At 41.6% G+C, this 72,089-nt stretch overlaps 2 protein-coding genes across 3 annotated transcripts; both read left to right on the top strand.

The window, feature by feature from the left end:
• The first annotated feature begins 14,286 nt into the window (after window positions 1–14,286).
• Window positions 14,287–19,754, top strand: SPAM1 (sperm adhesion molecule 1). The gene is given in 3 exon segments (XM_056339508.1): window positions 14,287–15,632; window positions 17,137–17,226; window positions 19,050–19,754. Coding segments are annotated over 3 exon segments (1,764 nt in total). The 5' UTR covers window positions 14,287–14,663.
• An 8,933-nt stretch (window positions 19,755–28,687) lies between these two features.
• On the top strand, window positions 28,688–58,240 carry LOC130150443 (ADP-ribosylation factor-like protein 8B). Of its 2 annotated transcripts, XM_056341419.1 has the most exons (7): window positions 28,695–29,154; window positions 33,604–33,684; window positions 48,906–48,979; window positions 49,337–49,430; window positions 51,556–51,623; window positions 54,983–55,053; window positions 57,846–58,240. In XM_056341419.1, the coding sequence occupies exons 1-7, from the start codon at window positions 28,966–28,968 to the stop codon at window positions 57,893–57,895; spliced, it is 627 nt and encodes a 208-aa protein (XP_056197394.1). In that variant the 5' UTR covers window positions 28,695–28,965; the 3' UTR covers window positions 57,896–58,240. The 2 variants fall into 2 exon arrangements, with proteins under 2 accessions (XP_056197395.1, XP_056197394.1); XM_056341420.1 differs by lacking the exon at window positions 54,983–55,053 and having other exon boundaries at window positions 28,688–29,154.
• Window positions 58,241–72,089: the final 13,849 nt, after the last annotated feature.

Below are 72,089 nucleotides of genomic sequence, written 5' to 3'. Positions count from 1 at the left end.
CAGTTTCCCATCCTTTACCACTTTCAAGATTCAGGCTGGTGTCTCTACATTTCATTGTACTGTACAGGTAAACTGCTTTATTTGGAGGTAAGAGGAAACTCTTCTTCGGGCTCCATTACGTGATACAGACATACCCACAGAGCAGCCAGGTGTCACAGTGGGCAGTGGGAGGTTTCAGAGTGACTTGAACTGCTGTGGTACAACAGAGGGCTCTGGTGCACGAAGGAGATACTTCCACCTGGAAGGTTTATGCACACATAGCAAGGAGAATACTCTCTCAGGTTAAACAACAGTACGTGCCCAAGCACCCTGGTTCTGTTATATGTTTAATCTACATCCTGGGGCAAGACATGGGGGTGCACAGATTTCCATGTCTCTTCCCCAGTGCCCTGGTTTCTACAGTAGGGAAACCTGCTGACAAAGGCCAGAATAAGATCATGTGAATTCAGGTCAGATCTGTGACACGGATGCTCAGAGAGTAAGGTTTGAGGTTGTCCATAGCACATGCTTGTTGATCAGATCTCATGCAGACCTCAGTCCTAGGAAAAGTAAGGTTTACAGCTTCACTAGCACCTAAAGTGCCTCCTTCCAGCAAAAGCGAACACAGCTGATGGTTGTGTAGATGGCCCACCTCTCTGGGTAGCTGAACCTTGTACCAGTTGCGGGGTCTGGATGGAATTAAGCCATAGTTCTCCAAAGAGCAGTTTGAATTCTCTAGGCTGGAGCTGACAAAATACTGTGGAAAATACCTAGAAAATCTTGACTAAAGAGAAAGAAGTGGTAAATTGTGACAAATGCACATGAGAAAGTCATGTCTAAATGGGGAAAGCAAATCCCAGATGCTCACAGGGCATGCCAAACACACACGGTGCTAACCATAACTGCCCGTGCACCCTGAGCTCCTGTAGCTCACCTGCAAGGGATACAGCCCTGCTTGTGTCTGGCTGCAGGTGAGGGCAATGTACACAAACGTCAAGAATCCTGGGAGTGAGTTAGGGGAATCAGCACCATATCGTGAAGGGTTAAAGGAAACGAGTGTCCTTGGGGATGTAAATTGGAGGACAGGCTCTGTCCCATGGATGTGGTGGGCGAGCATACTATATAGAGTAGGTCCTTCTGCTTAGGGGACCTGGAGATTAAGATGGGCACTTTGGAGATACAAAGGTTAGAGGTGGGGGTGTCCCGAGCTGTGCTGGAATAGAGAAAGGGATAAAGGGCTTAGGAGAACAGGCTATAGTGTGTGCAGGGTGGGATCTGACATGAGTGACGGGCTCAGAGGACAGCTGCTGAGGAACAGGTTACAGGTGCCTTAATGCCTTGCTCTGCTGAGGTGAAGCGTCAGGGAAGCAGGATTCATCTCAGTGGAATCAGACTGGCAGGAAAGCAGGGGATGTGTGGAGAGAAGGGAAGGGGGATAACACATCCTCAGCTCAGCCCCCTGCATCCCTTCACTCCACTGGGTGCCCTTAGCCTTGCAACCCCTTCTGCCAAAAGCAGTGTTGAGTTCTGTCACTGATTAACAATGGGATCAACCTCTCCATGCTTCGTTCTTGGGGCAGCAGAGTTCAGGTTTTGCCTACACTGCTTAGAAGCTTTAGGTCACCTCTGCCTTTGCACATTACACACCTTTTTTTTTTTTTTTTTTTTTTTATTGGTAGCATTCAATGATATAAACTGGGTGGTATTAGCATATCTTTACCAGGTTCTCTTCCCATCTTGGAAGACCTCCTGTCTTGTTAGCTGCCAGCTGTGGCTTTTCTGGTTTTTTCACCCTCTCCTGCTGCCCCACAGCCAGCAGAAACACCTTCCAATTTGTGTTATATCAAAGTGAAATCAGGAGCCACACAACAGCCATACTCTTATGATTTGGAGAAGCATAGAAACATTTAGCACCAGCTTATTGGGTTGAATCTAGCCCCTTCAGTAGCAACTGGGAATTGTGTCTGCTGATGGGCTGGCAGCTGTGGGGTGTGACACTGGTGGCTCTCCAGTTGCTAATGGACAGATGTCCACATCATAAAAACACAAACAAAATTAATGCTTGTGCTGGCAGCCTCAGCAGGGGACACATTCAGTGGGCAGTGAAGCTGTTTTAATGCTGAGCAGTGCCCACAGAGAAGTCTGAGAGTACTGGAGTGAATAATTTGCAGACCACCCCCCTGTTGGGCTTGTTCTGGGTATGGGAACCTTCTGTACCATTGACTGCAAGTCTTGTTTTGAAAGAAGTAGTTCCATGATAGAAGCCAGAGGGGATACTGCTGGACATCTGAGACAAACTAGTAGGTTAATGAGGTGTGAAGGACAGTTTGGTCATAGTTCTCTGCACCTCTTCTTTTTTTCCTCTGTTTTCCCATACCTCTGCAGACCCAATTTACGTATCTCCTCAGGCTCCTTAACTTCATTCTATCCCACACCATCACTTCCACCAAGCATAGTAATGCTTCTTTCAAATGCTGAGAATTACTTCACTTATTTAATACTGCAGCCAGCAAAAGCTGGCTTACTCTGGAAGGAAATTCCTGTTTGACTAGGGAAGTTAATGCTAGACTACAAAATGAGTGATGAAGACATCGTCGGATGGGATTCTGGCTGTAAGAGTCCTGTGGAGTAGAACCTGTACCATAAAGATGCAATGTAACAGGAGAGAAAACCACTGCTACAGGTGAAGTAGAAAAGCCTTGTAACCTGTAGCTTGGGCTGAAACAGCAATGGCTTTTGCTGCCACAAGTCTCTCAACAGTAATTTGACCTGTATAGTCTAATTACTGTTTATCTTGTTTTCCTTGTTCTGAACATAAAGCTGGCTCCATATTTTCCATGAAGAAGGATAGTATTTTCTTTTACAAAAATAGCAGGTGGAAAAATTCAACCTAGATAAACCCAAATTTTTCCATTAACATTTAAAATTCCAAAGCTTTATTTTAGTTTTTTTTTAAAGACTTTTGCCAATCAACATTGTTTGAAAATTCTTACATAAGAGTAACATACACTAGCCTATTACTGAGGAATGATTGTGTGAGAATAAGTATTTTGAAAAATTCTATTCCATCTTCTTTCTTTGTCATAGCAATCTGCTTTATTTTTCCTCAGAATTTTAGAATAGTTTTATAAACTATTATTTTTAAAGATTTTTTCTAAATTCTTATTCAAAATAAGTGTTTAAAATCATTGTTATACAGCTGACTTTAAAAGATAACTGAATATTTTTATTATCTTGTCATTTTCGTGATTTATCATTACACACATTTAAGAAAGATATGCTACAGAATACTAAAAACTTAGTAAAAACATTACACAAAGAAAACATGATGCATGACATTTAAAATGACAAAAATGTTTCAATATTGAAATGAAAGTCTTGAGACTAAAATCAATTCCAAAGACAAAATTGTTTTTATGCTGAGGGAGAAAAGAAACAGTTTTTAAATTGCTGTATTGCAAGTATAACAGAGAGTCCACAGCTCAAAACGGCTCTAACCTGTGGCACCACCTGCCATCCCATAGCTGTGGGAAGCCCCCAACCCAGAGCGCTGTTGAGCATAATCAGAGCTAGGAGTTTAATGACAGCAGAGGGTTGTTTAATTGTCTTTATGTGGGTGTTAACATACCCTACACCAGCATCTGCTAAGGATGCTCCAGTGGTCCTGCTCGAATGTCTGCCAGAGCAGTAAGAGGGCCAAACGTGGTGCTCAGTTCAGTGATCGCCAAGCGTAGCAAGCTCGCCAGTGGAGGATCTCCTCCTGTGACCTTTTTTCCTGCCCGGTGTGGGTGCACCGCCTGGGGGTACTCTACGCTCTCACAACACTGAATGCAGTTTTGCTCCCCTCTACACTGTTTCCGCATAGCCATGAAAAAAAACTTTCACCTTCATTGGTCAAACAACCGCTGCATTCAAAGCAGAGTTAAGTCCAACTATAAAACGCTTACTTTAGGAAAAAAGAACTCTTTCCAAGCATTTGTTCAGTAGACTATAAAACATGGTGTAACACCTCTGACAGGTAATGTGTTGTTGTACTGCTTACTGCAATCAGCTGTGACAGGAGACACCTTTAATCAACTACCCCATAATTATGCTAAGGTTTTCACCAGATGACAAATCCCAATTGGCTGGGCCAGAGCCCTGCCTTTCCAGACAAGGCTAATTATTTTGTCCATTCACCTGTTCATTCACTCTAGCAAGCCCTGACCTGTGGAATCATGTAGGTGAGTATTTACTGCTCATTTTTAACGTTGCTTGAACTTTGGCTATTTTGAAATTTAAATCTCAGGGAGGGAAGGTAAATTTTGGTAGGACTTTCCTGACAGATACTCAGGAATCAGGAGGTGTAACAATCACTATGATGAGCTGTGTGATACTATCACCTGTTTCTCTCTCAGTGTGTTTTAACTTTTTTTTTTCCTCAATGCGATTCATTGAACGATTACACACACAAAAGATTACTTATAAATGCCAAGTATATAGCTGCCATTGTATTGAGTAAAATCTATGTCTCCATACCAAAAAACCTGCTAAAACAAATCTTAGTTTAAATAACCTAAAAAGTTGGAAACAAGTGTTGTTTGTCTAGGCAATTTTTCTTGGGGGGTGGGAGTACGTTTTGTTTACAAGTAAGAGTAGGCTAATACAGATACTTTTTTTTTAGATTTAGGAGTCTACTGGAATGAATTCATGCTTGGGGAAGTTTAATAAGAAGTTACTTGTCCCTAGTGAATGCTTCTAGTCAGAGGTGAGGGGAAAGACACCTGAATGTTTTCAGCCTTTCAACTCGGGTAAATGACATGTTGCAGTGTAATAGTTATTGTTTTATATGGAGCCACAGATTGGCAAGGCAATTCACAAAACATGCCGGGCAGGAGGTCCGAGTCAGAGGTGCCGAAGGACAGCCAAGCACGTGCTGGGCAGCGTGGGCACAGGTGCGGGCTGGCGCAGGCCTCCACCGAAGCCGCCAGGGAGGGTGCGGAGGCGGTGGGCGGTGGGCAGCGGGAGCCAGGCCCAAACGCCACTGCTGTCCCAGCCCCAGCTCTCGTGGCAAGCGGTCCCAACTCGCTCCCTCGACGCACCAGTGTTAAAGGTCTCTTCTCCTTAAAACCAGTAGACCTCGTTGTGTCTCTCAACTTCACTGTTCGGTCAAAGTTTGTGGGGGTTATTTCGGTTGGAAGAAGACAGCAAGTGAGGAGGTCGGGTACCGCACCAGCTTTGCCCCCCTTGCAGTGGCAGGTCCAAACGAACAGAAATCGCTCCTTGCTGGGAGCTTGCAAGCCTCTGCTTTCACCTCCCTCCCTGTAAATCCTTTTCCTTAGGCTTTCTCCAAGGGTTATGCTAATGTGCTTGCTCAGGCAGGTCCAACTGCGCTCCTTTTCTTCTTTTCAGTTGAAACTGTTAATTCTCTGCATAACCGTTTCCCCAAACGGTACTCGATAATGCAAATGCCTCCCTTATAAATCACCAGTGTTCTGCATAGCTTTGTACTCACCTTTGTTTGGAGACTTTGGCATCTGCTTACCCATCTCTCTCGCTTATCTCAAGGGATGGGTGGCAATTACGCTGGCTCCTCAGTATTAGTAGGCTTATCAGAATAACAAAAGACTATGAGGATTGTGAAGAAACAGCGGGTGAAAAGGGACACAGCAGGAAAGAGAAATTATTCTTGAGAGAAGGTTCATTTCTTTATTGCAGTTTCGTATTTTCCTCAGATTCTATTTATTTATATACAATCATGTGGGAGAAAGGAATATGGAATGAATCACAGTCCCATGAGAGGAAGTTTAAAAACAGAGAGCATTCAGGTATAGCACAAGAGAACTTCAAACTGCATACTGTGAAGACGGATGTTAATATAGAAACTGGCAGTGAGGTTAATAATACATATTTATTTCCAAGGATAATTCCCTCTGGGGAACCCCCGCCACCACCACCACCTCTGCGTACTGTTGCTCCAGCTATGAAGTGTTCTACAGAAAACCCAAGAACAATTTCATCCACGCAGGCTGGGTTTACTCCAGGGGTGTATCTGCTCTCCTACTTTTAAAAGGGAACACCACTATTATCTTTCTTGAAAGATCCCATTTTTTTAAAAAAAAAAAAAAAAAAAAAAAAGAGGACGTAATTTTGTGACTGAAACAGTTTCACAGTTTCACATTTAGAACTGGCTGCTGTGTCAATTTTAATACGCCATTACTTCCAAGGATTAAGCAGAAGCCTGTTCTGTCTCTTCCACAGACATTGTCCGGAGCAGTCTCTCCTCTTCCAAAGGCACAGCTACTTTTGTACAGTGTAGATAATTTTTTCATATTAATCCCTAGACTAGAGTAATGATTTACTGGGGGGAAAAATATATTTTTAACACGGATGTGAAATGCCATCTGCTTTGTGCAAAAATGTATTGCAGTTATTTCTGTGCTGCATGAAGACTTAGGAGGAAAGAATATTGCATATTTTCACGTTCAGTTCAGACTTCTGGTTTTCAAAATAATATTCCTATGGCAGACTATAATTCAGCATGTTTATTACCAGTGTAGCATAATCCTCCATGTTATGGGCTCCCTTTGATACTGTCTATACACCTGTAGGTATAACCTGTCCTGTTTGGAAGAGCTCACTGAGAAGATCTAGTAAACTGCTTAAGGAAGCCTGCTCTTGTACTGCAACACCAAGTGCACAGTGATCTGCACTACAGCTCTTCGTAAAAATTTCTGTCCAAAAAAGTTTTAAAAGATACTGTAATACAAGATACTGCTGCAAAAACCAGGACACTGGGTGTCTTACGTGCAATTTCAAAGCATTATCTTAATTAAACTATTCAAAGATTATTTAATTTACTCAGTTGATGTCCCCCGCAGGGGTTGAACCAGATGACCTTTAAAGGTCCCTCCCAACCCAAACCATTCTATTATTCTATGAAAATTTCACCTACAACTTTGTCAAGTAGTCAGAAGGAAGAACAGGTTGAATATACAAGGTTAGGTTATTTGGGTGGGTGGGTTTTTTTTGAAGGCTTCCAATTAGAATTATGCAAGACAGTTCAGTGTAATACAGTGAAAAATATTTGACTAAAAACAAACGAAAGAAAACCACTAGTTGTTTTTAAAATGTGGGCTGTGATTTGCCCTATATTCTGCATTACGTTAGTAGTAGTGTAGTATAGAAATGTGATCCAAATATATCTCAGGTTGATCTGTGCTTTAATTAGCTGTATACTAATCGATAGTAGTGTTAGATATATGATTATATTTTTTTAATATTATATCGACTAGCAATGCATATTTCTTGCTATAGAGGATGTGTTTGGACTTGTTTTGCCATAAAACATTACAGATTCAGCAGACAGTGAACATTTTGCAGAGTAACCATAGTGAGATGGAATACTCTGCAAAGTGACACATGATGGACTTTTTATCTTGTCCCTGATTCCTCTGCAATGGGCTTGTTACAGAATCTGAGTTCTGCCAAGCCTAATTATATAGTAAAGGACATTTTCCAAATAATCTTGGAAATGTGTTGAGACAGTTTATTTGGCTAACCTGATACAAACAAGATAGAATATCAATAAACAGGCTGTCAGGATATTATTTTTTTTTTAATAAAATTGTGAATTTGAACATGCAAAAGAAAGAAAAAAGAATGAAGAGGATAGTTTTTCCTAACAGTTGAAATTAGTCATGGAACACTGAAGTAATAATTGTAAGACTATAAAAAAATAATTGGGATGTATTAGTAAAAACATATAGCGGACTCACTTTTAAATAATTAAACAGTAGTTTGACTAAATCTTTTGTATGCATATTTTTAAGGGGGGCTGTCCACAACCTGGATTCTTAGCTGTTGACTTTTACATCACTGGTGTGTTCTCGTTTCTTCCACAGGCAACAGTCAGGAATGCCAGCACAGAAAGTTGTTTGGAGGTTTTCTCAGCTTCAGGTCCTCATGCACTCATTGCCCTGTACTCGGAAACAGAACTCAAGAATGGGAGTAAGCAATGATGAAAGAGATAGTTTGGCAGTTCTTGATAAGGACGTGCACAGCACTGGGGTGTAGTTTGACAGGCATTTCTTAAATCAGACGCGCTGGCTAAACTAGCCAGTTTTGCTGGTTCGTATACTTAGTCATAAAAAAGCCCTTCCTTTCTTTTCTTTTGGCTGAGGTATTTTTTAACCTGAACAATTAATTATGCGGCTTCATAAACAGTTGCCCTAGCCCAACTGAGAGATTATACTGAAGTGAGGGTGGAGTTTTAGAAACCACTGCCAAAATAAGCGCTTACCAAATTCTGACTTTACAGACAAGTGCAGCTTAATGCATTCATAACAACGAGACTACATCCTACTATGCAAAGACTTTCCTTCACACTCTAATGTTTGATCAGGTTAAACTTGTCATCAGCTGTGCAGCATAGATGGTTCACACTTCCAGAGGTGGACCTTCTTTCTCAGGCGATTCCTATTCCTCACAAGCATTAATGTTATTGTCACAACACCCACGTGTTTGGGTTGAATATCATTGCCTTCTCTTTTAGAAATGCCAAAATGACCCAAGTGGGGAATTCATTATACCTACAAGTTTATTCTTCCTTTTCTTCTATGGCTGTTTCATGACTCTGACACCTGTTCGTAATGAGCAAATAATGTCTAGCCCAGGACATGCACCTCTAAAAAGAACAAAAGAGTTTAAATCCTCTCTAAGTTCAAGTTCCAGCAGCAATACTGTTCCCTTCATCCAGAATAAGGACCCCTCCAGAACAGAATAGAACAGAATGGGGCCATCTCCTCACAACAGCACCACCCGGGGCACACAAGGACAGGGAAAGAGGGATGTCAGACATTAAATATTTTTCCGCTGATCCATGAAAAATACAGCTCTTTGCTAGCAGTGCAGGCTTTTTTGATCTTATTCAGAGAAACTAAGTCTATGGACTCCATCAATATCACTGGTACCTTTGTGGTTTTTTTTTTTAAAAAAAAAGCTTTGGATTCTGTGTCAGGTTCCAAGCTTAAGTATGTTAACACTTAATTAAATATGTCCGTAGTCTGTTCCTCTGTTCCTTAGGAGCCTATTCTATTTCTCCTGAGGACTTAATCAGGAGAAATCTCTTCAGAGATTTCAGAGATAATCTCTTCAGAGAAGCTGAAGTTGAGTCTTTAGACGTCTTTCACAACTTTATATTTTCATAACCCTTAGATAAAGGAAGAGAAAAAGCAATTTATCCCAATAACTTATAAAGTTACACTGCCTAGTACCATATTTTCTCTGTAACGCTGGAGTTATTTTTATACTAAGACAGCTAGCTTTTATATGAAAATGAAAGAACAGGGACTCAATCCTCAATATTCCAGTTACATCTGCATATTTGACCCCATATCTTATAACACAGTGTTACAGGGATTTAAAGACTTAAATGTAAATATTTAAAGAGCTGGATTCTTCTGCCCCATCAAAAAAAGCCGTTCCACATGCAAACTGCTGTATCCATGTTTTCCTCAGCAGAGGGAAAAGACCAACCAATTCTCACATTGGTATTTTCTGTTATTATTTTATGTCATTAATTAATAGGCAGTAACCCACGCACTGTTTGCAGTGCAAGAAACAGTTAATAAACACTTGAAAACTTTCATCTATAATTAAAAATGATAACTATATCAGTGATCTCAGGCTTAGAAGTATTCTGACATGCTGTGTTCAACCAGATAGCACAGCTCAGTAACACTCATCTTCTCCCTTAGAAGTCATGAAGAGCACTCCTGCTTTCTCAGTGTTCAAACTAAAACAGGGAAAGTGTGAGGATTTTATGGACTGCTGCTTGAAATTTGAGAAGTGTGGTTAAGACTATTAACAGAAGAATGTCAGATATTAATTGTGCTTATTGGCTTAAGTTTATTTTTAATGTTAGCAGACCTGACTTGACTAAGCAATGTCTAATTATTTCAAGGCTTAACGTGGACTCTCATGTATAATTTTCATTAAAACCCCAAAGCTGCATTCTTCTAACATTTAGTGGCATTTCTTGAATATAAGCCAAACAGCATAATCAGTTATTTTTTATGGGATACATCATCCAGTTGTGGTGCATAACATTTGTGTGAAGTCCAAGGGTATGTATAGTACTCCTCTCACTTTTATTTTCTGTCTTTGGCCAAGTGGGGCATTTTTTTTTTTCAGGGTCACATGACGTGGCCCAGATCTACGACTGTAGCTACCAAAATACAGGAGCATGCTTGTGTTTTCAATTGTATGTTTCTCCAGTCCAGTTTATGCTGTGAAAAATGATGAAATAATTAAACCAAGAAAATTCATATGATTTCCTCTAATACTTGTGTCAAATTTGGGAAATGCAAATGCCAAATTTGGGAATATCTAAAGCAGAAGCTATTTCCCTAGACTAAGGATGTTTAGATCCATCAGCATGTACTTCTAGTCAGGCAGCCCCAGAGCAATTAGTGTTAATATATTGTAAAGATATTGACTTTTTGACAAAGACAAGGGCAGCTTTATGACTCAGCTCACTTAGACCGATATTCAAGGAGACTGGAAAGAGTAACATTTATCACAGCTGTCATCGTTAGGCTGGGTCAAAGGCAATCCTTTTCACTGGAAGCTATCACATAAAATAATCTATTAACCTATACTCGGCAGAGTACATTACAGCAAGATTTGGAGGAGAACTATTTCTCAACAAGTTAAATCAAACTTTGCAAGATTAGCCAACAGTAAATGAGTTCTAGCTAAACCAGTAAATACATTATTTGAAACAAAGCTTTCCTCTCTTCCTCTACATCAAATCAGCCTATTACTGAAATCCAATTATAAGAAAAGCTTTGAGGAACAAAGTATAAAATTTATGTCCTGTAGTTTTCTGACTTCAACGGGGGCAAGAAACCTTTCATAACCAGAACCAGAGGCATGGTAAAAGCTGAGCTACTCCTACCACTCCTTTCTCAGGTGCTGTTACTTTGTTATGACAATCCAATCACATAAAGGATCACTGTCCTGGCAAATGCTGGTATACCTCAGTTTTTTATGTGTGATAATTTTATTTCATTTTAACAAGCTGGCTGTGCATAAGCAGAAAATATGTCCCCCCAGCATCTCTGTATGGAATTCTTTTTCGTTTGTTCTGGAAGTCTCATTCTGTACTATCTCAGGAAATGTCACTTTCGATAACATAGGAGCCAGCAAGGGGTGGTGCTCTGTTTGACTTTGTAGTTACAAACAGGAGGTGAAGGCTGGGGGCAGTCTTGGCTTGCAGTGACTATGAGGTGATGGAGTTCAGAATCCTGAAAAGAGAGAACAAGGCAAATGGCAAGATCACAACCACTGACTTCAGGAGAGAACACTTTGATGTCTTCAGGCACCACCTTGGAAGAATCCCATGGGAGAGAGCCCTGGAGAGAAGAAGGGTCCAAGAGCCGGTTGATTTTCAAGAATCACCTTTTCCAAGCTTGAAAACAGTCCATCTCCACATGCAGGAAATCAAGCAAAGGCAAGAGGAGCTCCTGACAAAACTCAGACATGAAAAGGAAGCACATATGAGGTGGAAGCAGGGACAAGTGAACCATGAGGAATACAGAGACACTGTCTGAGGTGTAAGGATGGTGTTAAGAAACCCAAAGCCCACTTGGAGCTGAATCTGGCAAAAGATGTGAAAGGCAAGATGAAGGGCTTCTACAGGTCTGTCAGCAGCAGCAGATGAGGGAAAATGGGGGCCCAGTGCTGAATAAGACAGGCAGAAGATTCAGTCGTAAAGGACAAGGAAGAGGCAGAGGTACTCAATGGCTTTTCCACCTCTGTCTTTACTGGAAAGACTGGCCTTTTGTGATCCCAGGCCCCCGTGGGAAAGACTGGAGGAAGGCAGGCTTACCTTCAGTGGAGGAGGGTGGCTTTTTCCTCCTGTCACCTCTGGGCATCTCAGTTGGGGGAAGTGTATGAAGCCCTGTTTTCCACAGGTATCATCAAACAGATGCCATGCAAATGAGGTATTGCTCTTGGAGCAATTTAAATGAACAGAGCCATACTGTCTTTCCTGGTGACTGGATCTATGATCTAAGTCTTCTTGGCAGAGTTTCGTTAGTTACCAGCAGCTGTGGAATGAGGAAATATCTGTATGGATGTTTGAACTTCAGTCCATCCGCTGCTTTTGTACCAAGAACTTATTTGCCTCCTGTGATTGATAAGGTTTTCATAAGATAAAGTGAAACAGACAGTTGAAGACTAGGTGAGGCAATCCAAAACCGAATTGTGAGAACTGCTGCTTATTAATCATCCCATGAGACCAAAAGAGCTTGATCATGAAAGAGGATCGAACTTTTTTTTTTAATTAATATGAAAGCAGTAAGTAGTCATCGTATATACGTCTTGATCCTAGGGTCTTGCCTATCTGTGATTTTGCTTTTCCTTTACAGCTCTTAGGCTTTCTGACTGGTAGTTTAGTCTTCAAACCACTGGTTTCCATTTCTTCCAAAATGTTGATAAGACTTGTCTGCTGAAGAAAGAATGAAAAGCTTTCCTGTAAAGGAGAGAAAAACCCCCAAAACTTAAGCACACAAAGATTGTGCAGAGCTGCATTTGAGCAGAGCTCAGCTATTTGTGAAAAGACACAGAGAACCCTTTGCTGGTACGTGTATAGCACTGTGGACACTCAGTGTGGCACAAAAGCCATTTGTATTATGTTGGGGGAAAGAGGATGGCAGGGCCAAAATCCTAGCTGAACGTTTGTGCTGGTCTGTGGAAGAGGTGTTGATGACATTGTAGTTCCTTTAAGTTCCTTGACATACGGTCAGAAATTGGGTTCTACAGACTTGGGCTCAGCACGACTGATAAGACAGAGGTTCTGTCACGGCTGGCAGGAGGAAGCTGTTGCAGTCCTAGCTCTGCTGTACACTGTACCTCACCACCTATGTTACATTTTACTTCCTTACTTGCCTTTCATATACCTGCAGATGAGTTCTGAAGAGATGTCTGATACTGTACGGGTGTACTTTCTGTTCTTTCTACTTGCACTTCCTATGCCAGGACTATAGCTTCTGTTTTGAAAAAAATAATCCTTCTTTCTCTGCTGCCAAGCCCTCTTCCAAGAACCCTTGCTATTGGTACTTGTTTGCCAGTCTTTCAGCTGTGCATGCCTGTGTCTTTGAATAGCTGGTTTCATTCACATGTGCAACAATTTGATGGATGGAGCTGTTTTGCCATTTTATTGAAACAAATTACAAATATAATCATGCAGCCAGAGGGATGATAAAAAAAACGTACATGGATGATAATTGCAACCTGTTGTCTGTATGCACTGTTGGGGGAAGACAGATCTATGATTCTGTGCCCATACAGCTTATAAATTTTACACTAAGTAGTCACAGAAAAGACAGACAGAGGGAGAGAGAGATAATTCAAGGTGTAAGGACCACAGATCTGCGGTTTCCATTCCTAGCTGAATCCAGCAAATGCAAACCAAAATCCTGTTTGCTTTTTTTTTAATCTGTCCGAAGAGACTTTACAATGCCAGCCACCCTGTGGCCCACTTCATGGTGACTCCTATATTTCCATGCACACTCTTATACTTCTTAGATATTCTACAGCCTTATCATGAGGCCTCTGTGGAATGTGGCAGATCCAGGTTTGAACCATTTCAATATCAGGAGGAAAGTGGATTCAGGTGAGTTACTGCACAGAGGAACGATTTAGCTACTGGGCTACTATGTAAAAGTTGACCGCACCATGACTACCCCCACTACCGTTACGTTCTTGAATAAAAATAGTGAGACTGCTCGCTGTGGGTATATGGACGACTTCAGCTTTCCTAATGAATTACACCCCTGGGCAGACTCGGACTTGGGGTCACTTAGTCTGTTGATGGACTCAAGCAACATGCAGATGGCCACATACCATGATGATACGCAGCTTCTGAGCCTGTTTAAAAGAGCTTTACAATATTTCAGATACCTCACTGAGTTAAATGAGTGCACGTGGATTGCTTTCTTGCATGTGCACAACAATTTAAGTTCCAGTTTTGTGTATTCTTTTATCTTCTTTTAAGTGCTCTGTCAAATTAATGAGTTAACACCTAGAACTTTATTTTGAGATAGGTGAGAAATATTACATATACATGACTGTTGACTAAGAGAAGACATTGTGAGACTGCTCACGTTTACAGATATCAGTCACTGGCACAATCAGGACTACTACTGAGAATACTCATTCTGATCTATGACTCACTGGATACTATTCCACGGTCAGTTTTATATCTATTTTATATATATATATATATATATATTTATACAATTTTATATATGTAGAGTTTATTTCCTCTGTGATTGCACATTGTACTTTTCCTTCAAAGGGGAATTTTTTCAAAGTTACAATATATTCAAAATCACAAATGGTATTTGTTTCATGGTCAGAAACGAAATTAAATATTTATCATCTTTATCTACATTTGTCTCTTTTTCTGCATTAGGTCTCAGAAGCTGTTGAAAAGTTTCCTGCTGCCTGAACTGACAATAGAGCCTCATATAAAGGACACCCCTGTTTTACACCTACGGAATATTGCTTAATAGGTATTAATCTGAAGAAATATATTGTATTGTAAAGCTTTTGACAGACTACCAACCTTCTGAACACCCAGAGAGCATTTCATTTTTGCCTGATCAGAAGCACCTGATGTTACTGCATACACTGCAATGGAAACTCTAAGACAAATACAAAGTTTTGGTATCTGTGTTACTTGTACATATCCTATAGCATCCGGTATGGTGTTTGCCACTTTTCTAGTTTCTTGCTGCTCATCTCTGAACATAAGAGCTCGCCCACTTCTTTCTAATTCACCTTTCCTTTCTATCTGGAATGCTCCTACAGAACTTTGTACTGAAAAGACTGGAGTGCAGCTGGACATGAAATTTTTTTCTCTTATTGGAAGCACACTGAAGACATCCATTGGGCAAAACATCACTCTTTTCTATCCAGACAGGCTTGGCTACTATCCTTACAAAAATGAAGTCACAGGAGAGGCATTCAATGGAGGACTCCCTCAACTCTCACTGCTGGAGAATCATTTAAAAAAAGCCAAAGAGGACATCCAGTTCTATATTCCTTCAGATGAACAGTTTGGATTGGCTGTCATTGACTGGGAAAACTGGAGACCTGTATGGATAAGGAACTGGGGATCAAAGGACATTTATAGACAGGAATCCATTGAACTGGTTCAGCAGAGAGACCTCAGTCTATCAGAAGCTGAAGCCAGGACTATAGCTAAAATGGAATTTGAAGCTGCAGCAAAATCAATTATGTTGGAATCTTTAAAGCTGGGCATAGAAATGAAGCCAAATCGTCTGTGGGGATATTACCTTTATCCAGACTGTTATAATTATGATTACAAACAAAATCCACATAATTATACAGGAACCTGTTTAGATATTGAAATAGAAAGAAATAATGAGCTTAATTGGTTATGGGAGAAAAGCACAGCACTTTATCCATCTGTCTATCTGGAGACAGCCTTAAGATCTTCCAGAAATGCCCAGCTCTTTGTTCGCAACAGAGTTCAAGAAGCCATTAGAATTTCGTATGTCTCTAATTCTACTCATCCCCTTCCAGTTTTTGTATATACACGTCCAGTATTCACGGATGTCTGTGAGGAATATCTCTCCCAGGTGAGTGGAGCTAAACCTTAAATATTTAAAACTTAAGTGGAAAGAAATTACCAGGTGACGGTTGTTTATCAGATATGCTAACCTCTATTAAAAAAAAATAAAAGTGTGTAGATTTTATATAAAAAATTAAATTAATCCATCAAAGAAATGTGATCAAATGGAACACTAAGAAGTCTACTTTCAAACCTTCCTCATGATACTTATCAAATAATGTTTTTAGCAGTCCTCACATGTAGCAGATATTACAAAGCTAGGACACATTGACTACATTGTCAGAGGAAAGAAATATGAGTAACTTCTTCAAAAGAGAGTCAGTAAAACTGGGCTGGCCTAATGTTTGCTTTTTAGGTTATCAGAAACCTTTTTTTAGGTTGTAAGAAAAAAAACCCCAATAATAAAGGACTCTTTCTTTTCATTAAAAAAAGGGTTTAAAAGCTAGTGAGAATATTCTGTCCTTAGTCGTACTCAAGTAGCTTTCTAAATGGTATTTCAGCATCTCATGGGTTAGTCAAGGTTAGGATCCGATTAAGGTCTAATCATCATCTTGCAGTTCTGGCTGCACTATTCCCTTCACATTTTTATATACACCCATGCTATCAGAGATACCACCAATCTGGGGAATCTCTTCCTGATCACCCAGATCATGGGGAAGTTAGAGGTTGTGATCCTTGTGACTGCATTGCATCTGCTGTCCTCTCACAGTCTGGACAGAGCATCACCAAGCATTGCCCTCAGATCCATGGATACCTTCAGGGAGCAAGGGGTGCTGCCAGGGTCCCTGCTGGCTTCCTAGTTAATAATTTAAATCTTGTAATCCTTACGTTCTTCCTTTTCATGTGTTGTGCCCCAGAGTAAGTTGTTTTTTCCTTGTTCTTCTACCCATAGTCCTCTCACATCCCAGATGGGCTTTAAGATTTTATTAGGGCTGGGCTAATAGCTGACGCTAAAAGGAGAACTGAACAGAAACAAATTTCCCAAACCAATCTCTGTAAAAGGCCAGAGCCATTCTCTGGAGAAAATAAGATTCCTGTTGGTTAAAGCTCTTTCTCTTGCTACTTTTCTGTTTTAGCACTTTCTGGTAACTGAAATGAAGTTGTTTTTTTTTAAAAAAAAGCTGGCTTCCCAGCCTCTGCTTCAGCATTACTGAAACCAGTTACTACCAACTCTGAGCAGCCAGAAGGCAATGCAGCAAAATATAACTTAAAATGGTTGGAGGAGTGTATGTCATATGCCTAATCACTGGCTCAGCTTTACAGCCTTGTTTTTCTAACCAGATGATATATATAAATTGGATATAGTTGGCAACATTTTCTGGCATAACCTGCGCAACCCAGTCCCAGAATAAAATAGTGTAATTGAGAGCGCTGTGTTTGCATCATGTGTAATTGCTTGCTGCCTTCAAAGTAGTTACTTTGGATATGTAATGTACTATATGCATTATAATTTTTGCCCTTATGTTATAGCTTACTTACCTTAGTATGATTCTTTGCACATTTCCCCTCAGGATGACTTAGTAAATACCATCGGAGAATCTGCTGCACTGGGTGCTTCTGGAATTGTGATCTGGGGTGATATGAATTTAACACAGAATAAGGTATGCCAGATTAATTATTACATGATGTTTTTAAAGAGCAAGAAAATGTAAAGGATATAAAGCATTATGATTACTTACATCAAATCTTCTAACTTAAAAATGATGATTCCATATTGCCAGCAGTCTTCTCTAGTCAAAAAACATGCACATTTGAGGCTTATGAAGACTTTAATTGATTACACAGAATTAGAGTTCAATCTTTCAAAGTATTGTTGTTGGCTCTGAGTAACTGGACAAGCTACCATGACTACTGCAGGCAAGTTAGCACTTGTTAATTCAAGGAAAGAATTCCTGTATCTTCATTACATTCCAGTCATGAGGTACAGAAAAAAATTACTTGTGCTTGCCCAGAACAATTTTTAAAAGACCCTTCTGCTTTTTAAAGTGGTGCACTTAGCAGTAATATTTAAAGCACTTGGAGGAGTCAATCTGTGAAATTTCAGCTCCAGCCTGTTCTGTGTGTGGTACTTAGACCTTTCTTACAAAGAAATTAATCAGAGGAGGAAAAAAAAATCCATTTTGTTTTAGGAAGCTCACATACATAGTTTGAGAAACACTGTTACAATGACGTTCAAATAAATCTTTCAAACTAGCTCATTCATACCCAGGCAAGCTAGATATAATAAACTACGATGGGAAGACTCTTCTGAAGTCTTCTAAGAGCAAAGAACTGAAAGTCCTCTGCACTTCTGGGCCTCCTGTCACAGAAAGCATAGCCAAATAAACCTCCACAGCTGTAAGGGTCAAATTTCCCAAAGGATCCTACTTCGGCTGTTTTGTATGTGCCTGCCTTTGAGAAAGGGTATCAGTTGCACCTGAAGCTTTTTTGCCCATTACGCCAAACACCAGAACATAGATGAGCAACAACTTTCATTGCTTGAATTTTGAGATTCATGAGAGCAAACAGAACTTTCCACAGCCCGATCAGACTATATATTTGTGTACTGCTTGCACCTTTTTTTTTAATTTATTTTTTACATCTATCACAGTCAGTAGCTTTTCAGCAATGAAATATTACTGTGAGCCTCACTTCTGCAAGAGCTACACCAAGCAAAATTTCTAGGCAGGTTTTTAATATATACCTAAGAGAAAAACAGAAGAGATACATAGACCTCAGATTCACGGAAATTATCTCCATAGGTGTAAATATTTCTGTATGTGGTATTAGGCAAATGCCCTAAGGAGACACAGCACAAGAAACAAAGAAAGAGTTCCCAAAGCCTTTGGTTATTAAACTGTGCCAAGCTAACACAGAATATATGCCAACTTCATCATCAATTAGAACGACTAGTCCTCTTAGCACACTTTAAATTTGCCCATCATTCCAAAATGCTTTCCATTTAAAAATGCCATGAAAGCTCCCTGCTCTTGCAGCCTAGCTATTCAGATCAGGGGAAAACTGAAGAGTTACAGAGACGATTGGATAGAAAAATTATTTGTTCAGACTGAAGAAGTGAGAGTTTTTTTCCAAGATCCCTTCAATCCGATCAAGACATAAAAAAGAACTTTGACCTTTCACGTAACTTCTTTAAATGCATCTGATTCAAAATGCTGCATGAAATATACAGATAAAATGAAAGCTTAAAGTTGTCTGCTTTCTGATATAAGTCCTTTCTGTAGCATCTCCAGCAACTACCCAATAAACATTTGCTTTGAACTATATAGCAACTTCTCAAATAAACTTGCTTCCAACAACCAGTTATAACTATTATAAAAACCTCAGGAGAAACATTAATGGATATCCACTACGGTACTGGTGTTAGAGTGACAGCATTTTAATGGTTTCAATGCTAAAATGTGCAGATATGATGTTCTTTTCACAGAACACCTGTAGAACTCTGGATAACTACCTTAGGAGGACTTTGACCCCGTACCTCATCAATGTCACGATGGCGGCCAGAATCTGTAGCCAAGTGTTATGCCAAGACTCTGGTGCTTGTGCACGGAAAAAATGGAATTCCAATGACTATCTTCACTTGAACCCTGACAATGTTGTCATTCAAATGATGAAGGATGGAAAATACACTCTAGAAGGGCAACCGTCATTTCAGGATCTGCAAACATTCATTGAAAAATTTGATTGCCACTGTTACGCAGGGCACAGTTGTGAACCTAGAGCTGATATAAATGACATCCATTACCTCCATGCTTGCATTTCGGAAGATATTTGCATTCAGATATCCTTAAATTCATTTTCTAATATAGAAATCTCTGAAGAAAAGATCCTGTCTAACAGAACTGCATTTTCATTTACCTCTCAGAGTAAGGTGACATTATCTACGCATCCTGAAATAGAAGAATTCCGATCTACCTTTGGAAATAATATACTCAATATAACAACTGCAGAATATGACACTGTCACAGCTGCCACTAGATATGATTTAGAAGGAAATGATACTCGTACTTTCAGTAGTTCTTCATCCTATAAGATAAGGATGTTTAGTCAGGTTTTTTTAATTCCAATTTTGATAACCTTAATATAAATTACCCACAACAGTGAGAATAATCTTTTTCCTGGCTGTATTTGAAATTCTAAAGGTTTTATTTACAAAGAAAAATCATTCCTCAAAGGCATATGGTCTTATCTGTATCAGGTAACCTTTTCTATTCCATAGGTGACACTTCAGCATGAATGTATCTCTTCAGTTTAGTTTTACAAACTACTATTTGTGACAAAGATATACAAGTCTGTATATAGTGATTATACCATATGAAAGGATAATCCAGAATAAGGAACATTTTTTTTATGGTTTACATTTTTAAAAGTTATATTTGAAAAAAAATAAAATATTGATAATGCCATTTTGTATACTTCAAGTTAAGCCAGTTAAATACAACTCAACCTGGACTTCACTGAGTCTCAGCAGTCAACAGGTTTGGTGGTCTATTCAGGAATTAATTTAATTTCGTATGAAAATTAGCTCTTAAAAATATTTGGCTTAACTTTAGATCTGTGGGACTTTGAAGCATAGAATTTATCTAAGCAATGTACTGTTTCTCCACTTTTCACAGTATCTGCAGGGACACTGTGGTTTTTCTTTTCATTAAATATATTCACAACTCTGCAAAAGGTTCTAACTTTAATTTAAATCTTGACTTCAAATATTACAACTTCATTATTTAAAACTTGAGCTGTAGTGGTTTATGCTTCTTTTTTTTTCTTCACTACTTCTCCCAAGCCTTCCCCCTTACTTCACACATCCCCTCCCTGGCCTTCACTTGTTTTGTCTGGCCAATACTCACAACTCATCTGATCTGCCTTTGCTCTACTGGCACTGGCCACCAGTTCTAGTGTCTCTGTCCAGCGAGCCATAGCAGCTGGATAAAGCTGGCCATGCCATTTGAACAAAAGCCTGTGAATGTGGGACTTTCTCTATTCCTGACTATTTCCTGAGCAGTCTTTTTGGTGGACACCAGTTTGTTCCTTAGCAAAATCCAGCAGTGGAGGCTGTAGGATGATTGGCACTGGGGACTTGGGACTCCCTTTCTTCACTTCCAGTGCCTATGATCCCCAGTCTCAGGACCACCTGGTTGATCCAGTCTGTTGACAGAACTAAGACTATCTGCTTAATGTTATTCCATTGCCAAAAGCAGTGTGAAAGTAGCAGATACCTCAGAAGAAAACTACTCCCAGTATCGTATCGTGAGTCTAGTTACAATTTACGTGTAGTCAGTTTAAGCATTTAGAAGCACTTAACTGCAGCAATAACCTTTTCAAATTATACTATCAGATGCTTAATAGACAGCTGGACTTCTGATGGGTGAAGAGTGGCTGCTGGCATGGATACATTAGAAAGTCTCCCTAGAGCTAGGCATGAGCTGCATAAACATATCACCACCCCCCACAGACACAACCTGCCTCACTAATAGAAATACCTGGGATTTCAATAGTTATCCCTTTATTTGTGAAAAGTTCATACCTTAGTCTAGCAGAAAACACATATCCATTGCCTTTGAGTTTTCAGGTTGTCAGTATAACAGACATGCAGAAAAATAGATGAAGCCTTTAGACTTGGAGAAATATTTTTTTATTTATTGGAGAAAAGTCTTATGGCTTTTGGGCAGCAAGTTATGAAGAGGAAAGGACAATTTTCTCATTACAGTTATGGTGTTGAGTCCACAAGTCAAAGCTATTTCTGCCATTAATGTTCCAAGTAGAATCATGAATAAAAAAATATAGATGTAGCAGACTACCTGGCACAAAAGAAGCTAGTTGGTTTAGACCACCTCTGCAAAACCACATTTTTTTCACTGCAGCTTTGATATTGGTTATTTGATCTTGGGTAATCATAATTCCTGTACTTGCAGTCCCTCCCTTTCACACTCCAGTCATAATAACTACCAAACTGGAAATATCACTGCTAATGCCTTAGCATATGTTGTATGACTTATATGAAAATCTATTTTTTCCGCAGAATGCTTTAACACGGCTAAAATTTTGCATTGGCACACAGAGTTCTAGTTCAAAGGCCGCACTGCTTTGTTAAGTGGCGAAGTTTCCTGCGGTTAGGCTTTTTTGTATCTGATCTGTAGCACTTTGTGATAAAAGAGCCTGCAGGTTCACAAAATCTGCAAGTCTTGCTTCAAATATTTTTGATTGTCAGCCAAGTAATAGCAAGCAGACCACTTGTGATGGGGCAAGTGTCAAATCACCAGAAAAGGTGGAGTGAGAAGTTAAAATCACAGAAGAGTTAAGACAGAGCATCCAGGACCTCCCAGTGGATGCAGAGGAAGCGAACTGCAGAAGTGAGAGTGAAGCAGTGAGGAATGTGGTCAGACCAGTCTCTTCCCATTCAGTTTTTATCTACCCAGCATTTGACTGGAACAACCTTTCCCGGAGGTCCACTGTAAAGATAAAGGAACACTGTAACTGCTGTTACATTAGCTCTATTCATCTGATCCCATCTCTTTTTTCTTGCGAGCTGCCAGAAAAGTAAAAGGAAGGTGAGAGCAAAGCAGACTATTACAATAAACTGTCCCCTGAAACGGGTCTTCCTAAGCTGCACGCACAAATACCTATTTTGTGCTCTTACGCACAATGCTTTACCAAGCACCTTTTGAATGTTCATTCGGGATATTGATGTTGCCTACATGTATCTGCAATTCATGCTTTAAATCCTACAAACTTCTTGCCATAGTGAGATTCAGGCCAGCTCCATACTGTGTAAAATTACAGTATTTTCCAAATACATTATTTTGCTCTGTATTATATATTTCTTGCCAATATTCTATGCTAAAGAGCCACCATGGAGTCAGCAAGTCTCCATGGAGTAAGGAAGGGGAAAAGAAGGAAAAGGGGTGCTATGCCTTGCATCGCTGCTTACTATTTTACATTCAAAGCCAAACTTGTATTCTCTTGAAGCAGCCCCACCCTCAAAAAAATATTTCACCTTCCATTTGCTGTATTTACTGTAATCATTAGTTGTCTCTGTAGCCTTATAGTTTCAATTTCTAATGTTCTTTTGTTTTCCAAAAGATTAAATACTAGAGGAACGTTCATTTCCCTTTGATTGCCATTCATTATTTTGTATTTCTCCCTTCCAGACAGAATTCAGGCTGGCCATACTTAAGGGGCTGGCAAATGCTAAAATGGGTTTGATAAAATGGTCTAAATGAAAGCTGTTTAACTACCTCGAGTGACAAAATTTTAGTTGAAATTCTGCTTCTCTACCTGAAGAATCTGGATCTGGTATATTGCGTTGATTATTCTGGGATACCCAACGATATTTGCACTTACAGAATCTGACCAGAAATTAAATCATAGTCTAGTCCCTGCCTTACAGTTTCCTGCTCCTCTGTATTAAACATAACATGGGGATAGATTTTGAGAGACAAGCCAATAAGACCACTTTGTAGACAGCCTAGGATGTGACTAGCATCCCAAGGAGTCCAGCAAAATTTGCTTTAATCCCTGTATCACATTGGGACACCCTGCTGTATATATATCAGCAAGGAATTGTGGAAGATTTCAGACCTGTGCAATATGCACTAGACAACTCCCAGGCACAGATTAGACTTGTACATGTACCTATCCATCACTTTTCAATACAAACACGATGATAGCAAAGACAGTGACATAATTTTAAAACATATTTTATTACGGAGCATTGGTGACCTTTTTAAGAAGACAACTACATTCCATCCTCCAAGCATACACACTTAAAACTGACTTGAAAGGTTTTGCACAGTGTGCTTGTGCAAGCCTCTTTGCACTGGCAGATACCCATTCTGCCAAAGCAAAACAGCCTGCAAAATCAGAGTCAGAGATTTCAAGACAGAGCCATGAGTTTCATTCCAAAGAATAACATCAATATAAAATAATGTTTACTGCATGGCTTTGAAAAAAAATAATTACTGCCTTATTAAACAACTTCAACTGTCTAAAGATGCTTTTTGTTTTTCTTGGCAGTTTTTTTCCAATCTTACTGAAAATCATTACATAGGTGGCTGGAAACAGATTCAAAAAGCTTATCAGCCTAACTTTATCCCTTAACGCTTCTAGATGTTTCCCGATGTGTGGATATCACAGACCTTTCTGTCTGTTTTTCTGGAAAGACTCTACTGAAATTTAATCCAGCGTCATGGTATTTTCTTTATGATAACAGTCCTGTAAACATGCAGTATTCAAGATCAGTCCTAAGTTTCTGTGTATACCAGTCAAGGATCAGGGTCTTTAGAGAACAGTTCTTCCATGTAGGTGTTCTGAACCTTTTGCAGCTACTTTTCCCTGTCAGTAGTACTCAGAACTGCAAAATCTTCCCGCATTTGTTGTCCCCTTGTTGCATATAAGAAAGTAAAGGGCAAGGAGGTAAAGGGCACCTACCAATATTAGGATTCTTAAATAACTTTGGATTTCATTATGTTCACTAATGTGTTACCATCATCATGGTATATTGGTTATAGTTCTCCTTGGCCAGTAGTAATTAGATGCCATTTTTCAGTGTATGCTTGTATAACCCTTAGTTTGCAACTGATAAGGTATTTATTGATTAGTAATCAGATACAAGCAGTATGAAAATTAATGTGAATCACTACTTCGTATATTCAGCCAATGTTTTGTCTCTGTGCACACAATTCCAGAGCGCTCTGTTCAGCAACTTATATATGTGAACACCAGACAATACGCGGTCACCCTTCTCTGCCTGTTTTCATCTCAGAAAATGTATTTATTCAACAGAACTTCAAGATCCTGCAGAAGAAATATACCGTATGTTGGCAGTCTCCTTCTGCAGCACACTGCTCCCTCAGGTTACTAGCAGGCTGAGACAAGCCGATAGCTTGCCAGTGTCAAGTGATAATTTCCCGAGGCAGGGACCTAACAACCACCCATTTAGAGGGAGGCTAAGGACACCATGCAGTCCCATAACAATAATATTGTTAATGTTACAACAAAGCAAAAAGTACCTTACTGCTGGGACAGCTAGTAATCAGGAGCACTGGATTAACAGATTTAGGCTGTAAATCCTACGCATTGTTTCAGTATGTGCTGCATATACCAAATTTAAGTTTCTGAAACGCAGAGTTCTTGAGTTAAAAACCATAATATGCCCTGCTCTGTCAGTGTAACAATCCTTACAGAAATCCTTTTTCACCTCTTCTTCCCTCACTGAGGCATGACAAAAAATTTAAGACCTCCTAGAGTCTCTGGCGCTCCAGCCAGCAGAGGGCACAGACGATGCACACAGACACTGGTGGGTACAATGCAATGCTGCCACTGAAAAGTTCAATACAGTTCTATTCTCTTTAGCCAAGCTGCTGCTTGACTCTGACCTACAAACAGGAAAAAATAAGTCTCTCACTAATGCAGTGCCTCATTAGCAGAAAACATGTGCAGCTTATTCTGCAGGGTTGGGTTTTTTTTCCCCAAACATCTGGTATGCGAGGACAAACCTGAAAATACTGGAGTGAGACATCACCTCTTCTCATGCTCTCCTCTCTGAAGATTTCATTCAGCTGAAGGCTTCTTCCCATTAAGATCTTCCGCTGTCACTAAAATCCATGCTTAAGCTACAGATATTGTGATCTGGTCTCTTTGGTAGTACTCCGAACTAGAGATGTGGGTCCCAAACATCTTGTTTCTCCCCAAATGTGGAAATACCCAGATAGGCCATGTTGGTTCAGGTCAAGTGTTGCCGATCATGTGTTTATAGCATCAGCACCAGCATCATCAGAAACGTAAGATCCATTTTTATAGCACAAATCAGTCTCTGCAATGGAGTAAGCTGCTTTACTATCACTTCAGTGACAGAGCACTAGAAAGACTCAATATGCTAGGTGCTGCATGGCCCCATAACACTGCTAAACTGGTCCTGAAGTGTGTAAATCACAATAGACAAGACAGAAAAGTGAAATACCTTATCAGTGGTTAAATGTTTCCCAGAAAGATTAAGTGGCTTGTCTACAGTCATACGGGATAATGAATTGTGGCCTTCTGTGCCCAAGCTCAGGCTTTTAGCTACAGGAACAAATGTCCTCTGAGCTGCTAATTGTAATAAGGTAGGAATACTTTTACACGCAATGTTCTATTACCAAACTGTCTGCAAAATAAAGAATTGCCTTTCATAATCATATAGTTTCACAAAAGATATAACAGATCTTTGAACTCGGACAAATTCTCCAAGATTTTTTGATATATTACATCTTGACTCTCCAGACACTGTAAAAGACTTCAGTCAGTGTACAGCCAATTATTGTTTTAGAAATTACCTGCCCACCCTTTGTTGACCTTTTATGAGGATCTGACTGAAATTAATTTTTTCAGAATGTTACTGTATCTGCAAATATTGTTTCTATAAGCTTCCATCACTATGAGCCTTAAGCACTATTGCAGAATTTAAAAATTCTTGCAAAAATAGACTGCTGAATTTTATGTGAGTTTTCCCCCATGCAGTAATCAGAACCACTTCATTCCCAGAAACCACTCTCACAAATGGACTGTCTTTAATTCCACACATTGCCAGCTGTGTGATATGTGGAGATGGGAGAAATTCTTACATTTTTCAGTTTTAAGGCAGCCAGAAACATTTCACTTATTCACACAAAATTTGATAACTGCCTTGGCTGAAACAAATTTCTAAAAATAATGAGATACATAGCAGAAAAATAAAAGAATAGTGGTTTTGCATGTGAATTATTCCCTGGTCCTTTTACCCATCCAACCAGAATAAGCCATTTCCTCACCATCAGGTTTTCTACCCATGTCTCCAGTGATCCTCCCTGTTATGTGTATTGTAAATGGTAACTGGCTGGTAAATTTGTGACAGCTGGCTGAGGTGAGGATGTACATATGTATCGAATGGCCACCCAGCCGCTACCGAGAGGCAAGTAAAACAGCAAAGTTCTGCTACACTCCCTCAATGCAGGATACGTACAATCAGGTTCCTCTTTTTCACCGTGTCACCAATTTGCAAGAAACTTCGAGAGCTGTCCCATGCCCTGAAACTGCTGAAGACACCATCACTCCTCATACATTTCGACTATAACCCAAAACACTTATGCTAGGGAATAGTGTCAGGACCAAGGGATTACCTGTATCAAAGGCAGCACCTTATGCTACTGGGGGGGGTGCAGGGAAAGGCCTCTGTTTGTTTGTTTGGGACTCACCACTTAAATCTGTCTGCTTTTCTCCAGATTTTACACTAAGAGAAGCAATGAAAAATAATTCCCCAACATTACCAGTGGGTAGCAGGGCCAGCTCCAGTGTCCAACCTCCTTCTGGAAATGTTCAATTAAATCTACAAGAGTAAATAAATATCTGTAATAAAATCTTAGAATTATACTATGAGTCATTTTGACCATATCTACAACCAGGGCATGAAAAAGCATAAAGTTTTTCACCTTTACACCTAGCCAAGAACCAAACGCTCTTGACAGCAATGTCACAAGAGCTTCCAGTTTTTGTGGTCTGACTGATGTAACCAGTGAGGTTTGCCACAGATGGCAATCTCTAAAATGCTGAAATACTTCTCTTAAAGAGAACATGGAAAACAAAATTTCAAGATATTTTAATGATTTTCCTATATTTCAATAGCAGAAGTATCCATACTAAATTTTGAAGTGCCTTGTTTATAATGGTATGGAAGTCCTTCACCAGCCAATACCACCAGCACTGTAACCTTCTAGAGCATCAGTGACAAACTTCAGAGACTGGCAGATGGATCCAGGTTAAGTCTAGCTCTGTGTTTATGGGGAAAACAAGCATTTCTCTAATGCTGTGTGGCAAGACTGTACACTAAATGTCACTTATCCAGTGCAGGCAGAAGATTCCTGGTGAAGTGGCAGGTCTTGTCACTGCCTAATATATAAAACCACCATCACAAGCATCTCTTCCGGAGGCAAGGAAGCATGCTAAGGGACACTCTCCCAAAAACTGCCAGAGGACCCAAATAAAACCACGGTAAGCCCTGGATCCAAAAGCCTGCCCCTACACAATGAACAACTGAAGAGTTTCACAAGAAGAGCAGAGGTCCTGGTATGAAAAATTCAGAGACAAAACTCTCTAATAGCTGGTTTAGAGTTTTAGAAAGCAGGCATTCTTTATTCTCAGCGCCAGATGCATGGGGGTAAGTTCTGCCCAACATGCATACCGACTTTGTTCACGGTTTACCTTTTTACATGGCCGATCCATACATATTAATGGCACTTTTGAGGAACTGTTAGCATAATCATTAGAGTTCCCATGAACTACTTATCGTACCTACATTCCTACTATGCATATGTGGCCCAGTGGGTCGGGGGGGTCCTCTGGTGGTCGTTTGGGACATCTTTAGCCCTCCTTTATCCTCTTCTTCATCATCTTCTTCTTTTACTTCTCATCTTTTTCACGACCTTTTCTTCTGGCCCTGGTCCAGCACTCTTGGCTCATGTCTTTTTTTTTTGGACCGGTTTTGGACTGGTTCTTACCTAGTTAGTAGCTAAACTACACAATGCAGCTATCTACCAGTAGCTAAACTACAGAATACAGCTTTGTGCAGCTCGGCAATGTCATGGATACATACTTGCTGCATTTACAGCTAAGCACGCTGGTAAAATTCCTCCAGTATCAGTGCTAGGGGCGCGCGAACCACCATCACTAGAGGTGAAGGACCCACAAAATCGCTCCTGCCAAGGAGACTGAAGTCCACCAAGTCTTCAAGCCAGCGCGGCAAAACGGGCCCTCCGGGCCCTGCTGGGCGCTGGCAGCCGGCCCACAGCGGCAAGAACAAGGCTGGGCCGCCCCGTCCTGCCGCGCTCCCGGCGGGCACCAGCTCTTCACCACGCGCGGCCCGGGGTGCCCCACCTGGCCGCCGCGGCGCCCGGACCCGCCGGACCGCTCCTCCCGGCGCCCGCCTCTCCCCTCAGTGCTCGCGGGACGCCCCCCGGCCGCCGCCGCCGCCGCCCCGGGCCCGGCCCCGCCCGCCATTTCGTGCGGGAGCCGCCCCGCCCGTCCCCCGCTGCAGACGCGGCTCCGTCACCTCACCCGACGGACACCTCCCCGCCCGCCCCGGCCAGCGCCCGGCCCTCGCTCCCGCCCGCCCGGCCCCCCCACGGGGCGCCCCGCCGCTCCCCCGCCCGCGGCCGGGCCAAGCCGACCCAAACCCCTCCCCTGTCTGCAGCAAGTGGCCGCCGGAGAAGGGCGGTGGCGGCGGCGGCGGCGCCATCACGTGAGGGCCCTGCCTGGCGCTCGGCTCCCCTCGCCGCCGCCGACCCCCGGCCCCGTCCCGCGCCCCGCCGCCTCGCCTCGCCTCGCCCCGCGCTCCCATGCCCAGCAGCGTGGCGGTGCCGCTGGGGCTGGGCGCCTGCCGCAGGTCGGGGGCGCTGGCCGGGATGCTGGCGCTGGTGGCGCGGCTGCTGGACTGGCTGCGCTCGCTGTTCTGGAAGGAGGAGATGGAGCTCACCCTGGTGGGGCTGCAGTACTCGGGCAAGACCACGCTGCTCACCGTGCTGGCGGTACGCAGCCGCGGCCCGGCCGCCCGCCGGCCAGGCGCAGGGGCAGGGCGGCGGAGGGGCGGGGGGCGCTCGGGGCGGCGGCCCGCCGGAGGGGGCCGGCGGCCGGCGGTGAGGCGGGGGCGGCGGCCCGGCGGCCTGGCGTGGCGGGACGGGGCCGCGGCCCCCAGCCGGGCGCTGCGCCTCGCTTCCCCCGGCAACAGGTGCGGGCTCTGCGCCCGCGGCCCAGCCGCCGCCTGGCGTGGGGTCCCGGCGGGGCGCTGCGGAGGGAGGGAGGGGGCGGTGGGTGTGAGGCAGGGCTTGCACCTTTTGCAACCTCGAGAATTTCACAGCAGGGCCAGACGGGTGTGAGATGGTTCTGAGAGGGAGGAAGGTGATGTCCTCTGGGTCCGACTGCAAAGCATACCCACCTGAAAGCAGGTTCCCGGGCACGGACGCTGGCCCGTGGTTCAGAGTTGGCGTTTCACGGCCAGCGTATCCCAGGATAACTCAAAATATATTGTGCGTCCTGCAAAGCCCCGAGTCCCCTGCCACTGAATTCTCCCCTCCCATCAGTTGCATCAGTATTAATGGCCTCCCATGATGCCTTGATAGCTCTCAGCGTTCAAGTCTGACGTTGAGTTGATGTTCCCTTCGTGCTGTGGTGATGGCCTTGCAGCCTCATACCTCTCAGACACGGACACTGACACCTACCGTGACGTTTTCCATTTTGTCGCCATGCTGAAATACGTTCCTCATCGTTGCGGTAGTCTCTGGCCATATGCATTTGGGTCCGTCCTGAAGATTCACTTTCCATTGGAAGATGGAAACAAATACGTATCTTAAATACGGTTACCACTAATCATGAAGCTTAGTGCATACCCTTTTCTGCAAGGTGATCTCTGTTGTGAGATGTATTGCAGCCTCACCTGCCACACGATAAAGGTTTCCAGGTGGTCTTTGGTCCTTATCCTGAAAAGTTACTCGATCATGAATCATAACCAGACTGGGAAGTGTATGGCCTAAAGTCAAAGAGGTTGAGGCAATGATGGTGTGAGTATATGGTATTTCTTACTTGCTTTCATATACAATTATGGATTAAGGGAGAAAAATAGGAGGTTGTGAATTAGTGAGTGAAGAAGTGGGGAGAGAGCAGGAGAAAAAGGACGGGGTAGGGGAAGTACACAATGAAAGTACGTTTTGGGGGACATCAGCGATCAATAAACATATATAAAATATCTGGAAGTGGTGTTTTACTTCATTAGGCACTTGGACGGTATTGGTAACAAGGGCCTCAGCACTCCTCATGCCCGTTGGAACTGTTAATTTCCCAAGGGCAGGCATTGCTGAGGAAGGGGGTAAAGGCATGATGAATTATATTGCTTCTTGCATTTATTTCATAAATGGAGCAAAGAACACCACAGCAATTCAGAGACCTCAGTAACAATAGTGTGAGGTGTTAGATTTTGTACATGTAACTGTCCACTCACTAATACTATGCCACCAGTGGAATGGCATCATATGTACTTGTGTCTCTCATGCTAATATCTTGAATACCAGAGCACTGCTGTCTCCGCAGGTCTGATTTTGCCAGCGCATGTATTGCTTGAAAATATGCTACAAGGCATCCATGTTTTCTGACTTGTCACAAATAGCTGGTTTTATAGCTTTTGGATCTCGTAGCCTGGAGATGATACACCATGGTAATCGCCAAAGAGGAGTGGTTGGAGAATTTAGAAGTAAACAGTTCAGGAAAAGACAGTGGATAATAGCTTACTCTTGAATACAGGTGATAGGAGGATGGCAAATAGATTGGCAACTCTGTGTCCATTTGTATGTGTGTGGCTTGGGTGTGAAATAGTCTCTACTTAAAATGCAAACTGCAATGGATCATAAAAACAAGCACTAGTAAATCACTGGTTTTTCTACTTTGCAGTAGTATTTAGAGATTCTGTCATGCTGACACTGAATAAACACACTTTGAGGCAGTGTCTTCCCTGAAGAGTTTGAGCCGTATTTAGTCCTCTGTTACCAGTGGAAATCTTGAATAGCTTCACTGCCTTTTACTATAGACGTGCACAGATGTAACGGAGTAGAATCTGGCCCATGGTTGTTAATACAGTAGGGGGTAATGACAGTATTTATTGTCAGTTCAATATTCAGCAACACTTAAAGAAGGCATTACCAACTTCCTAGCATCAGTTATTTTCATCTGTGTCAGGATGTAATCTTTTTTACCGACATATGACAATGCACTAGTTTGTGTGTCTTGAATATTCACAAAAGTAGGCAATTTGTCATGTAAAACTTCCTTAGCAAGCAAAATGGAACAGATTTTTTACTGTATGGTGCTTACAGCGCTTGAAACAAAACAGAGTAATCAGAGCGCTTTTGGACTAATGTGAGCACAAGATTCAACATACTACTTTCTTTTCTTTATTGTGTGGGAAAGCGAGGAACTGTAAACATAATACTTCCTTTGTAGCTGGTTCCATTCAACCAGAATGGAAATTTTTAGAGGAAAAGTCTAAAGCCCAGTAAAGGGGGCACTAATTCTTTGCATTCTGTCCTTAATACAAGAGCAGTTATGATGGTTTTTTTATTTATTTTTGTTTTCCAGTTTATCATGTTACATATGGTGTATAATTTGCTGACAAAAGTGGAATCCTGACTTTCTATGAATTTGTTTAGTCTTTTGGGTCGGCTGGCTGGTTTTCCAGGCCTTCCTGTGCTTGAATAATGATGCTACATTCTCAGGGTTTGTGTGTTCATATGTCTGTCCTCCTCAAATAAATGCACTATATATTTTAACAAATTAGACTAGTACCCACTACAGGCAATGGTTACTGATTGTCTTTGTCTTACTGCATCCAATTAACAACTTCTGTCACTGCAGGGTACATGTATCTGTATGAGATTGCAGGTACATTTGTCTTCACTGTTTTTTCCTGCTGCTGTTGACAAGTCACAGAAGCAAGGAAAAAGGAGGGGGAAAAAAAAAAGAAAAAATACTTTCAGAAACAAAAGATGGGGAAAATGTATAGCAGAGAATTTAACAAGAAGGTTCCCATAGGTAAGTTTGAACAAGTAATTGATGGGAAGTTTTTTCTTGCCTGAAGGATCTAATTCCAAACTCCAAAATCTTGTGAGAGGATCAAGTAACTGTCAAAGGTTATACAAAGGCTTTTAAAGTCCCAAGTTAAAAACAATTTATCTTAGTTTGTGAACACAAACTACAGGCACAGTGTATTCTTACTCTGCCATAAACAGCAAAGAAGAAAGCTGCAGAAAGCGTACAGAGACCAGCAATAGCACTGGAGATAGCTGGTGGCAGTGTGTGCACTGTGAAGGCTCCAGTGCACCCTGAAGCTCTCATCATCCACTTCTCAGGTGAGAGGGACCTGTGGAAGCATGTCTGCTTCCCTCCTTGTCCACATGCCCATATTTTCTTCCAGCAAAACCCCATGGCATATGGGATGGTGAGGTGGATAAAGGGAATATAGTTAGATATATATGGAAGGTTAATGGCAAGCCCAGAGGTCCTGCTCTCCTTTCTGGATGACTGGAAAACCAGGACTACTGTGCATGTTGTAGTGAGTGCTTGGGCCTCCATTGTAGACCTAACTGTTAAGTAACCATCTGCATATATTAATGCACCATGCCTAGGAGACACAATACCTTATTAATAATACATTTTGAAAAGAAAGAATGAATAAAGCGTTGTCTGCTTAGGTCTGAGTTTCACCTTTCTCCTCAAAAGCTTTCTTGTGTAGTGGGTAGGTGTGTGTAAGGTTCCCATTGGCATGATAACAAGCATCTATCTTCTAAAAATATTTATCTGAACTGCAGGAGGAGGCAGCACTTTGGTTTTGTGTTTATGGAGCGCTGAGTTAGTACCTTGTATTTTTCTGCCTCAATGCCGTTCTTTTAGCTTTCACAGTAGGACTCCTCTGCTGTCACCTGCTTGCAAGGAAAGGGTCTGCACGTAGTACTCTCTACATGTGTACTTCACTGTTTATTAGGAGTTAAACCATCAGTAATGGTAGTGAGACACTGCAGCGGAAAATCCTGGTGCAGTCCGTTTCATCATATTTTATCATATGATATATCATATGATATGATTTATCATATGACCCTTAAAGGTCCCTTCCAACCCAAACCATTGTATGATCTGTATTTTGACTGTGCTTCTTTCTGGTTTACTGAAGGATCAATGAAGAATTATCTGAAGTCTCATGGTTTCTAGGGTGATCTTTGTCGCTGAGGAGAATAAAAGATCATTTAAAGGGTCTGAAATGAACAGCCTTCCTTGGTGTGACAATGCATTAATTGAAGTATTGGCTAGTGCTCTTGCGGAACATTAATGTGATATTTTATAGTGTTGTAAAATAAAAATTTTAGACTGCAAACTAGAAACTTACCTGCTGTGTATCAAGTATTTTATAATAAATATATTTTTTTCTTGTATTCTAGTCAGGGCAGTTCACTGAAGATATGATTCCTACAGTAGGCTTCAATATGAGAAAAATAACAAAAGGAAACGTTACCATAAAGGTAGGTGTGCATGTTTGTGTTAATACAGAGTGAATAATCAATAGATAAAGTGATTTCAGATTGGAATGTGAAAGCATAGGAAATCCCTTTCAAGATGATAGGATCATTTATCTGTTTTAAATAGCATGTAGTCATATATTTCTCTTGTTACATTAATCTGTTTGATTTAATTATATCCATGCCAGGCAGAAGCTTTGTTGCACTCTTTTGGGTTAGAAAGGTCATAAAAATCTGAGATATTAAGGGAGCTGAGCTGACTCCTGGGGGTCTCTCCTCTCTCTCTCTCTTTCTCCTTCTCACAACTCTAAGTGAATCTGAAGCAACTTCACTCCTAACTTGGGTATCTCATTGGAGAGTGTGGTGAGTGCAGTTTAGCTCGCATATTGTTAGCTATATGAAAATAGAACATCTAATATTAAAGTCAGTTGTCAGTAGAAAAACATAGATGATGCCAGTTTGGTTGTGATTTATGCCACAGGCATCAAAATAGAGATAAATCACTTCAGTAGCATTAAGGTGCTCTTTGTTGTTTGTTTATGAAGGGACCCTGGTTGATTAGTCTAGATTGAATTCATAACTTCTACCTAAAATTGGGTAAAGGGAATACAGATTTTTACCTTCGACTTTTCCCTCTTTTGCTTCATTTTCTCTCCTTTCTCCTTCAGTTCTAAAGATACTCTTTTTTCCTCTGGTTTGGTGCGACTCCTAAACCTAGGGAGGATTTTCTGAAATTACCTGTAATGTGAATATAAGCAGTTGTTAATTGTCTACCCGTTCTCTCTAAACAGTGAGCAGGTAAAGGATGGTAAAAGGGATAATTGACTTCTGTTGGCTGGGAGATGCTACAGCTGAACTAAAAACCCCTAAACCTGAAATGACCATAGTGGTATAAATACTGTGACTGCCTGTCTGTTTCTGGTCTTAGTATCTTGCTATGCTTCTTTAAAATGTCAAGTGGCTGTAGAGCCTTTAGCTGTACATTTCACTTCTGTGTCTACTTCTGTGTTATAAGCCTGCAGAGTTATCAATAGATTCCTCTACAACTGCTTGTACGTTACAGTACCTAATAAGCCAGTCTTTTGAAATCTATTGAAATGGACAGTCTAATGTCACCCAACTATTTCCTTTCCTCACCCCAACCCTCCTTCCCACATACCTCTTTGAAATTCATGTTGGGTTTGGCTAAAATAAAAATTCTTAACATTACCCATGATTTGGTCTGATTTTAATTTCCCAGGAAATTTTGGCAGATTGCTAAAAATAAATGATGGTGAATTACCTTAAAACTAGGTTCACAGTAAAAACTAAAAGGATTGACAAGAAAATGAAGTAAAATGTCAAATGGAGTAAAAGTGGAGGGGAATCATTACTGACTTGGTAACCTCAACTCTGTGACTTTGTGCATGATTGTTATGATAAGTACATGATTGGAGTCTACTTTGGGAGAGAATTTGACCTCACTCATCACGGAGCAGGTGAGCAAGAAAAAAAAAAAAGTAGCATCATATAAACATTTTTAATTCATGCCTTTCCTGAAAGGTAAATGATTGATAGAAGCCTAAACTTTTTTTTTTTTCAGTGTAGATGGTGTGTGTGTTTGTGAGTTAAAAAACCCCCAACTGTCGCACGATGAGCACTGCAATTTTGAAGTAAAAACTCAGGACTGGTATTACTTTACACAGCTCTCTGGAAATACAGAGGAGTTTATATGGCAATATGAATAAGCCTGCATCATCTGGGGATGACTGGGATTATCTGGGGAAAATGTAGGTGACAAGAATCAAAAATCTGTCAGCACTAATTCTTGCAGCCAACCCTGTATGCTCAGTTTATTTTGGAGGTCCAGGAATCAAAAGGATTAAAAGGTAACTGACCTGGTCTTTCAGGAGACAGAGGTAGTGCACAAGGTGCACATCCTGCTGTGTGACAGTTCTACAGCTTCTTCTTGTAAATGGAGGCTGTTATTTCATGATGCTTTCTGTTAGTTCTTATGGATGCTATGTTTGAAACTGGTGAAAAACCCCAGAATTTCATCAATGTTGAGGTTTCACTTCTAGTCTCAGCCCTTGTTCACCTCTATTCTCAGTATATATGAGGTCATTCAAGCTCTTCCTTCTCTCTGCTGTTTCATCTCTGCGTGGCCAGCTTTGCTTGTGGTAGTACATGACTCCATGTCATGTAAGGCTGGTCAAGGGAAATTTCAGTTTATGGGAACAACCACTTTAATTGCAGTAGGGCAGTATTCATGCTGCATAACAAGAAGGCATACTGATTCACAGAGAACTGCTTACTCTTTTCCCTTGCTGTGGAGTTTCCCTGTGACTCTCCTCATGCCAGTTAGCCTCTCCTTATCAAACATGTTCCCCTCTTCTACTGCTTGGTTTCTTTGTGTCTTACCTGTTTGCATACACAAAGGCCAAACCCTGAACGCCTCATTCCTGAAAATAACTTCTTCTGTCCCTTAAAGAGGGAGCAATAAATGTCCTCCCTTAGTCCAGGAGTGAGTTTGTCAACAAGTGAGAAAAAACCCCAACCCTCTGTTGAATGTGCCTCAACAGCCATCTGTTTGTTGCTGAGCAAAGACCTTAGGTCCATTATAGAAAGAACGTCAGCCTAAACAGGAACGTGCCAACTTACTGTTATCTTCTTCCCAAAGAGTCCCTTTTTAATCAGAATCAGAACTTCTGAACGTTATTTCATTGGGGTTGAAATTCTGCTTTCCAAACAGAATCTTTCTTGTAAAGGTAAAAAAACCCCTACCCCTCTTAAAAAAAAAAAAAAAGGTCACAAAATAACCTTTTAATACACCTACCTTTCTGCCCGTAGTAGCACTTATAAACCGCAGTATGATGTTCCTCTTGCTAGGGGCAAACTAGACTTAACTTCTGGGAAACCAAAGAGGGAATCAGGCCACCCTAGTGAGGGTGGCAGAGATGAAAGGTCAGCTTTTACAATTAGCTTAAGTAAGTGATGGTGTGATGTAGAAGAATGAAGCTGGGTTAATTATCATTGATCATATACAGCTGTGGGTTGGCTGATATAGATAAGGTGCAGCTGTGGCTGGTTCTGTTAAGTGGTTGCGAGTCAATGAAGGGAGAGCAGCTGAGGAAGAAGCAGAGAGAAGAGTGAGCGTGCCCAGAATAAGGAGAGACTAGGAGAAGGCAGCAGAGGGGCGGGTATGAAGAGTATGTTGATATGTGATGGTAAAAGACCTTGTTGTAGCTGGCTGGTTTATGGAATGCTGTGACAGTGTGGGATTTTTACATTCTACTTTAAGCTTGGCTCTGCAACCTCACACCCATTTTCTGTCAGCACCAGTGCGCACCAGAGCACAATGCACACGGTAGTCAGATCAGGCCACTGATCTAGATGGAAGCAACCTCTAAAAAAAAACCAACAGCCAACCAAACCAAACCCCTGTACTTTTTCTCCCCAGTCAAATGACCTAAGAAGTGTTCTTCCCCAAACAGCTATGTGATTGCTGGTGCCCCCACAGTGTGGGAAAGCATGGTACCGACAGGGGTAAAATGCTGCGTTTTGGGGACAGCCCAGATAGATTGACTTAGCTGCAAACCACCATATTTGGGGTGCAGAATTTGGACAGGAAGAAAGCAGTATCTCCATTTGGTGAGAAAAACAGAAGTTTTCCTTCATCCTTCCACTCTGGTAGCTGCAAGCTTTTAAGCACAACTAACACTGCCTGTTGCTAGAGGGCTGCCAGAGTATGTCCCAGTACGCACACATAGACTGCATGTGGATTCAGAGGGATCAGTGATGATATTTAAAAAAAGTAATCAATGTTTAGTGCTATATTGTTAGGATTTATGAACTTTGGATGGTGTTAAGTTTTACAGTCCTTATGATTAATTCATGATTCATATTGGTTATGAAGGAGAATTTATGGAGAAGTCAATGGAAATTTATATGAGAACAGTCTGATTGATGTGCTAATTGTATAGATTTTTCTCCCCCAAGATTCTGTTCATTATGCACAAATTAACATGTACACGAGCTATGACAGCAAATCAAACTAATGTGTTTACAACAAGAATATCAGATACTGCCCTACAAGTGCAAATATATCCTAAGGCCATCTAATGCTTTCTTGACCTCTTATACATCAATGGCAGGTGTGTAGGAGAGCCAGACCAGTGACAGAATTGTGATCAGCATTGTGATAGGAAGCAGCAAATGCAGACTCGGAAGCAAAAGCTGTTTATTTCAGTTTAAGTAGTCAAACTGTCTTTTAAGTTTTATTCAAAGAAGTATTTTTTCTTATTGTTCTTTCAGGCACGCAGACGTTCTTTGTTCTCCTGCCTGAGCCTTCCCTTCTCTTCCCTTCTCAGAAGAGTACATTTGTACTGAAGCAGTACCTTCCACTTGAGCTTTAGCAATGTTTCCTAATTCATCCAGGAGATGATTCTATTTTAAATATTCCTAAAATCAGTTTCATACACTTTTCATCACAACTGCCTTGGTTTACCACTGATCAAGGAAGTGCATAAATGCCACAGTCAATAAAAAGTTACCGCATTCAACCATAGTTCATAAATAATCCACAGGAATAGGAGTTTCTCTTAAGTTCCCTTGTTTTCATTCTTTTGCATAGAAACAATAAGACCATGATTTAGAGTTTATGTAGAGAAAACATAAGGATAGTTGGAGTGCTGTAGTGATGCTGCTACTGAATTGTCAGACTTTTTTTTGTGGAAGAAAATGAGAAAGCTGCTGATGGCTCATAAATAAATGACAAATAAAGGTCATGTACTAAGTAGACAGTCTTCAAAATAAAGTATTTTTGAGCCAGGATAGTTCAAGTATGTGAAGGAAGTGACTAGTGAGTTTGTACTGCAGTTGTGTGCACCAATGATACTCCAAGCTCAAGTTCATGTAGGGAGGAGGTGCATGGGTTTCTGTAGAACTGTGCCTTGTTTTACACTTCGATCTCAAAAGTTGTGTTAAATATAGTTGTTTATAATAGAGTTGTTAAGAATAAGGGTATCCTTTAACCATTAACAATACTAACATTATTATGTTTATTAGTTTCAAAAATGATACTTGGTTTGGAAGCCTGTCTGCACAGGAAAATAATTTAGCTTAACTAGTTCTTATGGTCTTGCCGCTACAACAGCATACAGGGAAAGCAGGAGGTGTAGGGGAATGTGGCTCTTGTGCGTCAATGCTTATTTCCTTAAAAGCCTGTCAATACTTTTAGGTCTTGTAAACACAAAGTACTTGTATGCTGCTATTCCTATATCTAGGTAAGCTGTTAAAATCTTACAGCCTAATTGCTAGATAAAGTTTCCAAAATTATTTTACCGTTAGAAGAATGACATCATTTGTTGATAAGTTGATGACTGAAGAAGGGGCAGGGGGATGCCTTTTGTTAGAATACTTTGAGTTATTTGCAGCCCAGTCAACTAGGATTCAGAGTGAAATTTTCTTTAACCTTCTTATCCCAACAAAGCAGGTTAGCTTTCTCATCGAAATACTATGATATCCAACTGTCAGTTATTATTAAAATTCCTGGATAAAGTGTTACTTTACAAAACCTCTGAAGTCCTTCAAACATAGCAGGAATGATCTTCATGGTAAGCAGATAGGTCTTGCGTCTGACCTTTTCAAAGGTCTCGGGGGACACTGCAAAACGGAATCAATTAAATTTACTGTGCGAGTGAGGTTGAGAAACCACCTGGATCAAAAAGTCATCAAGTGACAAAATGGCATTCCAGAAGTGTAAGACTGATCACCTTAGGCAAAGTAAGTTGCAACACCAACAAGTAGATGATACTAATCTTTATCTAGTTTTTGCCGTGTTTTGGGGTGGGCCACTAAGAAGGAAGTACTATGCTAGTGCAGTATCACTGCTGGGTTTTTTGCTACCAGTTCCGGAAGGCAACAAGAGCTAAGGAGCCCGCGGACTGCTTTATTTTCCTCCAGCTTTGGCAGTCATTTCCAGAAGCCAGTAGAGTTATTCTCATGTTTACTTTCTAATCCTAGTGTGTAAAATTATGGTCGCTGGCGTGCTTGTGTGTATGAGTATTTATCCAAACCGCACTGAAAGAAAAATACTGACTTATGCAAGCCAAAACACTTTGTAGGAAGATGCCATTTTCATGAGCTCTTTAATTGAAGTTGAGCATGATTTCGGCTTTAACTATGAATTGTCAAATTTTGGCTTCTCAGTCTATTTATTTTTTATTATTTTAATTTATTTATATAAATTATATATTTTATATATTATATAATTAATATATATTAAATAATAAATATTAATTTATTTCCCCCAAAAAAGAGGAGGCAAGAGAAGATTTTAACACACAGTATTTGAAATTTAAGCAGAAAGCTTCATGGATTTTGAGGTTGTGGTTGAGGTATTAAATTACAATATGATTTTCAGCATCAAAATGCCTAATGTACTAAGGGATCTGTTGAAACTATTTTGATGAAGTTCATAACAAAACTGATGGCTGTCACTTTTTTCTGACAAAAAAAATCTATGGCTGAAGAATTAATTTGGGGTTTTACTTACAAGCAAGTTTTGTTGTTTGCTGAGTAATTTGATTTTGATGGGGTTTTTTATGTTTGGATCAGTGCAGCATTAGTAGCCTTTTGCTTTAGCGAGACTTACTGTTCAATAGGGTAGACCGTAGCTAAAAAAATTTTTTTGACAAACCAGATTTTGAAAGCCTCAGAAGACACGCGTTGTGAACTGTTATTTTAAGTGATTGAAGTTAAGAAACTCCAGCTACTCAACCTTTGATTCTTGCAGTGATGGTCTTAGAATAGTCTCAGGTATGAAAAAGAAATAGAGCAACACAGGACCTGCATATGCACAGGCAATGCAGCAGGTTCGTTTTCCTTGCCCTTGCAATTTGTTTCCTTAAAGTAGGACCGGCAGCCAGTGTGTGCCCGCCCTGGGTTTTGCAGCCGGGAGGGAGCGGTGAGCTGCTAGCTGCTCGGGGACTGGAGCTGCGGGGGTCGCGCTGCGGCCACCCCAGCTGTCACCGCTAGATGCCAGCGTCCTTCCACGGAAGCTGCAGCCCGGGCCAGCACGGGCCAGTATGCTGGAGGGGGAAGCCAAGCTTCTTTGCTGTTTGTTCTGATGTGGCAGAGAGGGAGGAGGATCCCAGCTCTGTGCGTTCTTTTTCTAGCTTCCTTGGTTGCAGCGCGCCTCCCTTCTCCGGATAGTAGAGTTTCCAAGTCTCCAAACATTCTTGTAGAAACAGAATCCTCCTGCTTTGTAATGCTTCATCCTCCTGTTCACCTGCATGTAAAAACCACCGTATCTATCACGTCATCATGTCACGTGTCGTGCAGTAATACAAGCCTTCCTGTGTACTGCCTGTATAGCTCCAGCAGTGTTTCAGCAAAAAATTCAGCAAAAAAAACCCCAAAAACTGGCTATTCCATATAGCTGAAAAGACCGTGTTGTATCTGGGCTGATTTCAAGTCAAGTGTTTATTCCTATAAAGAGTTTTTGTAGGATACCCTAGTTATTTATGATAGTTGTGTGTAAGGAAAAGCTGTACTGCTGGATTCAAAAGGGCTGTGGCCCACAGCAGAAAGTCCAGTTACTAGTGATACACCCCAGGGATTGTTTAGTGTCCTCATTAGTGACCTGGATGATGGGACAGGATACACCCTTAGTAAGTTCGCTGACAATACAAAACTTGGAGGAGTGGCGGATAGAGAAGAGGGTTGTGCTGCCATCCTCAAGTGGTCTCAAGTTACACCAGGGGAGGTTTAGATTGGATATTAGAAAAATTTCTTCACCAAGGGGGTGGTCAAGCATTGAAAGAGGCTGCCCAGGGAGGTGGTGGAATCACCATCCCTGGAGGTGTCTAAAAGGCACGTAGATGTGGTGTTCAGGTTTAGTAATGGACCTGGCAGCTCTGCGTTAATGGTTAGACTTGATGGTCTCAAAGGTCTTTTCCAACCTAAAGGATTTATTATTCTGTTATCCAGAGGGACCTCAACAAGCTGGAGAAATGGGCTGACAGGACCCTTATGAAGTTAAGGAGAGGAAGGTAGAAAGTCTTGCACCTGGGAGGGATCAACCCCAGGTACCACTGCAGGCTGACTGGCTGGAAAGCAGCTTTGCAGAAAGGGACCTGGGGGTCCTGGTGGACACCAAGTTCACCATTGGTGAGCAGTGTACCTTTGCAGCCAAGAGACCAACAGCATCCTGGACTGCATTTGGAAGAGCTTTGACAGTAGGTCAAGTGAAGTGACCTCTCCCTTTTACTCAGCACTGGTAGGGCCATACATGGAGTACTGTGTCCAGTTCTGGGCTCCCCCGTACAAGAGGGGTGTGGAGCTACTGGGGAGTCCAGTGAAGGGCCATGAAGATGATTAAGGGACTGGAGCATCTCTCATATGAGGAGATGCTGAGATACTTGAGATACTGTTTAGCCTAGAGAAGAGAAAACTCTGGGAGATGTCATCAATACAGCCTGAAGATGTAGCCAGATTTTTCTTAGTGGTGCCCAGTGACAGGACAAGGGGCAAGGCACATAGTGTGATCGAACATTTGAACAGGTTGACCAGGCAGGTTCTGGAGTCTTTATCCTTGGAGCAGTCTGCTCTATGTGACTGTGCTTTGACCAGGGTGAGCTGGACTACAATCTCCAAAGGCCCCTCGTAGCCTCAGTGGTTCTGTGATTCTGTGAAAAGGGCTTAAATGAGGGGTAGAGAATGTCTCAGAGAAGTATGGAGCATACTCGGAACTACTCAGTGATCAAGTAAGAAGGGAAAGTATGAAAGCACTCTCCTGTCTGATAGTTTGGGAAGAGAAGCACATGCACATGCATCTGTGCTGGAAGATGCATGCTGCAGTGTGAGACAGGACCATACATTAGGTAGGAACGTCTACAGTGGTTGGGACAAACACATGGGGCCAGAAGCCAGTGTCCTGAGTCAGAACAGGCAGTGTCGAATGTCTCACCAGGGATTCAGAGTAACTGTTAGGACTCCTAAAAATGAGGGCCAAGAGTTGATCTCAAGGAAATCATCTAAACCAAACTTTTGCTTTGAGGTGAATCAGATATTTACCCACATATCTTAGGTAATGTTTTCTTAAAATTTGTTCTTCAGTGAAGAAGGTTCTACAATATCCCTTGTTTGGTACAATATTCTTTCACTTCAAGTGTTAGAAAGCTTTTTCCTAATACCTGACATGAGTTGCTGTTTTCACTAGTTGAGCTGCTTTTTTCTTTTCTGTATCTGGCAGCCATTTCCTGGGAAATGTTATGGTTTTGCTCGCCCCTCCCCTCTTTATAGGTCATATTTTCAAAATCGCTTCTCACCCTTTCTTTTCTCATCTGGATTTTTTCCAATTTGTCTGTGTCTGTTCTATAGACCGATACTCAAAACCAATATAGGAGCCTCTCTGACACTGAGAACAGGGCACTACGTACTTCCAAAATTGTACGTAAGATGCTTCTGCTAGCATATGCTGATTTAAGATGTGCAACACTGTTGAAACATACTTACTTTGTGAACTGCTCAAACTTTTGTCTTGCATCTGTGCCTGATTATTATCCATTTTGTGCTAGTGCATTTGGTTCCCTCTGTCCTGATGTGGCATTCTGAACATTTCAGCTGCCTTATTTCAGACCATCCATCTAGGTGGTCTGGATACTTCAGGATTCTGCTCTTTTTATCCACTCCAGGCTTGAAGTGCAGCTTATCTGCAGCTTATATAAATGTATGTTCTCTTCCAACATCTTGTTGGGACACCTGGGAATCATAAATGCTGCCCCTGTTTAGCTCTGTCCTCAGCAGCTTTGCCTCACTGATAAATGCTGGGAGTCTGTCAGGATTGCTCAGACTTGAGAGGTAGAGGGCAAGGAGGACACACAAGCCAGGGAGCAGCTCTATGGGGTTAAATCTGTCATGGGAGAATGTCCTTCTCTTCGTCTAATCTACCAATATTAGATTACCTTTTCCCAGCATACACACTTGTACATCCTCCTAGCTTTTCTCTGCTATTGAGCAAATACTAATTTTTGCTTTCGTGGTTATATGTTCTTCAAGGACAAGCAGAATTAATAATCACTACAGTAGTTACTGATCAGCTGTTTTGAGCTGTCAGTGTCCTTGCCTCTGGTCTCCTTGTCCTCAGTCTTCCAAATGCAAGTTCTATCTACAGCTATATGCCAGCTTTCACCATAATTTCTTGGATTTTGATGTCTAGAGACTGAAAAGAGAGTACAAAGTATTGCACGTGGTCACGCAGAATCAGGGCTTTCTACTTCGGGGAGGACACCGTATTGAGGCTAGGATGGATTGACTCCTATTCAGAGGTGTGTTACATCTTGATTGAGAAGATTACAGTCTTTATCTCTAAAGGTGGGTACCCTGGTACTCTACTGCCTTAGAACACAATGTGGATGTAAGCAGCAAGAGCTTCAGAAAAAGGTTTCTGAAACTTTGGTTTTGTGTCCTATTTAAAATCCACCTGTTGATCATTTCAGCATTGTACCTTGTGTCTCTGATAAAATGGCAAATATATCCTGATCATTGAGAAATACCCCTGCCATTAAAATGCCTCAGTACTTGTTTTCAGGAGTTGAAAATACTCGGCCATTTTGTGTTGCAAGCCTAAGTCCATTTCCAGTTCTTCAGTGAAAGTGCTGTGGTGAAATTATAAACTGTGAAGCATGCATATAGCATTTTTTCTGTCTGACGTGACTAAAATAAAATACATAGTTGCAAAAAAATGTTTAAAAGTTGGACTTCATCACCATTGAGGTGTGACAACAGGGTTCTTTAAAGACCAAGATTGGTTTCAAAGAACATAGTGTTCTGAGAAGTATTGCCTGCAGAAAATGTAGCCATGTGGCATATTTTTTTTCAGCTTTAAAAGCAACTGTAAAGGCATTTCCTAAGTATACTATAATAGATAGGTATTAGGTACTCTAAGGTAGTAAGGTATTTCTAACTTCCATAATAGGTTACATGGCTGGTACTACAAGTAGAGCTCTATAGTTTTGTATCCACAGGGCGATTTATTAAAAATTTTAATGTTACTTGATTTAACTCTTTTTATTCTTCCCATTTATTAGCTGAACATTACTGGTTGAAGATTCCAGTCTAGAATAGGGACTATTTAGGATTTGTCTCCCCTGAGCTTCGCCAGGTGAAAAGGAGGAAGCCAGCTTGAGCCAGTTGTCTGAACTTAGTGGAGAGCATTGGCTTTGGAAGAGTGGTTCACCTGGCAGGCAAGGTGCGTTAGGCAGATGCAATCATTTCCTGCTGTCGGTGCCCTCTGAGCTGTTCAGTAGCCGCAGAGAAATTTTGATCACTTGGATTAGATGCCTGGGTTTTGGGTGGCTGAAGTTGAGGGAAATTAATCCCCTGCTTTCCAGTCGCTCACTGTCATTGCGTGTTGGGTTGGCTATATGACAGCTTGCTGTGTGTGGATGAGCTCATTGGTCACAGTATATGTGGACTTGTCTGTGTACAACATGGTGTTGGGCATTGCTGGTGCTACCTTACTCTGCCCAAATGCTCTTCCGTGTTTAGAATTTCCTCACCTGTTTGTTCAGGTTAGATTTATGGCTCATACTTTCTGAATACTTCCAAGCAGAAAGATACATTTCTGTGTTCAAGTATTTATAGTGTTGGATTTATCTTGCAAATTAAGATGTCTGAATGTAAACAGCTATATGTCTGCTCCTTTAATAAGTCAGAGGAGCTCTAGTCAGTACTGTCAAGGCTGAAGCATAATTCTGTCATCCTAAAGAAGACTTTACATCTAGTCCGCAGAATGGCTCTCTAGGCTTCACTGACTGCTGTGAGATCGTAGGTACTGAATCCATGCATTGACGTTGAGATTCAGATGTGTCCTTGTATGCATCTCTGTCCACAACAAATATTCTACCCAGCATGTCTGGAAAAAAGCAATGTAAACTGACATCTAGAAAACACATTTCCTGCAACTGGCTCATTAACCACCAAGCCTTCCCACAATATAAGCTAATTAAAAGAAACACAACTGGAGTATTAACGAGCATTCCTGTAACTGACAGCTTTAGAAAACCTTTGAACCTGTTCCCCAGCTGCATTTTTGCTCAACTGTTATGATACACCTCTGTGCAAAAGAAAAGGATTTGCTCCTTAAACATAGCTGGTAGCTGCAGTCTTGAGGAGGAGTCTTAGATCCGCATGAAGAAATTGAACAAGACATATCTAGAGACATTCCTGTTTTGGAAGAATTTGATCTAACAGGTAAGTATAAGCACTATGATAGATGATGACTCCAAAGTATGGTGATTAATCTAGTTTACAAATTAAAACATTACATTATTTTTTGAGAGTGTAGACCTGCAAGCACAGTAAGAATTACTTCTTTATAGGAGCAGATAGGAACAAATAAAATGGTGATTTATAAAATGCAGTAGAAATAAGATGTATGCGTTTGAGACTAAACAACAGCTCCTTGAGATTCTAGTCTTCTGTGAGGCAGTGGTGCTGGGTATCAAAGAAACTTTTTCTCTGTTTGTTTGGGTCATTCTGTAGGCATTTTCTGATTCTTAAAATCAGCTGGTCTTCTAGGGATAAAATACTTCTTAAATGTTATGAGAAATTCACTCCTGAGGGACCAATGAAAGCCATGGGAGCACTCTGAAGTTGAGTCTCTTTTTAAAAACACCAAGACAAAATAAACTTCTTTTTACAGCTAGCTATATATTCTGCTGTCAAGGTGTAGTCTTCTGCCTCTCCTAGTTCACACCCAGAGTATACTTTTTACCTGTGTATTAAATAATGGGATACAAAAATAGTTGATGTACAAAACTTGCAAAGCTCATGCAAGACAACTTCTTTAACACTAAGACCTGTCCCCTTTCCTCCCTGGGTGCCTCTTGTATTCTTACAGATCTGTCTGTTCAGTCATGTACAGTGGAAATGGTTTGGGGCAGAGATTTACGTTCAGAATAAAGTAGTTAACTCTGTCATTGACTGTCAAATATGATAAAGAATAGTAGAAAATTTCATAGGCAAAGAGGTGAGGAATTATAAAAATTTATTTCATGCATTTATTTTCTTCCTTTATTTCAGATGATTATAGCAATATATTGACATCAAAAGGGTTCCCAAGCTCTATTAAAAACACCTAGTCTATCTTGTGTCATCTGTGTTCTACTTTAATGAATACCCGTAAGTCTTATTAGGGAAACTGACTGGAAATGACTTATCTTTCTATTATTTCAAGGTGACTCTTTCTCCTAATGAGAGTAATACTTGTTCTGCAGTGCAATTTCATATAGTATAGATATAGTATATCATCAAACAAGGACAAAACCAGTATTTCTTTATTTTGTATTACTTATTTTGTGATTAGTCCAGGCTACATCATGTAGATTTTTGTGGCTTCCAGGAATAATCTCTGTCAGTCTCCAAAAATCTAATCTTAGTACTGGCCTTCCCTGTCCTCTTTCCCCTTCTTTCTTCTCTGATCTACCAAGAAAATAATTTAGTTTCTTTTTCCAGACACACAGATGTGCACCAGATGGTTACTGATAGTTTCAAGGTCCTGATGGGTTACTGGAATAATTAGTGTTGGTGTGAGATTTGTCATCTAACTATAATACTGAGCTGTGTACTCAAGCTTTTAAAGTAAAAGGTTTATTTTATTAAGAATTTGGAAATAGGGCTTCAAATGTCAGTGCAGATAATAATTGATCTCCAGTTCATGGTCAGAAGTTCACTCAACTCTCTTTCATATGTAAAATTCTTGATCTTATAAAAGGGATCAAAGGCAATCTACATTTAGGCGTGGACTAATTTTATGCCAGAAGAAACAGTAAGATATCAATCAGGGAATGATTTTAATGGTGAATTGGGAAATACTTCTTTATAAAATATGAACATAAGGTGTTGAAAATGGTAGCTAAATTGATACATAAATATGATTTATGCATTGTGGAATTAAGAATATAATCCTTGAAAAACGGCTTATACCAAGCATCTGTTAAGTCTCACTCTTTTGTGCAAGTCTTTGTTGCCACCACAGGTTTGATGTGTTTGGATTTATAAAGTATAAAAATGAAAACAACCCTGAAGAAAATTTTTTTTCTGTGTATGTTACTTCCAAATTTAATTTGTGCTGTAATGGATATGCCTTCTAGATCTAGTATATGGTACATACTGTTTTGATAGCTAAATCTGATTAAAATAAACTATTAGTTCTGTTTGTCCTTGACATAGGAACAAACCCATTCTTTTTATTTTTCAGTGTTCATCACTGTCTTAATAGGAGTGTCACTTGTAATGCAACTGTCTTTGGATGTAGCTGCAACAACTACATCATCAACAGCTCTTGCTTACATTATTTAGATACTTCCTCTAGTATTTTCATCTTGGAAACAGTTTTGAAACAAGTTGGTTGTCATCCACCAAAAATACTGAATTTTTGCAAGCAAAGCAGAATAAATAATTCCTGTGCAGGGAAATAAAATGTGTAAGTCTTTTAACAATACAGAACTGAGTGGGATTGCTGGCTACTAATAGCATGCATAAGTATGTGCAGGATTGGAGCTTTATAAAATCCCGAGCAGAATTTGAGCTTCCTTTCCTTAAGATCTACTGATTAATCACTTCAGGCCTACCCTACACTACTCTTTCCTTTCTGGTTCTGATCAGTTAATCCATGTGTCTTTTAAAGCACATTTGATGAACAAATGGGAGAGCTGTGGAGGTATTGGAGCTCCCTTGAGTATATCATCCTTTACACGGACTCAATCTGCTCTCTGACCAGTTCTTTATTTACTTAATATCTGTCTTTATCCTGCTGAAGGCCTGATGCATTCTTAACTCAGGACTCCCTAACCTCATAAAAAATGCAAATTCATAACTGTTTTCATACAGTGATGCTATTCTTTCTGGGGTTTGGGCCGTGTATTTGCAAGAATTCACTTTGGTATCTGAGTAAGACTTTCGCAGTGAGTGGGAAAGGGTAGTGTTCTCCAAATGGACATTTGGAGCTGTTAATGTCACAGGACTGACATGCCCTGTGAATGTGCCTGTTCTCCTTCAGTGACTGGAAGGGGCTAAGACCAGTCTCTTGAGGAAGGTCATCTGAGAAACTGCCTACGTTTAGGCATTGTCAATACAGCATGCATGCTGCATGTGGGAGGAGTTCTGTTCTGTTCCATTCTGTTAGTACTGTGTAGTTCAAAAATGTTTTGGGTTTGAGGTGTTCTTACCTTTTCCAGGTATGGGACATTGGAGGTCAGCCAAGGTTTCGAAGCATGTGGGAGCGTTACTGCAGAGGAGTCAATGCAGTTGTGTAAGTTTTCTTGTATATGCCCATACAAAATATATTTTGAAATATATATTGTCAGTATAGATATGCTTTTCTTTCTGCCCACCTCCATCACATAAGAAGACCCAACACAATAAAAATAGTGTGTTCTACACATTTAGCAACCCAGATATCTAAGTAATTGCATGTTCCGGGTCATTTTTCCCACACAGGCCATATTTAATTATCTGTCTTCCTGTATTAATAAATGCAAGGCTTACACAACTCAGGACTGTTCTAATGCTGTTGTCAATGCAAAAATATTTATCACATTTCAGATGTTTTAATGCAACTTTCTGCAAGCAATGGACAATACCATAAATAACTTTATTCCCGTTGCAGTTACATGGTGGATGCGGCAGACTTAGAGAAAGTAGAAGCTTCAAAGAATGAGCTACACAGTTTGATAGATAAGCCACAATTGCATGGAATTCCAGTAAGTATTTTGATTATTATTCTTATCTGAATGTAGACAGTGTAGCCTCAATCCTCATGAATTGGTTCCTCCAGACTCTTAAAAATAGTGGCTTAAATATGATGCAGCCTTGATACGTAGAGTACTCTTACAAAAATTATTGTGAAATTATTTCAGGGGACTCAGCATCTTATCAGTACTGCACTGTATGTTTTCTTGTCTAAAGGTCAGCATAGATTTTGAAAAAAATCATTTTCACATGTGTTATTACCAGACAGTAATTACTTCCAGTCTGTCCCCTTGTTGACTGGGTTTGAACCAATGACACAGATAATGTTTCTGGCAGTATCTTAACGCATATGAGCTTTGTCTTTCTGAATGTTGGCAGACATTAACATCAAAGAGTGTCCTCTGCTTCCAGAGATTGTGGAGGAGCTTGACTTCTTAGTTTTTCAAACTAAACTGTGTGGAAAAGATGCAAACATGCGTCCATTCTCCAATGGGATGTGTCAAAGAATAGTATATTTTGCTGAAATTCTAGTGAGGAATTATGGAGGTGGAGACTAATGTTATTTAATTAATGTAATCTGCCAATTTAGACCTAGTAAGGATCCACCAGGTTAGCATTGATCTTTGATGCTGACATCACCAGCTAAGAGTTCATAGCTGTGATCATAATAAAGAAAAGAAAGGTACATACAAATCAGGAAGAGGTTACCCACAACTTGGTATGCTCTTCTTGGCCCCTTTTTTGTAAGCAAATATTTGGACACTTGACCAGTGCAAGGAATCAAAGTGATCTGAGGATGAGTAGACAGCCATCATGAAATCATTGTGAGAATAAAGCTCTCACACATCCATTCTTGAAGGATAATTTTTCAAGGGACTTTGAATCTTTTTTTATGGTTTGCAATTATTGTGGTGGTTTTATATGTTAAGGACATATTGAACAAATCCTACAGAAATCTATATAGCCATGCTGTTCATGGCGTGTGGCATTGTCTGTCCTTTGTACTGTCTTCACATCCTGTTTTACTTTGCACTTCCTTCCTGAAATGATAGCTCTCATATCTTCAGAAGTATTTAATTAAGTTCCTTTCCTTTTATATGTTCTAATATCACATTCCAATTGTCCAGTTGATCAGCATGGTAGTTTCCAAGGTACAGTAATGTATTTTTTACTTACTTCAATTTCATAGGTAGTAACTAGTATTGAACTTCCTTCAACGTATTGTACTCAGGCTTTGGCATTATAGATTTTAAGGTAGCTTCATTAATCTGAGACTGCAAGTAATGAGTTTTAATGTGTTCCGGATTCGTGGGAAATAATGGGACAGTCTTGAATCAGAATTGTAATACATTTGGTAAACAATAATGCAGTCATAATTAGAAAAACCTTCCATTGCTTTCTTTATCTTAGAATGTGCTCAACGCATTTATCTGGCCTTAATTTATACTGGAAACCTTAAGTATTGCATAGGAACTCTTTTAAGTTCCAGCATGTATTATTCAGTAAATTTTCTGCATTTCTCAGATTTAATTCCTAATAGCTGCCTTTCTGATTTCTACTGTGGATGCTCAAAGTGGAGCAGGAAGAATCAGTCATTTGGCTGGTGCTTGGGTGATACATGGATTGGATGCGTGGTTATTCAGTATGTCAATGTTAAGAAAAGCAGGGGAGCAAAACTGTAAAGAGTATCCTGTCTGTGTCTTGAGGACCCAGCTGCTACTGCTAGGGCCCTGCTTTTCATTAACATTAGTCTGGTCCTGTGACTTGAATGTCCATTGATGGCTTGAGTGCACCTGGTGTGTGCTCTCCTCCAGGTTTAGGTTCATGCAGTCTGACACCATCCTATAATGCTATCTGGAATGGAGAGATTCACTGCCAGAGGAGACTTCTGATACTGGATCACCCAGAAATACTTGGATCCAGTTTTCAGAGGGTGTGCATCCAACATCCGACCCTGACAACACCCGAGCAGGATTTCCATGATGCTCCCGCAGTGATTGGTCATTTTGAGTGTGTCCACTATTGTGTTGTAAATACTTATCTGCAAGATTCAAAATAATGCCCACAAATGGTTAAAGAAAAAAATAAAATTTTATTGCTCCTAGGTATAACTTGAATATGAATTATTTCTTTCAGGTGTTAGTCCTTGGAAACAAAAGAGACCTCCCAGGTGCACTGGATGAAAAGCAGTTAATTGAGAAATTGTAAGTAGCTGTCCTATGCAAAAAAGCTGAGGCAGTGTGTAAGAGGAAATTGTTGGTAGTCTGTGGCAATAACCAGCTATAACAGATTCCATTTTACATTCTCAGACACTCCACTTAGAGCTCTGCTAGCAGTTGGAATACTAATCTAGGCTGATAACACTGCAATAGATTTGAACCTCTCTTGATTATTATTTTGGTTGTATAAAGTTCTTTCAGATAATCCTGTTTTCCCATCACTGAAGATACAACTGCTATAAATAGTAACAAGCTCACTTTCACTTTTCAGAGTACATTGTAGTGGCAGTTAAACGCTTAAATGGTACTAGAACAGAACCATTTCAAACTACTGTCTCTAAATTTAAGTAATTCAGATATTTTTGGCATGTATCCAAAGCATATACTTAGGAATTACTGAAACTAACTTAAATTTGTGCATAGTAAGGGTAATTGTAAAGGAAGTGCATAATTTTGTAAAAATGGCTAGTGTATTTTGCAGGGTAGGATTCTATGTCTCAAGTTGCATAATTTTAATCAATAGGAAGTGAAGTGAAGTTTCGGTATACAAGGATGGTCCAAAGGCTGAGCAACTAAACTGGTACTTGGGAAACACAGAATGGCTGGGGTTGGAAGGGACAGCTGGAGGTCATCTTGTCCACCCACGTGGTCAAGCAGAGCTGCCTAGAGCTGATTGCCCTGGTCTGTGTCCAGATAGCTTTTGAATATCTCCAAGGATGGAGACTTTGCAACCTCTCTGGGCAATCTGTGCTAGTGCTTGGTCACCCTCAGAGGTAAAATTTTTTTCTTTATGTTCAGAGGGGGCCTCCTGTTTTTCAGTTTATGCCTATTGCCTCTTGTCCTGTCACTGAGCTCCATCTTCTTTACAGCCTCCCTTCAGATACCTGTAGACGTTAATAAGATCCTCCCTGAACCTTTTCTTCTCTAGGCTAAACAGTCCCAAGCTCTCTCAGTCTTTCCTAACATGTGAGATGCTCCAGTCCCTCAGTGATTTTAGTGGCCTTTCACTAGGCTCTGTCCAGCAGCTTCACATCCTTCTTGTACTGGGAAGCCCAGAACTGAACATAGCACTCCAGGTATGGCCTTAGCAGTGCTGAGCAGAGAGGAAGGATCACCTCCCTCAGCTGCCTGGCAACACTCCTCCTAAATCAGCCTGGGACACCATTAACCTTTTTTGCCACGTTGCTAGATGTTCCACTTGGTGTCCACCAGGACCCCCAGGTCCTTTTCTGCAAAGCTGCTTTCCTAGACAGTCAGCCCCTGGCACGTACTGGTGCCTGGGGTTGTCCCTCCTCCAGGGCAAAGCTTTGCACTTCCCTCTGTTGAACTGCATAAGGTTCCAGTCAGCCCATTTCTTCAACCTGTGGAGGTCCCTCTGGATGGCAGCATAACTCTGAATTAGCAGCCACTCCTCCCAGTTTTGTGTCATCTGCACGTGTGCTGAGAGTACGCTGCCCTCTCATTCAGATCCTTGATGAAGATGCTCATCAGGGTTGGACCCAGTATTGATCCCTGGGGTACACTGCTAGTTACTGGTCTCCAAATAGCCCTTGTGCCACTGATTGCTACGTTCTGGGCCCACACATTTAATCAATTTTCAGTTCACCTCACTGTCTACTCATCCAGTCCACCACACTTTCTCAGCTTGTCTATGAGGATATGGGAGACAGTGTCAGAAGCCTCACTGAAGTCAAGGTGCACAATATTCGCTGCTGTCTTCTCACCTGCCAAACTGTAGATTTCATTGTAGAAGGTTATCAAGTTGGTCAAGTGTGATTTTCCCTCTGTGAATCCATGTTGAGTACTCTTAAGTCACCTTCTTGTCCGTCATGTGCCTGGAAATGGTTTCCAAGATTAGTTGCTCCATCACCTTCCCAGGGATCAAGGTGAGGCTGATTGTCATGTAGTTTCCTGGGTCTTCTTTCCTGCTCTTTCTGAAGAGTGACATTTTCTTTCCTACACTCCTCAGGCACCTCTCCCAGTCACCAAGATCATTCAAGGTTATCGAGAGTGGCCTCACAATGACGTCAGCCAGCTCCCTCATCACTCGTAGGTGCATCCCATCAGGGCCTGTGGACTTCTCTATGTCCAGGTTGCTTATGTATTGTCTGATCTCTTCCATCAAGGGTACAGTTTTCTTGCTCTGGACTTTCCCCCGGGTCTCTGGTGCCTGGGATTTCTGAAGGCTAATCTTGCTGGCAAAGGCAGCGTGCAGTACTTCTGCCTTTTCCATGTCCTGTATAACCAGGTCCGCTGTCTCATTGAGCAATGGGCCCACTTTTTCTCTTGTCTTCCATTTGTCACTTACGTACTTGTGGAAGCCCTTGTTGCCTTTGTCATCCCTCGTGAGATCCAGTTTCAGTTGGGCTCTGCATGCTTGGGGGCAGTGTTTCTGTATTCCTCCCAAGGTTCCTGTCCCTGCTTCCATCTTCTGTATGCTTCGGTTTTGTAATAGGGTTTTGCCGGCAGCTCACTGTTCATCCAGTTATGCCTCTTGGCTTTTTTTCTAGTCTTGTTAGTATAGGCTGCCTTTGAGCTTGGAGATGATCCTTGAATATTAATCAGCTTTCTTGGGCCCTTCTTCACTACAGGGACTTATCCCATGGGACTCCCAATCAGATTCCTGAAAAGGCCGAGTCTGCTCTCCTGAAGTCCAGGGAGGTGACTATTTAGTTCTCTTCTTTATTAGAGACTCTTTCCTTCTTGGTGCCTCTGCTCCCCATCTGCTTCAGGAACATAATCTGTTTCCTGCATGTCTGTGTCACTTGTGTGAAAATAAATAAATGAAAAAATAACAAAGCGCTCAGAAACTCTGAGGGGGATAGGGAAATTCCCAGAAAGAAACAGAAGTTAATTAAGAATCAGTTTCTTTCCTAAATGCAGAGTCATGGTTTCAGTAGGAATCAGATCTGATTAATCTAAGTATGATAAAACATCCTGAAGATAAATGGTGCGATCATTTGAGTACTGTTATTTGATTATAAGAGTTATTGGAGATAAAACCTCTGAATTCTAAGTGAAAAGATTAAAAGGTGAATGCTAAGACGTGGTAGTGTTACTTGGTTGCCTCAACAAAATGTTTCTTTCAGTTCATGGATTTATGTGTTTTTATTATTCACCATTACACTGACTTAATGAGAAATTTGATTTTTTGTGAAATGACTTATAGTTTAAGAAATCTGGGCTTTTTTGTCAGCAGTAGCATATTTTTAAAAATGTAATAGCTGAGGGTAGAATTGAACCCACTGAGTAAAAAGCAGAAAACATGTAATTTAATGGAAATTTCTGTTGTCAGCTTTTGTGGAGTTGTAACACTACTTATTTTATTGTTTCTGTTTCTGTAGAAACCTTTCAGCTATTCAAGACAGAGAAATCTGTTGCTATTCTATTTCCTGTAAAGAGAAGGATAACATTGGTAAGCTGCTTCTTCTTACAGCATCATCAGTGTATACTTTGTACTTTGGATCAGATCTTACAAAAACGTTAATGAGTTTCTAACATCTAATTCCAATATGTAACTGGAAATCTCAATTTACTTTAAAAGATTTTGTTGCAAATATTGCATGCAATTATGTTTGTTTTAGAATAGAATTATATATATTTTAAAAGTCACTTGTAGAATTGCTTTGTTTCATGAGAAGTTGAGAAGTTAATTTCACAGGGGCCTTGGAAAAGCATATTTAAACCCCAAAGTAATTGAATTCTTCACAAAAACTGTGTTACATTTTTGAAAATAGTAACTGGGTATGAAGGCTTTCCAATTACTAGGTGATACTTAAAAAAAATTTTGGTAAGTGTTTTGTTCTGTACATGCTTTTACTTTGTAATCAGGCCTTACATGCATGTGGCTGTATGGCTGTGTTCCTCAAATTGAGGGACTAGTGCTTTTGTCCTACTGGAGATGGAGAGAGTGTATCCTGAAGTCAGTGAGGACCTGTAAAAGCCCCATAAGGTGTCTTCCAGCTGCCTTTGCTTTTTGCCCTTTCCTTTCTCTCCTTTCTTCTCCCTTTCTTCTGCTTTCCTGTCTCTGTCATGTTCTTCCGTTTCCTTCCCTGCGCAGGGTGGGAGAAAGGGGTTGAAGCACAGGCTGAGCCAGCAGCAGCAGCAGCCTGGGGGCATGCTGCCTCTGTGCCATGCTTCTTCCCTGCACACTGCTAAGCGGTGCTGGGCGGGAGGGATACAGCCTGGGTACATAGTTAAAGCTGCTTTTGAGGAAGCCAGAGTGGTTAGAAAAGCTGGGCAGCTCTGTAGGGCTCAGCTGAAGGAGAGATGGTAGGGGTGGGAATGGGAGGAGAGCCACTTTCTCTCAGCAGCAGGGGAAATTTCCATCCTAGGCAGAGAGGACCAGGTAGGGAGGTGGTGAGGAGACTGCGCTGTCTTTGGACGGGCTTTGGAGAGCTGGGGGAGATTTCGGCTGTGTGCAGGGACGCATTAGGCAGTGAGGACTTCTCTTGGAAATGGTGTACGTGATTTGGGTGCGCTGGTGTGAAGGAGACCAGACCCAGGTTTGCTGCAGCTTGGGGTGCAGCAATTATCTCTGAGTGAAGGAGACAGAATGTGTTGTTAGACTGGGGAAGATTGACTTTGGGATATAAGAACTGAGGAAGACAACACGGTCAGGATTATCTGTATAGGTGAAGGGCAGTGAAGGTATTTGAGGTCTTAGAAATTTAGTGCTTGACCCTCATCAAATTGCAAGGCTGCAGTGGAGGGTCTCAGAAGTGTTAGTTGTGACTAGAAACTGGTAAAATCAGCTTAATTTCTGAAAGGATCCTGGAGACAATAGGCTTTGGTCCTGGTTCATTTATGTAGATGGTCTAGAGGAGAAAAGCATGCACAAAAAGCATTCTGAAATTTGCAAATGAAAAACAGTAAGAATGATCACTAATGCTGACCCGTGTAGATCACTTCCTTGTAGAAGTCCTGGGAGAAGTGATGAAAAAAAGACTCAAATCCTAACTAAGAATCATTCACATGTCTTCCAGTGTAACATTGTGCCTAGGAAGGCTAACCTGGTTCCTGAATATTTGCACAAAGGTATAACAAATGGGAGCAGGCTGCATATATCACATGTGTTTGGAACTGTATGGGCATTACTGGAGGACTGTGTGCCATATTTTGAGGAAGACCTTGAGAAACTCAAAAGAGGTTGGACAAGAACCCAGAGGGATCAAAGGACTGGAAAATATAATTTATAATGAAAAGCTATAATGAAAATATATTTAGCTTATTAAAGTGATGAAACTACTAGGCTGTTAAGGAGAAAACTGGGAGCTGTCTTCTTCCTCTGCATTTTTGATTGATGTCAGTGCAGTTGAATGAGATTATAGTCGTTTTTCAGCGCAAACTGCAGCCTAGCTAACTGGTCTCATCAGGAGGTGTAGGTCTAAGGCTGCCAGTTTCTCTGTCCTGAGAGCCTGTGGAAGATCAGTATATAGATACTAGCTTCGTTTTAGATGCCGTGGGATGCTTTTGTCTTGCGGTCTCAGTGCCTAAGCTGGCCTGCCAGGATATTCATGGAGTGCTATCTTGAACTTAGGACAGATACGGCAACAAATTTAAATTTGAGGACTAGAGCTGTTGCTGCCCCCTGGCATCCTTGCTACCTCCGTGACAGATGTTACTGCCTTGAGGCAAAAACATCTAATCCACTCATGAATCAGTTTGTGAACTGCTGCAGTTTTCAACCCAATGCATTAGATTGTATCAGGAGGGATAGCAATTTCAGCTATCAAATTTTAGTGCAGTCTTGCATGTCTTTCAGAGACCTTGGGCTCCTGCAACCTACCTAAATGGCTTCTTAATGCTTTGTCAGATGTTTGTCCTTCTCTTTCCTTCTGGTTCTGTATTTCTGCCTTTGTTCTCACACCACATTTCATTCTAGTCTGGATTTTACAGTTGATTTTATGGTCATCTTAAATCTTTGTTTTTCCAACAGTTTTTCATCAGTGGCCTAGAGAACTTGATGTCAGTCATCATATATCAAGAATAGAAAATGCACATAATTTAAAACCAAACAAAACCCAACCAAACAAAAAAACCCTATCTGGAATTTTAAGTACTGAATTTTTAATTCGGTGTAAATGAGAGCCTGTGGGTTCTGTTTGTTTTTTTTTAATTTGTATTAACCTGCTCTAGTTCTGTTGCCCTTTTACACTCTGCTGACAGGCTGTTGAGTTTTTCATTTTGTTTTATCTGTCTTGGCAGACATAACATTACAATGGCTTATTCAGCACTCCAAATCAAGACACTGTTGAAGAAAACTTTTGCTGAAGATAACTCTTTCCCAATCACTTTGATTCCTATCAGCTACACACAATTGAAAAGATAAAGAATGCAACTGTGTACTACCAGGACTCACTTTGGTCATATTTGTTAACAGAAGTAAAACTGAGTTATAGCTTGTCTCTCTATTTTGGTTCTTTTTTAAAAAACTCCAGGTATTTGTCGGCCTAGGTGAAATTCCTGAACGCCTTAATACAAGACTGAAAGAAATGAATACATTTTTGGGCTGAAATGTTTGAGTTCATGCATGTGAATTGTCAAATACTTAGTAATTTTTTTCTAATTTGAAACATAATAAACTGCACAGTGGAAACAGATATGACTGGGGTTTTTTTAATGCATCATATAATTATTCATACAGAATGTTTTCGCTGCAAATGCCTGTAGTTAAATAATGATCGTCAATTAAAGCCGTAATCAAAAGCATATGGATATAATGCAGTTAATCAGAACACTTTCAGATACTTCGATAGGCGAGAAGTTATTTCCAGAGTCGTGTATCTGTAGTTATCTAGTTTTTCTGGTCACTAATATGAATGATTCATATGAATATTCTTTGGGAACTGAAACATAAAACAAACTCTAGACAATCCTGCCCTTCTTTGTTGGGAGAATTAAGCCTGGAATCGCAGTGGACTTTTTTCTGTCTTAAACAGAGAACGAAATACAGAGAGAGAGCAGATGAGATCATGTGCATCTTTCCCAGCATTATTATCCCCCAAAATGAATGGATTTGCTAAGCAATTTTATTGTAAATGAGATCATTTTCACAGTGCTTCTGGACTACTGTTTCCATTCCTGAACCCTGTAGAATTTTCAAGTATACAGCCTAATAGAGCTATAGGATTAGTTCTTTTGAAACAGGAACAATTCACTTTAAATTTTGATGCTTTGCTAACGTCTTACAGATTCCGAGTGATTCGTTTAGAAACACTCTGATGGGAATTCTTCTGTGAGTTTGGAAATTCTATTCAATGTGGAAAGTTCATGTCAAGAAATAGTAGATAGACTCAAAAGTTATACAAGATAGGTGCTTAGTGGCCAAATGTTTCAAGGGCACTTGCAGAAGGAAGAGGGAGAAGTTCTGGGATGCTGGTCTAAAGATGAGGTAAATAACTCAATTGCTATAGTATTGTAAAAGGTTATAAGTCGTTTATGTAGTTCTTGCACTTAGTAAGTACATGTCTATAAAAACAGTGGCATGCTTTGTCATGTCTGTTTGAGGATGCTTTTAGGCTAGCGGCTCTGATAAACTGCCTAAAACATATACTGCACAGACTTGATCAAATCTTTCTCGAGTGTCACAGGAATGCTACTATGAGCACGAGAGCCGGGTTACAGCACTTGGTCGTAAATGTTGCAGGGGCTCATTTTTCTATGGTTGCATGAAAATAATTTGACTATGTGTCAATATGTGGCTGAGTGGTCACTAAATAAGTAAATACTGGATGTTCCTGAAATCGGATGTTGGAAATGACCTTCCGAAATCTGACATGTAATCCGTCTAGTGACATTTTGTATGGTGAAAAAACAGCATTGAATGGCTAAGGTGAGGAATTTTGAACGCTGTTGGTGCTGATGGACTTTTGCAGTAGTAGAGCTGTCGCAGAATGCACGGGAATCGCAGTCATTACGCATACCGTACAAAAGAAGAGCCACTTCTGTACCAGTGGACTCAATATACTTTCTGTAGTTGTGCTTTTTGACTGTAGTGCCTCATCCTTCCAACTTACTAGTATGACGTGCAAGATCACGCTTCTGTCGTAGGAGCTCCATATCAGATCTTACTGCATCACTCTTTAGTCTGGACCGCTCTTGCCCCTTTGCTGCAGGTGGTTTGTGGGAGTGGAGGCAACCTCTTTGCAGGTTGATTGAAACCAGCCAGTTTTCCAAGAATGCACTGGTGAGAAAAACTGTCCTTCCCTTGCTGTGCTTAGTGGGAGGTGACCAAAGAAGATAACTTCCTATATGTGGTATACACGTCACCAAGTACCGGTGCAAGCTAAAGGCAACCTGTGGAGGGAGGAGGTTCCGTTCCAGGTTGTCTGAATGCATCTCTGTGAATAAGAGATGAGAATGAGCAATTTTCTTATTAGAATTATCCTATTATACAGCATAGGCTGATTTTTTCCCCTCATTTTTCCTACAGTGTGACCTTGTATCTGAACCTAAGGCAAATCAGCACAGGCGGTGGCCTCACTTTTCCCGTTTGCAACAACCTGTCTGTTTCAACGACTTGCCTTCAAGTAATTTTTCAAAACGGGCTTAGCTGGAGATGAGTGTTTACTGTCACACTTAATAACTTTGTGGGAAAAATGAATTGCAGCTGACTGACAACTCTTGACGTCCTGTTTCTGAGACTGTATATGGCCATGAAGTGTTACAGAGATCTAGACCGCTGGAGACCGTATTGCAGCAAAGTTGTACGGAGGGGTCACAAACTTTCTCTGCAAAGGAGCCTCTGCAGGGAGTGTTCCCTTGCTCAGACAGCAATATATGATGCAGTGCTGTGCGTGGATCCACATTAGCTGTGTTTCAGAAAAAGGGAGGGCACGGAAATACATGAAGTGACCACAGTGTGATTGCTTTCCACTTCTCAGCACTCCAGAGAAGCTGACTGCAAGACAGGGCAGCAGAGGCTGCCGTTGGGCTCTGGCTTTGCTTGGGAGGCGGTAAGGGCCATGCTGGGCTGGGAGGTCCTGATCCCTGGGTGTGCATGACAGTGGTAGTCTGGCCTACGTGCACAGCATCCTCCAGGCTATGGAAAAGTGTTGGAGGCTGTGGACAGTCGAGGAACTGGGACTAACCTTCGGTTTAGGCACAGCCAGTAACCCCAGACCCCACAACATCAAGAACCCTGAAATAGCAGAAGTACAACAGCGATAGTTATATTTCCCTTTACTTTTTTCCTTCTGCAAGTGTAGGAACAGCTTAACTGTCACCCAGGGCTATGCAGAACCAACAGGTGCCAACCATCTGTTTTATTTCAAGCACACTTTATTTATTAACTTTTTTCCCCTCTAGCGATGTAATTTTCCTCATATTTCTTTTCCATTTGCATTGTGTATTGCAGAAAGCAATCACAAACATAAAATTTTAGTTAAATGACATAAAAAAACCCAAAGTTGAGTTTTTTATCAAATGCACTATAAAACTTTCTACATTTATTGCAGAGAGCAGTGACACAGATATATAATTTGTTCCTGAATAAGCTATTCTGTAAAATGCTGGTACTCGGTCACCTGAGCAGCATACCAAATTGAATGCCTCTGTTCTGTGCTTTAGGACAGGGTGCACATACTGGCTGTCATAAGACTTCCAAGCAGCCTGACGGACCGTAATACAAGAGTTGTGTATAGTGACCCCAGAATTTTAAAGTTTATGAAACAGAACAGAATGTACCCTGGGCTGGCATCTCCAGCGAGGCCCTTCTGCCCCTTGCTACGCCTGCGGCACATACACTGTGATCCTGCAGGGGCCTGCATAACAAACTCGGCCCAGCTCAGGCCATAACGTCATGGCTTACTAACACGTAAGGGCAGTGCGGTGTGGGTGAAGGGCTGGCTTCTGGCTCTTGGTTTTCTCCACCGTGTTTCCAGGCCAGTCCATGCTTTGGAGTCAATGTGTGGCAGTCCGTACAGTATGTCTGTGCGGCACTTCTTCCTATGGATTTGTCTTACTCAGATGCCTTCAAAGAGCAGGACATATTTATGCTTTTCCCTTCAAAGGTCCTGGGGTACGCCAGCAGGAGCCATGGTATCGCTCCATTGTATTTTTGTGCTTGGGACCTAAGACACTGACACCTTCTCTTATGGGAGTGCGTGGAAACCTGGTCTAGAACCAGAGGTCATCAGCATGGAGTGATGCGTGACAAGATATTGAACGCAAGGATGTGTGAGGAGAGACGTCCTTATATCTTCCTTATTTATGGAGAAGGATGGTTCTAAGATCTGTGGGGCAATAAACGAGAACACGATCATGTGATATGATCAGATTTTATCCCTGGCAAGAGATGGCGTGGCATTATGGTTCAAATCAAATGATTCATGTCATCTTACTGTCTGTCTTGAGGCATAGACCAACCATCACTGGTAAGCAAAAAGAAAACAGTATTCCAGGTTCTCAGAAGCCTATGGTCACCTAAAAGCCACCAGGGCATGGGACAACTTTCTTCCTCCACTGCAGAAGACACTGAAATGGGACATCTCTGAGGAGTCACCCACTGCTTCCTCAGCATGGACACAAGGTCTCCATGCGAGATGGAAGCTCGCATGGACTCCGTGACAGACTGCAGTCTGTGAAGCCTGTTTACAGCTTCCAACAGAAACCTTTCCAGATTATTTGTGACCTACTGGCAAGAGTGTTACCCTGAAAAATACTGAGCTCTGCCTTTCTCAGTTGGCCCCCTGCCAAGGCAGCCATCTTCTCTTGCAGCTCAGGCGAATGACCTCACACTTGTTCATGCTGGCTTTAACCCTTTTCAGGAGCTGTTTGCAGCACTAGCAGGATCTAGCACATTTCACATTGCTTGACTTGTGCGAGAGCCAGATTCAGACTCGGTCAGTTCCAAGGTAGGGCTGTGGAGGAGGACCTCCCCAGAGGTCTTATCGTTGTGTCTTTTTTGCACAAAACTAACAGTCTGTTCTGCTGTTCCCTTTCTCTCTGTACGTAACTGTTTCCTGGTTAAATGGGCATAGCCCACAGAGTCTTCTCAGTGCTGAAGTCACCTCGAAAGAAAACTGTCCCGCTTCCTGAGGCAACTCTGTCTTCATTGCGGCATTGCATAAAAAATCCCAAGAAGGAAAGGGAGTTTGGAACTGGGCTGATAATGAATGCTGAAGAGGAAATGCAGTCCAAGTGGTATGGGTATGTGAGAAAGAATGAGCTTGTGGTGTACCATCAGAGACGGTCCTTTCACCAGCTCCAGTTCTGCCAAGACTATTGATGTGCCTCATGGCATGGCCTGCAGCATTTCTGCTCTCTCCCAGAATGTGACCATTATGCTGTAAAAGTCATTATGTGAGCATTTTGCAGATACATCTACCATGGGAAAATGTAAAGACTGGGCATGCAAAAGATCCTGGTTTAGTAGCTCTATTCTGCCACAGCAATCTTAAAACAGATGAACTGGAGCAACACAGCTGACCCATGGCATGAACTGATGGTTATGGATGTTTTCAGCCTGAGTACAGAGTGCTTCTTTGTCTCCTTTGCCTTGGTCAGCATGGTCAATTGAGTGAAAAGATACATTCCAAGGCCTAACCGTGCAATTGAGCATTTGCAAGCTGAGTAGCCAAATGTTTCTTGTAAAGTGTGCTTTCCTGGAGGAAGGCTCATGTGTCAGCCTGGGGATGTGGATAAGCCAGGTGGGAGGTAGGTGCAAGGCAGTAGGCAGATGTTTGAGGCGAAGTGGTTCCTTACGTTGGCCCCTATCCCCTGAGGGATATAAAGGGGCATGAAGCCATCGCCTGATGACCCAAACTGTTCTGCCCTCTGTTTCTGAGTGGTCTGGAGTAGTCAGCACTTGGAATGGAAATGGAGCACTTCTGTGGGGCTTGTTCATGGTCACAGTCTCTGTAGCCAGTGCCCCCGTGTGTCAGCAACGTTGGCCTGAAGGAGAGCGGTGGGAGCAGGGTGGGCAGAGCAGACTGAGAGCTGGGGCAAAGCCAAGCAGCAGTCGGGGGGTGTGCTGCATACAGTGCCCAGAGGCCTAGTTTTCTTAGCCTTTTCTCTGCCTGCGTGGTTGTGCCTTCTATGCTGACTGGCTCTGGCAAATGCTGCCTCTCTTGCCTTCCCGGGCATGGCTGCTGAGCAGGTCTCTGCTGGTCAGCGGGGAAGAAAGCTGATGCCACCACAGGCGTATGGCAGCTAAGAGGATCGAGGCCAGCCGGCCCTTCAAGGCTCAATGCTTCCCGAGCCTTGCAGGCCTGCTGGCTTGAAAAGGCAAAAGGACAGGAGACGTCCAGCTCATGGCAGCCATCTGTGGGTCTCTGCTCTTCCCTTGGGAGGGAGGGAGGGAGCAGGACGAGGAAGGCTACTGCCTGGCTGTGTGGTGCCCCACCTAGGGTGAGCTGGGTGCCGAGCTCTTTGTGCCATGGTTTGGTAATTCTCCTTGCACGTACCTGTTGCTGGCATGGGAGTGTGCTCAGGCTGATGAAGGAAGGGGCTGGGATCACTGCTTGTGTCCAAGAAGATTTCAAAGAAGCAAAGCTTTTAAAAGAGTGGACAGGCAATCCTGTGACATCCAGTGGTACAGGCTCTGCCCTGCTGCTGTTGTGGGTGAACTGGTGGTCCAAAGGGTCAGCCACCTCTGCACAGATTTTCCCAATAGCTCTGCAAGGCAATGATAGGGTGGACTAGGTATGGGGCCTTGTGGCAATTCAAGTATTTATTTAGGCACCTAAGCCCTCCTTTGAGAACTGCTGCTCTGGATGATTCTGCTTTTCATGCAGTGTCCAGTGCAGCCTGTGATGGAGTCAAAGTTCCAGACTCGTGATCTGAAGAAAGAGGGAAGCGATTTCTCTGTCATCTCTGAATACCTAATTCTTGCTGCCAGAGACAACTCATCCCTGGGGCTCACAGGCAGGCATTTAGAAAATGCTTTTGTTTTTTGACTGAGTGGACCAGATTGCACCTAGTGCACATAATTTTGCAAAATGGTCCCCAAGGACAGTAGCTCATCTGCCTTCCAGTTTCAAAAACTGAAACACTATGTTATGTCTATGTAGGCAGTATAATTTTTCAGGAATATGGTATTTATAGATAAGTGCACTTAAAGTAAGGGGGTTTGTTAAGCAGCATTGCCTTACTCTTTGCTCATTGTTATGTATAGATTGCATGGAAAGTGTTTTCACTGAAGTGAAAAACAGGTCAATACATTTGCCTAGTCCATCCTTCAATGTAAAAGCAGGCACATGCACTGCTGGTATTTAAAGTTATTTGCCAATTAAAGGACAAGGAATGCAAGTATGCAGCATGTCACTTGATTTGGAGGCTTCATGGTGCAGCCATATCAGACCAAGAACCTTGTTACAGAGATTCAAGAAGAAAAGAGCTTCCGTGTTTTGAATCAGACTGTCCCTGCTAATGCTGATAGCATTACAAGTAATCTCTAATCAAGGTTGTCCTCCATACATGCTATAGAAAGGTTATTCTCCAATCTGAAATAGAGGCTGAGGAGGGCCCCAAGGCAGTCAAGACCATTTATGCAGCATCTTTACCTTCCTTCAGCTGTCTTCTCCCTGGAGTTTATGGCAGTAGGACTTGAATGGAGTGTTTTAAAACACTCAAATAACTGTATTTTGGTTTTGGCAGGTGTGATGAAGCCTAGCGGAGAGATACTGTGTGTCAGCTTTTCTTCCCCTTTCTACTCACATATGGACACTGATATCCTAGGGATGAATATATTTCACATAGAGTAAACAGCTGGTTCTCTACCCAGAAATACAGCTTTCTGGCTAACAAATAAGTGAGCTGATGCCCCTACAGTTCAGTGTGGTGGGCTGACCTTGGCTGGATACCAGGTGCCCACCAAGCTGCTCTATCACTCCCTTCCTCAGCAGAATGGCAGGGGAGAAAGTAAGATGGAAAAAAAAATTGTGTCAATATAAAGCCAGTTTAATGAAGCAACAGCAAAGGTCATGCACGTGGATGTTGGGGTCTGCAGCGGGTCTGCAGACAAGTTAGTTGACTTCAAAGACTTAGCCGTGTACCTTTAAGACAGCCACAAACTGTCAGGTATGTAAATAGGATGTGAAGAATCGGAACTTAGAACCGCAGCATACGGGCACCTCCAGCAACAGCAAACAGCAAGCAAGAAGAAGGACACAAAACCCTATCAGGGTCTTAACACCTGCACTGTCTAAGGTATATAAATAGTTTGTATAAACAATAAAGGCCATTTTGTCCGAACCCAGCCATGCAGACATAGTGTTTTTTTCAGTCCGCCTCGACTTGCGTCACCACATTTGGTGACCCCGACGTGCTGATGTGATCCCAGTAAAGGGTATCAAAAAGAGACCCTGAGACTGTGCCGATGTGACCCCGGTAAGGGGTGTCAGGAGCAGATCCCGAGACTGTGACCCGCGGGTTGCTGGGGAGGCAGAGCCTGGTGAAGCGGAGCGAGCAGCTGCCAGATCCCGGGAGAAGTGACACCGGTAAGGTGAGCCACCAGGGACAACATGGGGAGTAAGTTATCTAAAGAAGATACCATAGTGCTATCAATGTGGAAATTAGTATTAGAGAAGCGTGGAATTACTTTAGATGGGCTTTGGTTAAAAAATATGTTATTGTGGGCCAAAACACATGGACTGGAAGTGTCCCCTGCGACTGCTCTTAATATGTCGACCTGGGACAATTTAGGATCAACACTGTCAGAAGCTCTGGAGAAAGGGGACAAAAAGGCACCGGGGCTTTTTCCTACATGGGGACTGCTTAGACATGTTGTAGGGGGCTTCAAAAATCCGCAAGACGCAAATGGGGGCTTGCAAAATCAGCAGAATGCGAGTGGAGACTCGCAGAGTCTGCAAGATGCAAGTGGGAGCTTAAAAAGCCAACAAAATGCGAGTGGGGGCTTGCAAAGTCCGCAAGACGCAAGTGGGGGCTTAAAAAGTCAGCAAAATGCGAATGAGGGTACATCATTCAAACCTCCCCTGCATCACCCTCCAGAATACAGCCAAGAGGATGAGGGGGTGGGGGAGGGGGAGAGTCTGTGTCCCTTACCAGACGCCACTCCCCAATGCCCCCAATCCCCTAAATCTCTCCAACTGCATCAACTTATACTTGATACTGATTCCGATTCTGAGAATGACAAGCAGAAGCGTCGGTGGTCCGATCCCAGCCCTCCTGACCCCCCCCCCCCCCCCCCCCCCAGCATTTGTGCCAGCCCACACTCCCTCCTCCGGCTACTCCGGCCCCTCCTGGCCGCCCCGTCTGCTCCACCCCTGGCTGCGCAGGATGGAAATGCTGAAAACCCAGATTCGGGTCCAGCTACGATAATGTTATCAGTCACAGGCAATGAAGAAGTTGGAGGTGGTAAAAATCCAGTTTCCAGTGGTACAGTAATGACGCGTGACCCTCGGCGATTTTGGCAGGCTGTAAGAGATGGGGCATTAAGAGAGGGAAACTGGGATTCGCTCCTTATCTTCCTACGCCTTCCACCGATGCACCGCATGCATATCCTGTTGTATTGGGAGATGCGGCTGCTGGTAATCCTCATGTTCACACACCATTTGCTTGGAAAGTAGTGCAGGACTTGCAAAAAAACTGTTTTGCAGCACAGGGTGACTGTTCTGTCACGCAGAAAAGCTGTCTATACTGTATTACAGCGGTTGAAATGTATTTTGCTGTTAAAAAAAAAAGGGAATTGTAGAATTAGGGAATTGTAGAATTGTACGGAACAACGGAACAGAAACAGTGAGTTGTTTTGACATTGATAATATGCAGTTGTGGCCTTGCTTTGATGATGTGCAGCTGAGATCCTGCAGCAAAGAGTTAAATAACTTTAAGGGAGTATGAGAAGAAACTAGGATGAGACAGAAACAAAGGAGGAATGTGATCTCACCTCTAGAAGATAAGGAAACAGCATGAACAGTAGAGAGTAGCCTATAGTGAACAGCGCTAAGGAAAGAATATGAATTTGACTGATCACTCAAACTCTATTCATAAGCAGCTTGCTGAGTTAAGAAAAAATGTACAGGCTATAACGATTGAGAACGGGTTAACGGACTGGCTACAGAGTTTAGGAATTACTGGATGGTTAAAAGATTTGGTTTTGCACGGGACAACGGTATTAATTGCCATTGTAATCTTTTTAATGATATTGATCTGTGTGTGGAATTGCTTTATGAGAATTATGTGTTCATAATTCTCATAAAGAGTATGTGTACCTTTAAGACTGGCTGTCTTAAATTGTCAGGTATGTAAACAGGATGTGAAGAATCGGAACTTAGAACCGCAGCATACGGGCACCTCCAGCAACAGCAAACAGCAAGCAAGAAGAAGGACACAAAACCCTATCAGGGTCTAACACCTGCACTGTCTAAGGTATATAAATAGTTTGTATAAACAATAAAGGCCATTTTGTCCGAACCCAGCCATGCAGACATAGTGTTTTTTTCAGTCCGCCTCGACTTGCGTCAAGACACATGGAAGCAAAGGAAAAGATGTTATTCTGTACTTCCCATCAGCAGGCAATATTCGGCCACTTCCCGGGAAGCAGTGCTTTGTTACGTGTGGCGGTTGCTCTGGAAGACAGATGTCATAAATAACAAATGCCATAAATAACAAATGCCCCCCCTTCCTCCTCCTTTCTCTTAGCTTTTATACCTGAGCAGACGTCATATGGTATGGAATATCCCACTGGTCACCTTGGGTCAGCTGTCCTGGCTGTGTCCCCTCCCAAGATCTTGCCCACCCCCAGCCTACTGGTGAGGGGGGGAGGTGGGGAGGTGGCCGAGACAGCCTGGGTGCTGTGTGAGCCCTGCTCAGCTGTAGCCAAACCCCGGGTGCGTTATCACCACCTTTCTAGGTACCCATACAAAGCACAGCACTATCCGGGCTGCCTAGGGGCTCAAGCCAGACCCAACACATTCAGAAGACAGCACAGAAATAAAGTAGTGCATGATGTGGCAGAATGTCTAGCAGTTATACACAAAAGGATTTCTTGAAATCTGTTGTGCAATATGTAAGTGTATTCTTAAAAAAAAAATAATCTAAAACGAGATCTTTAGGAAACAGTCATTAATTTTCAGTATGTAGACAGGAGTAAACTGGGTTTTGAAGACCTATGCTTTACCTTTGCTTTTAATCATTTAAGCCAAACCCACACACTAGATCTTGATCCGTGTACAACCCAAATGCACATGCAGCAACTTTGATTGCATGTACAAGTGTATATCCATGTATTTTACACGTAGTTGCACGTGCAGATGGCTAGTTGGCTACCTGCCTATTTGAATAAGGTCAAAATTAATCAGTTTTTTAGAAGGATAGGTCATCAGTCAGTTACAAGGAAGAAAGAACATGTCCTCTCTTCTGTAGAGATTAATGTGGATTATCTCGAAATATTTTTGCTGTAGTTATGCTCTATAGAGTATGTAAGTGCTCCACCAAAAACCTATCAAGATGGTCCAGGTAAATTTCAATATTTATTAGACACTTTGCCACAAAAATCAGTTTCCAGATAAGATTAATTAAGAGCCTATGATACCAATACACATCTGACAGCCTTCAGTGTGTGCCATCTTGGATTAAACTCCCATTCCCTCGACACTCCAAAGCTCAGCTCCCAAACCATCACTGTGCCCATTTCCTTAGTGCTTGGTATGCAGCAGATGGAAGATACCTTGAGCATCCTGGGACTGAGTGTTAATCTGAAGACTGCCACGATAAGACACCTTTCGTGTTTCTACAACCTCAGCTTTCATACTGAGTAAAGGAAAACAGTTTTCTCATGCACCTGTTTATCAGCCAGTTTATCCCCTTATGCTATACAGAAAACTCCATCGGTTTGCTGGAGGACCTCCTGAGGAGTGGGGAAATGGCTTGGTCAAAAAGTAAGTTTGGCTTGCCATTCACAACTGCATTATCTTTGAGAAAGGTGAATTACTGGCACTCTAAAGCAAGTCTGGCGTGAAATGAAATGGAAGAAAATACACTTTTATTATGAACTACTCAGGAGGGCTGTCTTCTGTTTCTAGGACCTGAGAACTTTGTTACTTTTGTTTGTGAGGAAGGCAGATATTCCAGGCAGCAAGCCTTTTAACCTTTTTATTACCTCGGATTCTACCTTTTTGACACTACAAAGTCTTCTCTGCACTCGGAGATTTTCTCAGTGTTCATGTCCCAACCTGTGCTGAACTTCTGAAACCTTATGAATTGTGAGTTTCAATTTAGAGTCTAGAAGCTGCCTCCTTTGTAAATGCACTAAATGAAAAAGTAATGGATAGAACATAAAATCTCTGTGTTTGGGGATACTTTTTAGTTAGTATCGTGATGCTTTAATATGTGCCTAACACCCAGATGTACTTTGTGTTCTGCCTACAACCATCAGCAAATGCACATGTCCTATTCTAGATATCATTCATGTAGCTGCTAATATATTCAGTCTATTTTTTTGGTAATATAGGAAGTAAAAGCATTTTATCTCCAAAAAGTTAGGCTTAGCATATCCATTCAGGCTTGGAGGTAGATAAGGCATAAGTATTTTTGTGCGTTGGAAGAATGAAATCACCTAACATGTTCTTAACCTTCTTTAGCTTCTCAAATTCTCTTCATTCTCATTTCTCCTATAACTAGAAAGTCCTAAAGCTGTTTTTCATGCATTTGACAAAACACTATTACATGCTTCATTTGCATCAATTACACAAAAATCAGAGCTGAATGGTCTGTAAGTGGAGATAGAACGATACCTTTAATGCTTCAAGAAAACAATTTTTAATAAAGACTACTCAGAAAGATCTATAGTGCTAGAACCAGCCATTCTTTCTGAAAACATTTTGTTTTGGAAGTATAGGAATGGAAAAAGAAGATGGGATACATTTATGATTTACATTTTAAAGATACTGCTGAAGAGATTAGCAATTAATCTTATATACATTTGCAATTTTGTTGTATTTGTTTGAAGTCAGATTATAGTAAGGTCACTGAAGCCCTTTTTGCCTTTATGTTTTTATGATCGTCATGAAATATTTTACAAGTGAGTTTTATAGGGCTGTGTGAAAAAGGGAAATTAAATGAATTGCGGAACAAGGAAGGCTTTATTGAGGGGAGAGATTATCATTCAAAAGGACTTTGTTTTTTCTAAGAATTTTCTTACTGATATCTGTTAATTGGTTTTCATTGAGAATAAAGAGAATAAAATCAGATCTGTCACACTACCTTACATGTAGCAAAACAAAATTCAAAGTTGTTGGTCAGTCTATGTTGAACTAGCATAAAAGAGGGAAACACTGACAAAATACTGCTGCACTAGTTGAACTGTTGGAAAACTGACTCCTAATTAAATCTAGCATAACTGTCAAAATAAGTGTGCAGTACGTTTGAGAAATGAGACTCAGAAGTCAGATGTAAGAAGTCTGAGCATCAGGCTTTCTCAATTTACTGAAGCTGTAAGCTAATAAATCAATGTCTTTAAAACAAGAGATGAAAGATGAGGGAACAGCAAGAGATATTTTCACACTGTACAGAAAAAAAATTATCAATAATTGTGGTAGATAGTTTTAATTACATTTAACTGTTGTACTTTAAGTTTTTAACAGAGGATTTTTAATGGGCACAGTAAAATCTTTGCAATTATTTTCTAATGCAATAAAATTCAATGCCTGATGCTGAGCTGTTATAAATCAGTGAAATGCCACTGAAATCAGTGGACTCATAGGTACACTCTTTGAGGCTCAAGTCCCTTATTTTGCATCAAGTGCAGGCGATCTGCTCTACTAGACAGTGTAAACAGCAAAACATGTTGCGTAAAACATGAAGTGCGGGAATGGCACCTTTCGGGGAGGAGAATTGGAGGTCATCATTGCTGGCTGAGGTTTGCTTGTCCAGGGGCTAATGAAAACTGACAGATTACTCCTCAGGAAAAAAATATCTCCTCACAAAAATAACAACCATGCAAATTAATATGATACACAAAGGGGGTGAAGATTTATGTGACTGTTTCCCGCATCCCTTTCATCTGGCTTCCTTTTTTTGTGCTGTTCCCTAATGATGCTCATTTCTCTGCTTCACTTGCCGCTGCCTGCCCTTCTTCCCACGCCACTCCTGTATTCAGGGCTTCGCTAGTGCCGGGCAGACAGGGCTGCACATTCCCGGCCTCTCATTCTCTGACTTTCTTTGCTGATAGCTTTTGGATGTTGGTCGAACTGTTGCAGCTGAGGAAGCTCTTTTGCCCATCTCTTTATGCCACCTCTCTGCCACAGTCATCTCCTTGCAGCACAGGTGGTAGGATGGGTGGCAGCCCTGCACTGCAGCCGCTGCAGATCACAGCCTTGGTAGTGTGTTCCACAGAAAAGGGTGGCAAGTTAATATACCAGGCTGTGAGGTGACTGAGCCACGGGTGAGCTGTTTCACTGCTTCGGCTGGCCTCTAACCTCTGGCTGCCAGGCTTAAACCCTACAGAAATGGTGCGGCAGAGCCGGGCTGCTGAGGCTTCAGCCCAGGTCC

This window comes from Falco biarmicus, chromosome 5 (assembly GCF_023638135.1).
Source record: "Falco biarmicus isolate bFalBia1 chromosome 5, bFalBia1.pri, whole genome shotgun sequence".
Lineage (NCBI taxonomy): Eukaryota > Metazoa > Chordata > Aves > Falconiformes > Falconidae > Falco > Falco biarmicus.
The sequence above is the reverse complement of the archived record's forward strand: the minus strand, read 5'-3'. Positions and strand labels throughout refer to the sequence as shown.

What these genes read in the sequence shown, in the direction of transcription:
- LOC130150443 (XM_056341420.1), top strand. Translation starts at nt 28,966, where the DNA reads ATGCCCAGCAGCGTGGCGGTGCCGCTGGGGCTGGGCGCCTGCCGCAGG. An exon ending in AAGGAAACGTTACCATAAAG is followed by an intron (nt 33,685 to 48,905) that starts GTAGGTGTGCAT and finishes TACCTTTTCCAG; the next exon opens with GTATGGGACATTGGAGGTCA. An exon ending in AAGCAGTTAATTGAGAAATT is followed by an intron (nt 51,624 to 57,845) that starts GTAAGTAGCTGT and finishes CTGTCTTGGCAG; the next exon opens with ACATAACATTACAATGGCTT.